The sequence below is a fragment of the Talpa occidentalis genome, unplaced genomic scaffold, assembly GCF_014898055.3.
Source record: "Talpa occidentalis isolate TD23 unplaced genomic scaffold, MPIMG_talOcc4v2.1 talOcc4.2, whole genome shotgun sequence".
NCBI classification, from domain to species: Eukaryota; Metazoa; Chordata; class Mammalia; order Eulipotyphla; family Talpidae; genus Talpa; species Talpa occidentalis.
In genome coordinates this window covers 87,325,417-87,397,505 of record NW_023602073.1, presented here as the reverse complement: position 1 = coordinate 87,397,505, position 72,089 = coordinate 87,325,417, and the positions used below count along the sequence as shown (strand labels likewise).

The 72,089-nt window shown below is 34.8% G+C and overlaps 1 long non-coding RNA gene across 1 annotated transcript; it reads left to right on the top strand.

The window, feature by feature from the left end:
- Nucleotides 1-21,801: 21,801 nt before the first annotated feature.
- LOC129146481 (uncharacterized) lies at nucleotides 21,802-66,920 on the top strand. Its single transcript, XR_008553263.1, has 4 exons — nucleotides 21,802-21,881; nucleotides 63,651-63,855; nucleotides 65,990-66,057; nucleotides 66,699-66,920. It is a non-coding gene; the product is annotated as an uncharacterized LOC129146481 (long non-coding RNA).
- The last annotated feature ends 5,169 nt before the right edge of the window (nucleotides 66,921-72,089 follow it).

Sequence of the window (72,089 nt, the reverse complement as noted above, 5' to 3'; positions counted from 1 at the left end):
TCTCACCAGAAACTGAATTTGCCAGTGTCCTGATACATATTCTTTGGTTCAAGTGACTAATATATAGATATATTTGCAGGTCATCCATTCAGTCTAACATAGATATTCTCCACATGTAAAAACTAAATTCCAGTGAATTGAAAGATGAGACACAGTAATGTCCACAGTATTTGAAGCTGGTTTAAAGTGATGAATAGTGAAAAAACATGGTATAAAATAATAAGTTAAATGCTATGTTTAAATGTAGTTTCCTTTCTTAACCTTAGGGAGTACTTTTAAGAAAAAGCTATACTTAGAAAAAAAAGTTTTTATCTCTTGTCAGTTTAAATTTTTTGTCTGGTAAATGTGCTTTCAATATACTGCATGATTTTTTGGATGCTGAAAAAGTAGTTGTAGCCTTCTAGAGGGACTGTAATAACAGGAAAATCAATGGTGTCAGGAGCTTTTGCCTACATATTTTTCTAAGAGGTTTAAACATTTACGGAACTAGCAATATAAAATGGCCTACATTTTTTTTTCTTTTTATTTCCTGTTGGAAATCTGTTATTTTTCTTGCACATTGTTTTACACTTGGTTCTTGGATAATTTTTGGCTAGAGTCATGCTGACTAAGAGGTCTGTGTTCTTTCTCCAATTTTGTCCTCTTCTGTGAAAATCCCCTCCAAGATATTCCCATATGGAAAATATGCATTATGGACATTTAATATCAGTGATTCTCAATTCAGCACAGTTTATGTGGTTAGTTACACATATAACAATCCAGCAATATCAGATTTTAATTTATTTAAATTTACTCTTAATGACATCTATTATTGTCTTTATTCAGTTCTTTGTCAAATTCAAAATAATGTGTAGTAGCTTTTATGTGCTATGTTTGTATAGTCTGCATAAATATTTGCATAATATTCAAATTTTGCTACAATTCCCACCAAATGGAAAAGTTCTCATAATCATGCTCATAAAGTCACTTTAACACTGGAATTTAACATTGATGTAGACATTATATTACAAAAACTGAATTATGCACTGGACTGCCCAATGCCATTGTTCTTTTCTCATTTATATATAGTATCTGTTCTGCAGCATTGGTAATTTCAGATTTTTTAAATCATATTATAATTCTGAATATTTAATATTATTGTTTAATGTACACTTCACTTTCTTCATGTTACAATACATGAAAAACCTCCACTTTGGGATACATCCTTTTCTACATCTGAAGAATTTGAAATATAGGCAAACTAACTACAGAATCCTTTCTTTGAAATAAAATGAATTAGTCAGATTCTGTCACATTTTAACTATTTGAAATATTCATATAATATTTATTCTCAAAACTTCCTGCTTTTTTGGGAAATTAGTATTTCTTACTTGAGATCCACGATTTTCAATAAGTGAACAATTTAGAACTTAAATTGGAGAGTCATATACTTGGATTTGTACACATTAAATACTTAATAGATTCTTGAAGAACCTTTTGTCTTTTAGCTTTTGGTACCAGTTATGCTTGATATTCCTGAGTATGTTTTACTGATATGAAAATATTTCTCTTTTTCACTGGCACATATGTTATTTTCCCCAAATTTTTATATTATGTAAAAAATTTCTTTTCTAATGTCTTTGTGGGTCTGCTAATCCTAAACCACCTGTTCGGCCACCATTTTTGTTACCTACGGTTCTGCATTCCTATAAAAGGTCAGTACTGCCTAGTTAATCAGTTATATGAGCCCAACCCTGCAAGGTGCATTTCAAATCAATCAAGAGCAGAAAGTTTGATCACTCTGGGAAGGATATGTATCATGAGGTATTACAGGGAACACCCAGGGGCCCATTGACTGATGGATAACAAAGGACCCCAGAAGCTGATCAGTGGAATGCCTTGCTGATAATATTGAAATCATGGCTGAGGATCTAGGGTTTGATTTTAGTTATAAAACTGAGTCATCAAGCAGATGTGAAGTCCCTAGGGGGCAGACTCACGACCCCTGAAACTTTAGATGACAAATTGCATTTTCTGGTTTCACCCTTCCCTTTTCTCTTTATCCTCCTTCCCCTTGCAACTGATGTTGGATAATTCTTCTATCAGTAAAAATGGCAGGCTTTTGCTATTCTAGCAGCATTCTGCATCCTACAGCTTGCTCCACAACTCCTGTTTGTCAATGCAGTGTTGTCAATGCAACATGTCTTTCCATCTTTTATTTTTTATGTTGATTATGACACTTTTATTTATTATTTTCTTTTTGGAATTCTCAAAATCTATAGTACATAAAATAGCATGTAGTGCCATGCCCCTAAATTCTAGCAATAGCAGTATTTTTACTAATAAAGGTATCACAAAATGAAAAGTTGCAATTATATGTGTGGATAAATACATATTGATTACCAAAATATGCCAATGAAATATCTACCTTGTGGACTATTAATGGTAAAATGATATAATCATTATTCTGTATATCATGAGGATCATTCATGTTATCAATAATAAATTGGAAACTGATTTCAAAAATTTTAGTAGTTATTTGGTATTTGATATCTGAAGACATCTATATTAAATATTTTTGCTTTTCAGGGTTTCAATATTTTATAAATCATGTTTTCATATGCTACTTCTGTTTTCATAGTATTCTAGATTTATTAATAATTTAATAATTATTGACTAATATCCAACAAATATTTATAGGCAACATACATATTAAGTGTAGTATTCTAGGTGATACTATAATATATACACAAGGATCACTGATTAGAACATTATATTAAGCTTTGACTTGAGAAGATCGTGAAGAACATCAAAATTAAATCACTTTAATTTCATCACTTTATGCTTATGTATTTCTTAAAGCTTACAAACCCTAAAAAGCAAGAGCATCACCTGTTAAATATTTTACATTCTGTCTGACAAAATGTGAGGTGATAATAGCAAGATGATATGAAGTTTCAAATTTTGGATGATATGTGACCCAATGGTACTAGATATCTGGAGTGCTATGTTGAAAAGTACTCCAAAGGGTCTGTGCTTGGACTCAATGGAAAAAAAAGTTCTTGACCATTTGCAACATCTGTCAGGTCTGAGCTCTGGCAGATGATGCTACTGTAACAGTCTTGGAGGCTTAGTGTAATGGAGGTTTGTTTTTTGCTTGTGTTACATTTTTAGTGTAGCTTTGCTCTTGCTGGGATTCTGCCCAACACATCTTCCTTGTGAGATTTAGGCAGAAAGAAAAACCGCATTCTAAGATATGCTGAGATGTGCAAAGGGAAAGCTAGTGAAAACACACAGTGGCTCTTAAATTTTCCATCTAGAGATTGCACAAAGGAGTGCATGGGCACTCTGATGGGGGCCACTGAAGGTCACGTGTTAGTGAACAAGGATTACAGTACTCTTAGTGATGGGACAAGCAACTAAGGACAGCAGTACCACCGACCACACTACACCTTTGACATACCCAAACTAATAAATTATTTCTTTATCAAATAGCAGTAATTATATTACTATTACTGTTGTTGATATTATTATCAAGACCCTGTGAACAAGATATAATCTGTTGTTTCAAAGTACAGTACCTGACCCTAAACCTCTTGAACATAAAGCCACTGTTGGTCCTTTAAATACTACTTGTTTTACATGTAGCAGGTTGGTGAAGCTGAACCAAAGTACAGAGATAGGCTTATCAGCAAATCCATTGACCAACTGACAATCCCTGTCTCAGGGTCAGGGCAGAACTTGGATGCCTTTTATTATGAGAAAGCACAGAAGGAAGGGGAAGAACATGTGCCCGGGGTGATGGAAACAGGGCCAAGCCCACCACTTTCTAGCATCGTAAACTTACTTAATCACTTTAAGAATCCACATATCCAAAATGTCAGTAAGAACATCTTGTAGGATTTATTGTGAAGATTAAACATTTGTGATGCAAAAAGTAAATGAATAACGTGCAAGATATTGCTATAAAAGTGAAAAATAGACCACTCAGGTTTTGTTACTTTTATTTTGATTACTATTCACATGTTGGGAAGACAATCCTTTCTTAAAGAGACTTCTGGAAGGGATAAAAGCAGATGGCACATGACATCCAACTCTTGACTGACATTCTTTGAAAGTCTGATGAGAATAGTGCAACCTGCAACTCTATCATTTCAAAGCTGTGTGTAATGTTCTGCCTTCCCGCATATCCAGGCACCACTGCGCTCTTGATGTCTTTCATTTCTTTGTTCTGAGAAATCACACACAAAAGTCATTTAATTATGCAAATAAAAAGTGAGGAATATATTCAGATCTGGTGAAGATCAAGAATATGAGGAATCAAAGGAATAAACTGGAGGATGTAATAACATTATTTTTTATAAGTTATCTTTGAAAATTATGCTCCTTTAGAAAAACTTTTCCTTCTAAATATGAATTTAGAGACTCCACTATATCTACAAAATATTGGTAGGCTTTGTAGATCAATAGTTCCCTTTGGGCTGTTTTCACAAGAGGTCAAAGCTGGAGATTAGCTGATGGAAGGAGGCAGAAGGAACCCTAAGTGCCTCACTCTGAAAAATTGACTTGGGAAAGATTAGCCACACCAAACATGTTCAAGAAATGAAGAGTTGAAATTGGTGCTTTCAGATTATACATACACATAAATACAATATAAAATATACCCACTATTCTATTATTTTTGTAAAGATTTATTTCTTTATGCATACCAAAGCTGGGGTATAGGCCAGAGGTGCGGGGGTTGGGGGGCTTGAGAGGATTCACCAGAGATGAGTGGGGAACAGAATAGGTGCATTGATTGAAATACACTGCTGAGGGGAGCAGCGGGTGAGACAGGAGAGGTCTGCTGAGCCATGTGGGTCACCTCCCTGGCCCAGGATCGATCTCATCCTGCAGTGGCTGTGGATTGCTTCATAGTGCTGATGTTTAACCCCTTGTGCCACCCCCCCCCACCACTATTCTATTAATTATATTTCTCTAAAAACCCTAAATAATACTAGACCTTATCTCTTATGTAGGGAACATTATTTCTCCTGAACAGAATAATGGTTCCCATATATATAGACCAACATCAGTATAATATTATAATAGTTATGTATACTAGAATTACGTATAACATTAATTTTAAATACATATATAAAGCTAAACTGAAATATGTTAAGGTATTCGCTCATGTGATTATAGAGGCTAATAATCTGTCTGCAGGATCTGTCTGCAGTTAGAAAACCCAAGAAGTTCAAAGAACTGACAGCCAGCCAGACAGCCAGTGCTATCGGTTTCAGTCTCAGGGTTTGAGAACCAGGCCACATACAGCAAAAGGAGACAGTTGTTTCAACCCCTCAATAAGATGAGAGGGACTAAGGCTCTCTTCAACTTTTTTTTCTATTCAGACCCTCAAAGATTGGATGAAGCTCACTCACATTAGAGAAGACAATGAGATTCATTGAATTTACCAATTTAAATACCAATCTCTTCCAGAAATACCCTCACAGACACATGAATAAAAATAATGTTAATCCAGATACCTGTTCATCCCTTTAACCAGACAAGTTGTCACATACATTGACTATCACAAGGTTCCTGTAAAGGTCATGAAAATTTCTATATTAGATCATCTTTTTTAAAAAAAAGATTTATTTATGCGTACAGGATCTGGAGATCAGGTGTGGGATGTGAGAGGATTCACCAGAGACAGGGTGGGGAACAGAACAAGCAGATTGACTTAAGTACACTGCTGAGGCGAGCAGCGGGAGAGTCAGGAGAGGTCTGCTGTGCCATGTGGATTGCACCCTGGCCAGCGGGGGGATCCAACTCTTGCTGCAGTGGCTGCGGACAACTTCATAGGTTGCACTTTAACCCCTTGCGCCACCAGGGAGGCCCCTCTATAATAGATTATCTTATGATGATTCTCGGCCAGGGTTTTAAAGTTAATCATATATTGCTATCAAGAGTAACTTTTTGTTCTGAGTCTTTAGCCAGAATCAGATATTTGAACATGTCTACTTAAATAAGGAGCAGAAAACTAGTCCATTCAACAAGGAGGTAGACACTTGAATGGTCTCCATTTACCATCCAAATCCAGTTGCTATTTTTTTCCACCCTACTCGTTGCCCCAGGAGGTTAATATTATGAACTGGATCAAAGAACTGTTAGTTGGATTTAGCCAGTAGAAACAGTGGGAAGAGTTTGGAAAGTAGGCAACTGCTTAAACACAGGTAAGTTGTGGGTATATTTAATAGCTTCTAGTGAACATTTATCTCCTAGAGTCATAGGTACAGTTCTGTGGTTCCAGCAAATTCTCTTCCTTTTTACCCTTTAAAACCTAGAGTTAGTTTTACCAGATCTTTATACTGCTAAGCACAAGGCACTTCACAATTCCTTGGTTATTCCTCTCTATGAAACCAGTGGATTTGGATGACATAATTTTTCAAAGAAAAATTCTTTAAATAGGAAAAATAGTCATGATTGCATTAAAGAGAAAACTAAGACTGTCCCCTGGTTATTTAGGCTCTCTCATGGCACTTGAACAACAGTCAGATAAAGGAAAACCAGTGACTAATTGTGATTGCTAAAATTAAATTGGTGTGTTGACTTAACATCAACTGCCTTTTTCTTCCACCCTAAATGAGCAAATTTGTCTATATGGAGATGCATATGTACATATACATATAGATTTTCTTTTACTCTTGTGCTCTTTGTTACCAAGTGACTCTAGAAATTTAAGCACAGCAAGATGAAGATTAATTCCAATTCTGCTTTTTTAAATGATGTTCAGGTCAACAATGGACCACACATATGATAGTGGTCTCAATAGCTTTCCATGTAGCCTACATGTCTAGTAAGCTATACCTATGAGGTTTGTATAATTATACTCTATGATAGTCACATAATTGAGTAATTGTCTAATGATGCCTTTCTCAGCTTATAGCACTGTTATTAAGAGATACATGATATGCAGGTAATAGATGATTCTGTGGAATCATCTCAGAATTTTGAACAACAACCAAAAAAAAAGTGTTCAAGCTCCTGAGGTCAAACAAATTTATCAGTTTCTCAAAAGGGCCTCTCATTAAGCTCATTGAAATAAGCATCCTCAAGAGCAAGGCGATACTTTGAATTCTAAATGAAAGTGGTTTAAAGAGGCTGAAGAGTTTTAGTTATAAAATACAAGTGTTTGATGTATCTACTTTTACAATAATGACTTTAAATGTGATATTGTCTCTCTCCTTCTGACTTACTTCATTTAGCATAATCTCCAGTTCTAGTCATATTTTCAAAAATGGCAAGATATTGTGTTCATCGGCCTTTCTACAGTGCTGGTGTGGAGGGTGCTCTTTAATTTCATTTCCCCAACTTGGAAAATTGTAAGATTATTGAACCACAAGAAATATTTGGTGGGTAGCAGAGAGAGTTCACAGCAAAACTAGATGTATTTTTAATTTATAGTGAATTTCACAACCAATTATATCTATTTCTCTTTATTTCAAACATAATATTTATGACTATACATGAATAATAAAAGTCAATCCTGCACAGATAATAAATATCTCATTTAATTCTCATAATCCCTCAGAGCAGTGTATCATTAACTCTTGCTATTCAAAATTTCACTCCATTTGCTGTATTGTCTTGCAAAAAAAATTACCAGAAATTCTGTATCAAAATCAAATATCCCTAAACAAACTGTATGTGCATCTAAATTGGATGTCCTCCTCCTAGAGAATTTTGATATTATTGCTGTTCCAGCTCTGCTGTTTTCCTGATGGGATTATGATTTTGCATTAAAGTTGTTTAACCTATTATGTATTATTACAATTGTTTTCTCTACACTTAGCAGTTTATGCTGACATGAATTTCTATCTGCCTCTATCAGATGCCTGAGGGCACTTCCAGCAAGCTTCAATTAGCTTGTATCTTTTCTATATTTGACACATTATTTCACTGTTAAGTTGTATTGGAGTACCTGCTCCTTGCAGTATAAAGGAAAACTCAAAGTAAAGTTTAGAGTGCTCAGAAATACACTTAATGTTGTTAAATAATTACTTGTTAAATAATTAAGCATTTGTGTTTTGAAAACCTTTATGTAATTCAGAAATGCAAGTGGATTTTTTAGGTATTTAATAATTTTTTAATGATATTTGGTTAGAATTTTGTGATGGACTTGGAAATCATGATTATCCCATTAAAAATAATGGAATATAGGCTCCTGCTCTCTTTGCAATCAAATACTCTTTGTTGGAATGAAAAGTATTTAACAAATAAGTGCTATTTATACTATCATTATTAAAAAATTACAGGCAAGGAAATAGACTTCCATGTTAGTTGATTGACCAACTATTTGTTGTGTACCTTTGTATGTCAGGCATTGATGATAAAGCAATGACTAAAAAAATTAGGCTGTATGTTAACAAATGAGGAATGCTATGGAGGAACAAAGTTCAAAGAAGGGGAATTAGATGTGAATTGGTAAGACTATAATTAGTTAACAATTTTTAAAAGGTAGGCACAAGAATTGCATTGTTAAATAATTATGAACAAGGTGTGACATCAATATTAGACCATTATTTTCTCATTCTTGCTGGTTCCAGAAATATTCAGTGCCTGGACAAATTGAAAAAAAGTTTACTCCAGGAGGAAGAATAAATAGAAATTTGTTTTTTTCTGAGAAAGTTGGGTAAATTGAACTTATTGATGTGATTTTGAGAGAAAGAATAAAGTTTGACTCAGTATGTTAATGTTAGACACAAATAGAAATTGGAGCAGAATGGCCACAAATGAGCATTATATAAACATTCAGTATAAATATTTAGTAAGTGATATGATCTTAGACATACAAGACTTGAATTACCTCATCTTGGACTGTATATATGCTAAAATAGACCACTCCATTTAGAAGTCATACTGTCACAAGAAGTGATCACCAAAATTAAGAGAACACTGTTGATTTTAACAATTATTATTTCTCTTCGACAGTATTTCTCCTTGTGGCACAGGGCTTCGATAATATTCAAAATGGAAAAACAATGCACAGTTACAAGCAGGTTTCACAAGAGCTTCCTGAAGCAACAGTTTCTCTGGTTCTTTCAATGACAAGCAAAACTCTTTTGTCTTGGTGAACTGGCTTGGTGGTTTTCTCTAACTGATGTTGCCAAGGATTGGATGCTCTGGTCAATAGGCATGGAATGTACCTTGCCCGCTAGGATCAAAGTTGTAGGTAGAGGGTGATTGTGAGGATAACCATTATATGAGAGTTAGATTAAAAATATATTCCCTGTAAGTTATGAATCTTACCCTCCAAATTCGCATTGGCTGTAACACTTCTCATTTTACTAAGAACTAACAGATGAAGCGGACCAGGCTAATCCACTTCTTTCGTTTTTCTTTCATATAATTTTTGCTTTCTTGCAAGTGTGTACATGTTCTATCTTATGAAAACACCAACCCCAATGAGAAATCATGATTATAGATGTGTGTGAATAGAAAACATTAAGAGAAAAGTTCCATAGTTGGAACTTTGCTATTTCAATACCATTTTGCCTTTTCGTCTATGTTGCACACAGTTTCAGAGGTAACAGATGAATTTACCACATCAACCACAAAATGTTAAATGTAGTTAGGATCTATTATAGATAAAGATTAACTTGAGTTTGTGAGTGGAGAATAAGTAACATGCCATTTTGTAGAGGGCAAAGTATGAATTAGTAGACTGGGTGTTAGCCATCGTAAATCCAGACTTTAGCTTTATTACTTTCCAACTGCAAGACAGAGTATAAGTCACTTGAATTTTAGTCTTCCTCTCCAATCAGCACAATGCATAAGCACCCGCTTCCACCAGCTTTGCCTCACTAGGTTATTGTAATGCTTGAATTTAAAACATGCCTACAATGGACTATTATAAAATGCTCTTTCTATAGTTTAAAACATGGCCAAATCTTGGCAGTTTCATGTGGTTAAAACTAATAAACACTCAGTATTTCTCTACATTTTCTACTTCATTGTTCTTTCTTGAAAAATAAAATGACAATAAATGAGTGAAATTCTATAGCTGTAGCGCAATGAACAATATATACAAATATTTTTTAAAAATCTAGATCTGGTCACAGGCAGGAAATGCAGACCTGGGCAAACATCACATCTCTCTGAAGGCAAATATATAATCTTGTCAATAATGTTTAATAAGCCAAAACAAATGAATGATTATAATTGAAATTATAAGTAAAAATATAGCTTTGTGAGTAAATATAATGGTATAGTTCTTGCTTCTGGGCAATATTATCATAACTCATAGATCAGCACTAAATAATACTAATTTATATTAGCTTTTTAAATGGCATTAGTCATGATAAAATTGCAACCTTCTCACAAAAAAAGAAAACGTTCAAGTAAAGTATGTCTTCCACTTCAGATCCTGGGAAGACTCTAAGATATAATTTTGCATGCAGGTGAAATTTATTGGATTGTAAAGTTTATTCTTCCATTGATCTTTAGGTTAAAAACAACACAAATGTTGAGATGAAGGTAATGAAATTTACAGGATGATAACAAATATAATCCTGTAAAAATAAGCAGGGAATGCTATGATTTTTAAAGTGAATTTAAATTTGAACTTGAGAAAATATATTTCTCCTGTTATCTTTGGCTCTGTAACAAATTACTCCAAAAATGAATGGTTCAAAATAACAATTTGTTAAAAAAATAAATAACAATTTGTTGTTATCTCCCAGGATTCTTTAGGTTGACTGTATTAAACTATATGTTATGTTTGATGTATTTCATGTATTTGATGTTGATGTATTTCATGTAGTTTTAGAACCTTAGATTCATGTGTTGGCATCATTACAAATGTCAATGGGATAGTCTTCCAAGATGATTTCTTCGTTCATATCTTGATGCCTCCCTACTCTATGTTCTTTAATCTGAATTTTTTATATGGCAGGACAGAGCTCAAGAAGTAAGAGGCAGAAACTGCTAACTCAGCCTCTTAAAGTTTGGGTCTGTAACTGAAGCTGCATAACTTCTGTTCAACCAACAAAGACATAAATCAGCCATGGTTCTAGGTGTGTTCAAATACTTCTGCCTCTCCATAGGGAAGGAAGTTATTGATAGTAACCACCTATGAAGACAAGTTATCACAAAAATATCTGCAGATAAAAGCTGAGTAGTCTTTGCAGTAAGACATGTCAGAGTCCAGAAAATTAAAATAACCACATTGTGTCATTTGTCTTAACTCTGTCACTTATTACTTGGGAAATAGGAAAATCTTGGGCTACTTAATCTCTCTAGTCTTAGTTTTCTCATCTATAAGATGGAGTTAAAGCATCACAAACCAATAGGCTTGTTAAGTTCAATATGTAATGTCCTTAAGTGATAAATATACTTCCTGGTTCAATAAATATTAGCTGTTACCAAAGTTGTATTTGGATCTAGAGTATATCATATTAAATTATTATGTATTATATATAATCTATAATCTATAATAATATATTGAATTATGTTATATTAAAATATATTAAATATATTATAATTTTTTATGTGTGAAACTCCCTGGGATTCCATTATTACATATTTCTGTTCAGAGAAGCAGAAAAAGTGTTCCCATGAGCAGCTTTTCATTTATTCATTCATTCACTTCAAGATACATATTAAGTTTAGAACACTTTCCAGCACACATGTGGGACACAGATAGCTATGATCCCTTCTCATGTAATGTTCACAGACTAGTGCAAGAGAAAGAACTACTAATTGACTAGTTAGCATAAGGTGTTGCAAATCTGTAATTAAAAGGAGGAAATGGCATATGTTGGGAAGTTAAGGGTAGATTTATAAGAGACCCCATTTGAAAGAACTATTAAAAAAGGAGTAGGAAGATTCTAGGAATTTTACTAGATGAGGCTTCCAGAGTAAAGAAGAGAAACAAAAAGCAGAATTATGCCAATTCAGCAGATAAAATAAGAAATATGCAAAATAGACTAAAAGAAAAACTTTCTGATTATAGCAGTTATCCCCCTTTAATTAGTATTCCCTATGCTTGAATTCCCAGCCAAACCTGCGTCATCGGTGCCCACTCTCCCCACCCTCCCAGAGCCTATTTAAGGGATAAGAATGATTTCTGCATCTTCAGTTCTGTGCATTAGAATTAATTCATCTCATGAGAAACAGATGTCACCCTTAGCAGGAAGGATTAGGAACCACTCTGGGATTTCATTGTTAAGTAGTTTCCTTTTTAAATTTAAGTCAGTTTTGACCTCTTTGTCTTTATGTATCTCTGGTTTCTTTTTTGCTCCTCCTTATCAGCATTATTGAGACTGAAAGATTTGGTTCATTCTATTCTTCCTTATACGTTCAACACATACGTTCAAGTGACAGAGTTAAGACATGTGTACTGCTATGCCTTAGGAAACTTCTTAGTTCCTTTGTCCAGAGAGGCGATGGGAAATAAGACAGGTATTTATAATGACAGGGCATAGATCACAGTTCCTTATATCCAACTTTGCTGTAGTTGGTGACTTTTTATCCGCATCATGGAAACATGAGATTTTTCCATATTTTAATTGGAAACAAAACACCATCTTCAACTCTACATTACCCTTTTGATTATTCTTTCTCTTTACCTATTCTCTGTCAAATTTATTAGAATCCATCTCCATCTTGCCTTCCTCCATTCTACCAGGAATACCAATACTTAAGAGTGAGCAGTAGCAGAGAAGGGAAACCAGATCTGTGCTGTTATCACATTGCCTTGCCTAGAATGTGGTGGATTGTCCTATTTCTACCTTCAAATCCATTTAAAGCATCACAGAGGCAGCATTCAAAAAAAAAAAAAATCATGTTTCCAACTTAAAATACTTCAAATGCTTACTATTGTCTAAGGAAAACTAATTTTCTAGTACAGCAAATAAGACCCTTTTTGGACTATTACCTCTCCTTGTCCATATCCATGCTTCCTTTCTCTTCCCTGATTGCACCCAAGTCTTACAGATGTTCTCTCCTCCTACAGCCTGCCACTGGATGCACTGAGCTCATTGATTCACCACTGAAGAATCAACTTGGGAATCATGCTCCAAAAATACAGTAGACAATGATAGAAACTATCCTCTGTGCCTCCAAGGCATATTGGGCTTTTTAGTTTTTGCACAACTCATTTGCCTCAAAATATAATCATCTTTCTCTTCTATCTCTCAAGACCATAGATTAGTATTCTCAGTGTCTTGCATATTATCTGGCACATACTACTTATGAAATGTCTTTTAACTACAAATATTGCCTACCACCTTTGAGTTTTATTTTAACTATAGTATTAATATTAGTTAATAGAAATGCATGTTGAAGGAAGAATTAGAGCCTAGGCTTGGGAATCACATAGTAGGCTCAAGTTCTGGCTTTGCCATGTTGTATCTGTGTGACTTTGGGCAAGACTCTTATCATCTACAAGCCTCAGTTTGTGTATCTGTTAAATGGAGTAGTAAATCCTTTTTTTTTCCTCTATTGAGGTAAGATTGGCTTACAAAATTGTATGTTATTTAGAGGCATAGGATTCATACATTTTACAGTAAATCCTGTTTATTGTATCTCTCTCTCTTTTAAAGATTTATTTTATATATGCACACAAGAACTGGGGTACAGGCCAGAGGTGCAGGGGTTGAGAGGATTCACCAGAGACAGAGTGGGGAACAGAACAGGCAGAGTGACTGAAATACACTGCTGAGGGAAACAGCGGGCAAGTCAGGAGCGGTCTGCTGTGCCATATGGGTCACCTCCCTGGCAGGGGATGGAACTCGTGTTGCAGTGGCTGTGTATATCTTCGTAGGTTGCTTCTTAACCCCTTGCATCATCAGGGAGGCCCTGTTTATTGTTTTTTTTTTTTTAAGATTTATTTATTTATTTATACAAGCACTGGGTACAGTCAGAAGTGCGGGAGTGTGAGAGAATTCACCAGAGCCAGAGCAGGGAACAGAACAGGCAGACTGACGAAATACGCTGCTGAGGGGAGCAGCGGGCATGTCAGGAGAGATCTGTCATGCCATGTGGGACCCTCGCGGGTGGCTGGGGATCAAACTGGCGCTGCAGAGGCTGCGGGCAGCTTCGCAGCCCAGCGCTCAACCGCTGAGCCACCAGGGGAGGCCCAGGCCCTGTTTATTGTATCTCTTTAAAAAATGTGTATCATTCCATCTTAGCTACAATTTTTCTTCTAATATCTTCCCTTCCATTTCTACTATTATTTTAATCAATTTTATACATCTTTATCTTTCTTTTATTTTATTTATATTGCACATAAAGTGGTTCTAATAAAAGTTTCAAGCCCTTTAATAAAGGTCATGGAGTTCTATAGTCCATTATATTCTTGGATTTTTCATTTAACTTTTACCTCCCATGCATAGAAGGGCACTGAAACTATGTCACCCTAGAGTAGTTTGAACCCTTATGTGTACATCATCTATGCTAATGGCCAACCAATGATAATTACCATAAAAAAAAGGAGCTAATAAATTTAGAAAAACCAGTGATATATCTGGCCTGACAGTCTGTATCTCTCAGTGAGTAATGTTTAAGCTTAAGGGAAGTTACAGAACCTATTATGCTCCTAACTGTGCAAAACTATTCCAAGCAGAAATTAATTTTCTCCTGTTAGCTAATCATCAGCTTGAGGCCAAAACATAAGGACTGTATGAACCCAGTACTTGGGAAATATTCCCAATAGTAAAATTGCAAAACTGTTTTTATGCTTAGGTGTTCTCAGATCCTCATTTTCCAGAAGTAATTTGGTGCCATATCACACCCTGCTGACAATTTTTTTTTTTAAGAATAAATAAGCCTTTTTCTTCTTTCTCTTTAAGTCCTATTTAGTTGAGTTAGTTGAAGGTAATCAATGAGATAAATTGAGGGGAGGGTGAATGCTTTTTATAAGATATACATTTTATTGCCATTATCTTCCCTTATTTTTTCCCTAATATTTTCCCCCTCAGCACACACTTGTTTTGAAGAAAGGGTTCAATTTTGTCAACAGATCCATAATACAGCAAAGCAAAAGTTCCACAAAATTGAAAGTGAATTGTTCCACAAAATTTACCACAGGATTCCAGATATGATATAAACCTTTGATCTTGTTTCATTGTTTATAAATAGAGGGAGTCCTACTAGATTCCCTTTCAAGTCATACAAATTTTACTGTTATTCTTTTTTTAATATTTATTTATTTATTTATATAAGCACTGGGTACAGTCAGAAGCGCTAGAGGGTGAGAGAATTCACCAGAGCCAGAGCGGGGAACAGGACAGGCAGACTGATGAAATACACTGCTGAGGGGAGCAGTGGGCGCAGCAGGAGAGGTCTGTGGTTCCATGTGGGACCCTCGCCGGTGGCGGGGGATCAAACCGGCGCTGCAGAGGCTGCCAGCAGCTTGGCAGTCCCGCGCTCAACCACTGCGCCACCAGGGGAGGCCCTACTCTGTTATTCTTAACATGATCTTTATGTGGGCTCTTCCAAAAATGATGGATGGCAGTAATAGAAGTTCCTAAACATCATCTTTATACAAGATGGTCAGCCTCTTTTTTTGTGTGTGCTATAATCATTTGAGTTCCTTCACTCCTAAATTGTAATAATACCTTACTTGTCTTACAGACAGGCATTAATGCAACCTAATGTCTAAGGTATGTAAATTTTATTTCTTAAATAAAATAAAGCTGGTAGCACACAAACCAGGATGGAATCAATTTCACTTCAAAGCAGTTGACATTAAACAAAATAATCACAACAAACAAACATGAAACAGGTTCCTTAGCATTTGGGGTTGGAGAGTGTTGTATTTTCTAGAAAGTTTTAATAATTGAGAGGTGGTCATTCTTCAAAAAATAGCAATAGTTATTGATATACAATAAGAACTATTCATTTAATCCATACTACAATGCTAATGATAGGTACTATTATCCCCATTGTTATGGCATTTTCCAGTAAACTAAATCTCAGAAAGCTTTCATAATTTAACTAATTCATAATTTGCGAATTTGCTCCAAAACTAGTTCTTTCCTGTTAGTCACAATCACTTCTTACCCAAAGGATTTTTGTTTAGCTCTATTAATGAACACTTAATAGAATTTTTCATGTCCATAATGCAAAGCTTTCAATCGTTCAAAGAATTTTGCTAGGGTAAAAATGCCATCAAAATGTTTCTTGAAATAAAAAATAATTTGGATTGTATTAATAAAAAAAAACTATCATTAAATCAGCATTATTAGGTTCCAGGCAGTATGCTGGTCCCTTATACAGCAAATACAAAATGTAACACATTATCGATCATTCATTCTTTCAACATATGTCAAATGCTTTTTATGTTCTATTTATATTTAAAATGTCAGATGCTTTTTATGTTCTATTTATATTTAAAATATCATGAGATTGTTATTAGTATCCTTGTTTTAAAGATGGAGAAACTGAAGTTTAGAGACTTTAAATATCTTGCTTCTGTTCACACATGATGAATCAGTTTAGAATTGACTTCAGAGCTAGCGCTCCCAGTCACTAAGACTCACAAATCTGTTAAGTATCCAGAGACTATACATAAAACTTACAAAGTTATCGGAATAGAAAATGGAGGATTGTTCCAAACTATTTGATTTCTAAAGGAAAGCTTGGAGGTCTGAACTCTTCTTTCCCAATACACAAAAAATTAAATGATTCTATCATAAAAATTTTGTTTTCTATGAAACACCAGCAATTACTTATTCTTCTATTTAGCTCCTTACCTCTAGATTTGTACATGTCATCTAATTTTTATTCTGTTAATTTCCTGCATAATATATTGTACTTTTGTTTATGAAATCAAATTTGTATAATCCCTTTTTAGAGTTTGTGTTTATTAAGAACCTATTTTTTTAATTGGAAAGATGATTGAATATCCACAAAATCAAAAATTTCACATAAACCATAAACATCAAACAGAACCATTTGCCTACCTCTAGGATTCCTGTGATGCAATCAAATGTGGTGTTTAACACCCACATTTTGACATTTAATGCTATTATCAACTAAAAGGAACCCAAACTCCTTGAAAAATAGCTGAAGTGACTTCCTGTGTCAGGAAAAAAATAGCTGAAGCTGGTATATTTCCCATGAAAGAATGCATACAGTGTACATTGTGTACTACCGCTAATAACAGCAAATGATAAAGAGGACAGCCTAGTGGGCATGCAGGAAAAATCTGAGCAGCCACAGGGGGAAAAACAAAAACCTGGAATATTTTAAGATCATTAAAATAGGCTAGATGATGCTGATAGGAACTGGTAACAAAAATGGTACACAAACATGAGTTTATCACATCTATAAAAGTACTATATATTCAATCACCCAAATTATGTGTTAACACTCAAGATTTTGTCAATGGAAAGATTATAAAATCCAAACATGGATTTGTTTTTACAGGAAGATTGAATTTAGAAAGACATGTAAAAAGTGAGTGTTCACTAAAAATTATCCAACTGAGAAATTTCAAAGTCAAAAATGAGAAAAGAAAAAGTCTTATATTGTATGCAATAGTAGTAACCCATCCACAGAATGACTCTTACTGATTTGAATTTCTTGGGTACCACCAACATGGTTTTCTCTGTTCAGTCTAGTCATGAAAAAACAAATAATGAGCAATAGAGGTGAATGTTCTCCTAATCTGTCAGCATTGCTATATTAAGAGGCGTGTACAAACTTGGTTCTCATTTGCCTCCACTAAAATGTCTCATGATGCTAACTCTTCAGTATATAAAATGTAGACACTGTGGACTGCATTGAGTTGCATATTCTCCCAAAGCCCTGAATTGAGGAAAGAACACATAATTACAATCATATAAAATTTCATATAAGAAAGTATTATTAGATTTTCTTTCTTGCAATAAGTTAATGATAGTGAGTTATTTTTGCACTAAAGTAATTACCAATATTGTCATACTCAAAATATAAGTTTAGTGCTGGCAAATAACAGGCAAATGACAAAGTTGTCAACTTTTATTTTGTTTGTTATATACATATTAAAGAACTGCATTTGGAGTTAAGTCTTCAAATTTCATTTTAGAACCTGCTCTAACACCACATAAATTTTCTGGCTCATTGACTTCACTATAGAATCCACCAAGCCAAAGTTAATAACTGCTTTAAATCTTCCAGATCAGATTTTATCTGCTTTCTATTTTATAGAAATAAAGTCTAACTTTATAACAAAGAGCTATAAATTCTAAGTGAATTACAATTTAACTAAAATTAATGGGATATATTTATGATAATTGCTTATTACATTTAATTCCTAATAACTCCACAATTTACTTTTCAGAGGAAATGTTCTATGCAAAATTTGCAGCGTCACTAAGAATTCAAAACACGCACTCATATATACTGTATTTTTTAATTTTATTATACTTTTCCATTTCTGTTATGCAAGATTTTAAAGAGCTGAGCCCCTGGGTAGCTTTGTTTCTAAAATCCCACACACCTGGAATGCTATATGAGTACAGTCAATTAGCTATAACTACACTTTCAACATTTTTCTATCACAGAATCGATGTTTTTTTTTTTTCCTTTAATAATCTTATAGTGAGAGGCTAGATGTTCTGTATTTCTTACTCATTACACATTTCCCTCTAAAAATTACACTGATTAATTCTAATCCTTGCACAAATAACTGGAAAGTACTGTGAGCCAACTGTGTAAATTTCTGCATGAATATGTATGAGTATGTTTATTAAAGCATATATTTGAAATATGGTCTTTCTGATGTCACCAATTATGAAAACATTTCTAATGACCAATGAGTGGTTATCATCTCTATAACCTCTTAGGTCTTTATTCATGTCATATCCCTTGCTAAAATTAATGAACCATGTGAATTTCAACAAATGGGACAACTGCAACTCCACATGAAACACAGCTCTCCAGACTTCTATCCCTTTCATAGCTCTTTGCTAAACCACACTCGACTTTTTATTCCTGTCTCAATTAGCAAGTATAGGAACTTTAATTTCATATATAATGTGTTGTATTAAATATACAACACCAAAAATATATTATAGTATATCATATACTGGACCCTTATTTAAATTATTTTGGTTATTTAAAATTGAATACTCCTAGATATTTTAAGAAATAACACTATTCTTTTTTTTGCTTTCTTTATTTTTTTATTTTATATATATATTTTTACATCATTTTTCATTTTTGCACAATGTATGCTTTTTCATCTTGGTTACAGTCCCCATACAATTTCCATCCCTCCTTGTTTTGATCCTACTCTCTCCTCCCTCCCCTGTAGTGTATCTCTGGTTTATAGCTGTTTGTTGATTTTGATTTTTTCTTTATTATAGTCTTTTTCCTGGTCCCTTATTTAGGTTTTCTAAATACCTCCTATGAGTGAGACCATCTGGTATTTTTCTTTTTCTTTCTGGCTTATTTCACTGAGCATGATCCCTTCCAGCTCCATCCATGATGCTGCAAATTGCATGTGTTTATCTTTTTTGATTGCTGAGTAATCCATTGTGTATATGTACCACATCTTCTCGATCTAGTCATCTATTTTTGGGCATTTGTGTTGTTTCCATAGCTTACCTATTGTAAATAGTGCTGCTATAAACATAAGGATGTAGGTGCCCTTTTGAATTAATGTTTTGGTGTCCTTTGGGTAAATACCTAGGAGTGGAATTGCTGGATCATATGGAAGCTCCATCTTTAGCAGGTTGAGGAATCTCCACACAGCTCTCCATAGTGGTTGGACCAGTTTGCACTCCCACCACCAGTGCAGGAGAGTTCCTTTTTCTCCACATCCTCGCCAACATTTGTTGTTGCTAGTTTTTTTAATATGTGCCATTCTCACTGTTGTAAGATGGTATCTCATTGTGGTTTTGATTTGCATTTCCCTGATTACAAGTGATGTTGAACATTTTTTCATATGCCTGTTGGCCATTTGCATTTCCTCTTTGGAGAAGTTTCTTTTTAGCTCTTCTGCTCATTTTTTGACTGGATTACTTCTCTTAATACCAAACTTTATCATATTGATGGTATTGGCTAATTAAGCTGTGAGAAAACACGATCAACAATTATTAACTTGATCTATTTTACCTATTGTATACTCATCTATAATCACTCTTAGTAAATACAAATACCAGAATTAGTTCATATGATATTAGTTTTTCTATAAAAATATGAAAGTACTAACAATCATTAATTTTAAAATTTGAATGGGTTTTCTGTACCACCTGTTTAACTTTGAAAAAAATTATAGCTTAGTTAGCTAAGTAGTATTTTAACATACCTCTTTGAAAATATTTATTTTCCTCCTAATTGCCATTGCCTTATGCCTTTTGTTTTTATAGATTCATTTAGCAAGAACATTTCCTGTATCTCTATTTGCCATTATCTCTATACTTGCTTTGAAAGTCTCATTTCTGTAACTTTTAATTAAATCAAATAACTGCCTTATTCTGAATTCTGAAAATTTATTAATCAAAGTTTTCCTTAGTATAGTTATTAAAACTATTTTAGTTTTCAAAAACATATTCACTAATTTAATATTCATGCAAACATAAAAATTGAATATTACAGTGTACTATTATAGTTTACTTTTACAGTTCTTTTTTAATCTTTTTGCCCCCTGCAATTTTACTGCACCTAAAATTTCACTAGCTAGTACTGGGTTCAATCACACAAGTAAATAAATTGACAGCCCTCCACTTTTTACTGTTTCCTGAAGTCCCCAATTTTAAGCCAGCAACTAATAGAATTACACGTAACTTGCACCTTATAAGCTCTCCCTTTCATGTTCATCATTTACTTTGTTTTGTATATATTTCCCCTAGAGTATGACATTTCAATTCTGTCTGACTTCTAAAGGCTTACTTCAACAGATGTTCCATATGGAGCTGGAAGGAGTGGTAGTTAGGTTTCTATAATTTTAATCAAATGTTCAATCATGTGAAGCCAGAGGGAGTTTCTGTTTGAATTACTATAAATTTCATACTGAGATGCTGTGTGGTGCAAAGACTCTAAAATGATATTTTCTAAAAGGTTACAAAATAAGTTGAAATAAGGGCCTCCTGGTGCTGCAGGGGTTAAAGTCTCAGCACTGTCAAGCTGTCACCAGCCACTGCAGCATGAGTTCAATTCCCAGCCAGAGAGCTAACCCACATGGCACAGCAGACCTCTCCTGTCTCATCCGCAGCTCCCCTCAGCAGGGCATTTCACTAGATCTGCCTGTTCTGCTCCCCACTATCTCTGGTTAATCCTGTCACCCCCCACACCTCTGGCCTGGACCCCAGTTTTGTATGCATAAATAAAAAATAAATCTTTAAAAAAAAGAAAAGGACCTCCCCTGGTGGCGCAGCAATTGAGCGCTGGGCTGCGAAACTGCCCGCAGCCTCTGCAGCACTGGTTCAATCCCTGGCCACCGGCAAGGGTCCCACACGGTGCGCAGACTTCTCCTGCTGCGCCCACTGCTCCCCTCAGCAGTGTATTTCGTCAGTCTGCTGTTCTGTTCCCTGCTCTGGCTCTGGTGAATTTTCTTACCCTCCGGTGCTTCTGACTGTACCCAGTGCTTGTATAAATAAATAAATCTTAAAAAAAGAAAAAAGAAAAAAAGAAAAGAAGTTGAAATATAGTTGAATATAAATAAAACGGTTTATGCAAGTTGAAGAGGACTGATACCTCTTTTCTTTGTCTAAACCACAAAGCCAGGCTGCCCTCATCTGTTGGCTGAAAGGGTTCCACCACAATGAATTATTTGTTAGCTGCTAGAAATTTTTGCTCCCAAAAACTCTTCTCTCATCTGTTGTCTATAACTTTTTTCCACAGGATATATATGGGTCTTCTGACCATCATAAACACATTTGAAATACATGTACTCCTAACAAAAGAAAAACTACCAACTTCAATTTGAGGTAAGTTAAAATGACTGGCATCAGACAAAGGAATTGAATATGTGACTCTGTTCACATAACGTATGAAAAGCATGGAGAGAAGGAGGATTGTTGATAAGGAATAGAGTAAAAGGACAAAGAATTTTATCAGAGAAAGGCAAAGCTACACTTTCTCTAATTTAAAGCTTCACTTAAGCCTAGCTCATCATTAAATCTTGGATGGAGAGATTGCAAAAACAAAGGAAAAAATTTGAAATGAAAAAATTAAAATGAAAAGATAAAGAAAAGGGCCTCCCCGGTGGCGAAGCGGTTGAGCACTGGGCTGCGAAGCTGCCTGCAGCCTCTGCAGCACCAGTTCGACCCCCGGCCTCCGGGTGAGGCTCCCACATGGTGCGCAGACCTCTCCTGCCGCCCGCTGCTCCCCTCAGCAGTGTACTTCGTCAGTCTGCCTGCTCTGCTCCCCGCTCTGACTCTGGTGAATTCTCTCACCCTCCCACTCTTCTGACTGTACCCAGTGCTTGTATAAATAAATAAATAAATCTTTAAAAAAAGATGCAATAATTCTAAAAAAAAAAAAAGAAAAGATAAAGAAAAGCATTAAAATGATTAAAATCAAGCTCATTTGCAGTTCTTATAGTTCTTATGCTCACAGCTATGCCTGTATATTGTCCTGCTTTATAACCAGGCTCAAACATCAATTTAAAGAGAAAAACTTAGACCCTTAATATGTTGGCAAACATATTCCAGATTTTTGCAGCTTTTCCCTATGTTTATTTTAGGTAATATGCTATGTAGTTTAGGCCAAAACTATAGTTTTAGGTGAAAAGCTGGAAAAATCAAAGACTATTTTTATATGCCATTACACATTTCTTCTGACACTTGGTATTTTAAATAACTCTAATTACTATTTTCACTGTGTTACAAAAATAAAATTACTATGAAGATATTTGTATCATTTAATTCAATGGACCTTGGAAAACACATGGTGAGGGGCAGAGGAAGGATGGAGTATAAAGTGGGCAGGGGGCCCAGTGAACTAGAAGACTATGGGTGCCTTGGCATAGTAATATATATCTGAAGAGATGTGATCCTGTACCTCTGAATCATTAATGTGTTGTAAACCAACATTACCTCCTTGAAAAATGATAAATGAAAAAGGATATTTTCTATCATTTAATGGCTGTGTACTATATTCAAAATTTAAAAATGGTCATTTAAAAATAACTTCTTTAATTATTCACCAATTTTCACCAGTGAAATTGTCAAATTAAATATAAAATTGTTAAGATTGGGGGTAAAGTCAATCAGGATAGCCCAAGTTATGCTGCAGCAATAACTACAAATTTTCAGAAATCTAATGTTCATGTCCTATTCAGATGGCTCTACCATTTGTATTTATTCAAACATCTAGGTTGACATTGCCTTCATAGTAGCATCACAAGACTATTTGATGATATTTCTGGAATAATTTCTTTCTTTGGATTATCAATTAAAGTGACCCTTGGATTCATCAGTCACTGATGATGAACAGAATTATTTTCTTAATCATTAGGCAATGCATCATCATGGGCTGAGGAATGTAGCATAGCAGCTTCTAAAGCAGGGATCATATCACTATTCTTAGACACTTATCTACATAAAATAATGTGTCACTATTTTCATATAGGTCTGATATAGACATAGTTTGTTTTACCACAGACAAGACGCTATGCTAATCTATTATTGGGGTATTTTGAACAAAAATGAAATGAATAGCAGCAGTTTGTTGTCTTTGAATTTGCTAAAGTCTGCAGCTATAACATTACTGAGAACAGAAGGTTGTTTATTGATGTGGCCCTCATGGCCACAGTATCTCTAAATTTTTCTCATTCTCTTTATTAGTTCAAACAATGCTAAGATTCACAACCATGTCTCTAATAACTTTTGAAATGAGGTGAGTTCAGGACTAATGGGATGTATGGGTAAGGATAGGATGTGGCCTCAAGAATAAATCTCTCCCAGAGCTCCTAGTCATTAGAAAATATAGCTTCAGTTCCCTCCATTTTATCATTGATAAATAACTACAGTCTTGAACTGGACTATGATAAGACTTTTGTATGTTAGCTAAGTTTGGAGGCAACTATGAGTGGCTCTGAACTCTGTGCTGGGGAACCATATTCAGCATGATACTCTGGTGTGGCATTATTATAATTATGAATCTATTCATCCTGTGGCTATCCCACTTAAGTTTCAACAAATTGGTCATTAAAGTCTGAATTAGCTATTATTCTCAGTAAAGTTCACTTTTTTGCATCTCTAATCAAATTTCTTATAAAATGCATGATTACTGATGATACAGTAAAGAGCAAAATGGCAGAATCTAATATAGAACATCACTTTTACTCATAGTAATTTTTAATTTACTGATTTTACTCTCTCTCTAAATTCTCAATAGTTTTCCTGTGAAGTGCAAATTTTGGAGAGTTAAAAAATTGATAGGTATCACAAATATTCTTGGGATTATAGAAAAAAACCTTACCCCTGCTCTAAGTGTAAATTAAGAGAAAACATTTTTGATTCTCAATGCCTAATAAAACTATTTATTTTTATAACTCCTGATAATAAGTAGCTTAGGGGAGTATTATTATAAAATAAATAACTTTGTTCATAAGTATGTAACTAAGTTGAGAGGATAAATAATGTTAATGAAGTCCTAAGCTCAATATTAAAGTAACAGCAGATCCCAAATGAGAAAACTATTTACAAAATTGTGTCTTACCTAAAGCAAGTATAATTTTAAATACTTAATTTTGAATATAAATTGGAATTTGTCATTTCCCAGTAGCATAGTAGAATAGTAATCAGTATGGAATGCTCCTTTATTTCTTTAATAGGAGGGAAAAAGACTATGTTTCTATCAAGATAAAGGAGTATGCAAAAGGACTTTTATCCATTCATGATTGCCTGACTGTCTCTTAGCATTTCAACCCAGTGGTCTACATTGCTGATATCAACAAGGGACTATAAAGCCCATTTTATTGTATTGTTGTAAAGTTTAACTGAGGTCAAATGTAAAGGGGCAAGATTAGTGCCCGTGAAGTAAGAGGCATTCCCAAACAAGTAACAATGATTGTAACACAAGCAATGGCATACAATCAGAAATCTCAAGTGATCCTTTATTTTTTTCCCCTCACTCACATCCTACCTAAATTCAACTAATCATTGAATTCAGCCATTAATTAATTTTTTTGAGTTCTATTTGAGAAGTATTTGAATCTATTCACTTCTCTCCACTGGTACTATAAATAATTTAATCCAAACCTCATTTTTCCCCTAGATTTGCTGACCATAAATATTTATTGAGTGACTACTTGCTGACCATAAATATTTATTGATTGACTACTACTCAATTTCATTTAAATTGTATTATTCTCCTTTCCCCAAATCCACACCAACTCTGTCTTAATCATATTTTGTTTACTTTATTCACATTATTACTTTCTGGAATGGCTTTCTTCCCATTAATCTGATTAAATCCTACCAGTTTATCAAGGCTCTGTTCAGAAAGCCTCCTCTGAAACTCCTTGCTCTTTCAGAACAGAAAGTAATCTGCTCTTGAAGTTAGCTAATGAAGCAAGCTGCCTCCACTTTCTTATGACACTTTTATACAAATTCTCTTCTAATAGGCTAAGATGTGTTAGAACAGTATGTGTGAAATGATTATCATTTTATGTTTCCAAGCATCTCTAGGACTACTCTATAATAATTCTACATCATTGAAGCTCAATACTCATTTGCCATAATATTATTGATACTTAAAATGTTGCAGTATCTCCCAAACTTACAAGTTATTTGAAGAAATTTGTTTAGAATGTAGACTTCTAGATTATTGTCCAGTGTAATAAATCCAACCCCCTAGTGAAATCTTACAGATTTACCTCTTTAGATGATGCTGTATGTAGACTGCATGTGAATAGAAAGCAAAGTACTTGCATATCCTTTTCCTAATGTCAATATTTAACTTTCACTCAGAAAGTTTTTTAAGCTTTCCTCTATTTTACTTAACCACAAAAGTTATACTTTTATAAAAATTTTCTTTATACAATTCCATCTTTGTTAAAATATGAAATCCAATATAGTCTTTGCTTTAATCAATAAAGGCTACAGATTTAAACAATAACCCAAAAAAACCCCACACTATCATTTTCTCTTTAAATTTCCTTTTGCCGTTTTAAATGAACATCATATCTTACAATTTGTCCATTTAATATTCATTGACCATTTTCACTATTTTATCTTCTTTTACAGCTTCTTTATTTTCATCCTTGTTCATAAACATCATGGATATTTACACAATTCATTATTATCACTGGGTTGTATAAGGTCCATATTCAGTTAAAAACATTTTTATGTAATTTGTCAATATTATAAATTACTTTCTAACACTTGATAATCATATTTTTTACACTTCATAGTTTATTTCTCAGCCAAATGATTCATTCTCAATCCTCCAAAATGGTGGCATTATTTCTATCACAAATAAAGAAGCACATAAAATCCTTATTCTATTTTTAGACTTGAAAAGATGTATAAAAATTGCTTGGTAAGCAAATATCTACAGTTTTCCTTCTTTCCGCTTTTCAAAAGCCCCTTCTGACTTATTTCACTAAGCATACTCTCCTGACACAATTAGCACACCACTGACACAATTCGATTCAAAACACTCCACCAAAAAACATAATCAATAATGAATGTAATATTAGATCAGAACAAATTCTTATCAAAATTCATCAGAAAAGCAACAGAAAGAAAAGAATGTATTGATCTATTATGATAAAACACAAGTGCAGTAAACCTACAGTAAATAAATGTAAAAGCTTTATTTAAAAAAATTCTATAATACTCTATAATAATTAACATTGGTTCAAATCAGACATATTAGATTATTTATGTCTTTAGACTCCATGAATTTTGCACAGTAATATTATATGTGGAAAAATTACGTTATTTAACACTCCAAACCTGAACTCAATTTAGCATATAAGCTCTGGTTATTACTTAAGGGTGGCAAACAGTATGCCTATAAATTAATAGAAATTATTTTAAAAATGAAAGAGTATCCTCAGTGCAATTCTAAGCAGAAGAGATTTTTTAAATCATTTTATGTGGCCTTTACATGGGTTTAATTATTAAAAAAACAGTGAAATGAATTCTATTGCAGAAAAAAGTTTAACTTCAGAATTTCACTTAATTTTTTAAGTTTATTTTTAGATGAAGTACTTTTCGTTTTACATCCTTGTTAATTTTGGACTGTACTTGATTTCCCCACTCAGGTGTATTCCCATAGTTCTCTCACCACTACAGAGCTCATGATCCATCACCATAGTCCCTTGTGCTTTCCCCTCCCTGTTTTGACCACTTCCTCTACCCTCTACCCTCCTGGATGCCTTAGTCTATGGTCAGTTTAAGAGTTGTGTCGTCTTTTACTGACCCTTTGTTTGGTTTTTCTATAGTCCACATGTAAAGGAAACCATCTGATATTTAACTTTTCCCTTCTGACTTATTTCACTAAGCATACTCTCCTCCAGTTTCATCCATCTTACTGCAAATAATCACTAAATAGTTTTCCATTGTGTACATATATCACATCTTGATTTAGTCATCTGTTTTGGGCCATTTAGGTTTTTTCCATATCTTGGCTCTTATATATAGTGTTGCAATAAACATAGGGGTGCAGGCTTCCTTTCTAATTAATGTTTTTCTGTTCTTTAGGCAGAATTTCTTTTAATTTTTTTAAAAGAAAAATAAATAATAGCTTTGAGCTAGCAAATTGATTCAGAGTAGTAGTTGTCAACATTTTAGAGGTTATTTTAGAAACTACAAATAACAAGGAGTTTCTCCTTTGAAAACTACATAACTGCACATACGTAATTTTACATATAATTTCAGAGATGGAGAGATTTCGGGACTCCTAAAATTCAGCCTATGGTTCCAACTTTAAAAGACCTGATCAAGAAAATTAGGTAAGACTTCTTATTGTGATCAAACAAAGGGATTTACATTAACTTATCCCACCCAATAATAAATATCGCTGTGTGCAGACTAAAATAATTATAACAGAAGTGACAGGGCTAATGTCAATATTCTATAGTATTTCTCACACAGAGGGAATACATAAATTTAGGCAAGGAAAGGAACTGATGTATCAGTGTAGTGTTTTCTGCAGGAATATAAGTGAAAAGCTTCTCTTAAGAAGGTACACGATGTATTGGAAAATATAAAAATAATACTATCTAATATAAAAACGAATAGAAAAAGGGAAAAATTTCAAGTCATTATAAGCCATTACTGGGAACTTTCAAAGTTCAAATTACATAAACATAAGAGGGAAAATGAAAACACATTCAAAAATAGTAATTTAAGTAATTGCAAGTCCATTATCTAAATGTTTATGTTTTGCCATCTGATGGAAACTAGGAGAGTAGCCAGAATATTTGGGGGATGATAGAAAAGCATTACAGGTGACTTACCTTCAGTTCAAGAGAATTATAGAGGTTTTCACTGAAGTAGGAAATCAAAGATTAAGATAGAGTGAATATTAATGTTAGAAAGCAAATTGAATCTGAATACGAATTGTATCGTCAACACCACTGACAAATGACCATTGTACCTCTATTTGAACATTTCTTTGGGTTTGAAAATTCAATATGGCAGCTTATTCTGTTTTCCAGGAAGTTCTTATAGTTAAAAGGTTACTTTTACATTGAGCCAAAAGCTATGTCCACAAAGCTTCTATCCATTGGTCCTGCTTCTTCCTCTGAACCCACAAATAAATCCATTTTATCTCCAATGCATTTTAGAACTATTTATTTCTCCAAAGTCGTCTTCTTCCCAAGGCAACATTTCTCAGATTTTTCATAAACTAGTTGTCAGTGTTTTCCCCACATATAAACTCTAATTTGACTACCCACTTTAGAGTACATACTTGGACCTGAATGAAATATATCAGGGATACGCTAACCATAAAATAAAAAGAAAAACTAAGCTAAAAGTAAATCCCTGAAAGGGGAAAAAATAAGCACATACAAGGTGCTTAACAAATACTTTTAAATAAAGCAAAGTCCGATTCATATTTACTTTTAAACAATGTTTTCCCATATGAAATATTGTCCTTATCTTATCCTCCATAGCTACAATGGAGTTTTTAAAAAGTTATAATTCAGTAAACTTTAATAAACTTCACTCTATTCCAAATAAATTCCACCTTGCTAGATACAGAAAGAAATTTGCAGCATATAGAGATCATTTTAGATTCTGATTCTGTCACAATATATTTGTTATACTCTCAGCTTCATGCTGTCTGAAAATTTAGCAAAAATTACTTCTATGTCAAAGCAGTGATAACAATATTAAATTCAACAACACACTGAGATGTCACAAGAGACCTATTTCCTGCAAGATAACGATATAATCAGTAGGAACCTTCAGGTATAGCTGTTCCACTGATTAAGAATTCACATAATTTATTATCAAATGCCACACATGTATTTTCCACAGGATATAATAAAAAAATTGTCAAAGTATTACTCACATCAAAATTTGCTATTTTACTTTTTCTACCACTTTAGTCATTAGAACATAAAAGAAATGCATTCTATCAAAGAGTAACTTGTTGGTAAACTAAGCCCAACCCTAGAGAGTTATTTCCTCTCCAAATATATATATATATATATATATATATATATATAATATACATATATAATAGATATATTGCTTTTACAAAACAATATATATAGACATATTGTTTTTTACAAAAGATGTACTTAGCTGGTTAGATAAAATCCACCAGGTATATTATTCATATTAAATAACACTTGGAAAAGATTCACTAACTGGAGTCCTTAAAGATAGGAAATGAGTTGTTAGGGATGACTTATTCTGCCATCTATAGTAAGTAAATTTTATTTATCAAGCTTATATACAATAAATAAGGCAGGGATTTTTTTTTTTTAAGATTTATTTATTTTTTTATAGAAGCACTGGGGTATAGGCCAGAGGCGTGGAAGGGTGAGAGAATCCACCAAAGACAGAGTAGGGAGCAGAACAGGCAGAAAGCTCGAAATATACTGCTGAAGGGAGCAGTGGCTGAGATAGGCAAGGTCTGCTGCTCCATGTGGGAATCTCCCTGGCTGGCCAGGACTCACATAGGCTACACAGAGGCTGTGGACAGCCTCACTGCCCTGCGCTCAACCCACTGTGCCACCAGGGAGGCCCAAATAATACCAAGTTTCAGCAACACTCCATGATGGTATTACTGATAGCCTTTAGCAATTTAACAATACAAAAACTTGTTCCACTCTAAATTCTCAAATTCCAAAGATTTCTGTCCCAGGACTATCTGGGCATTGATACATTACTTTTTCATTAAGTCTTTTATTATTAGTTTCTGTTTGTACTCATGAAGTGCATTCCTCAAGAGGAATCAATTCATTCATCATTGCATATTTGTCAAACATCTACTCTTGCTGGGCACTGTACTAGACTCTAACTTCAGTGTCAAAAGAATAGTCACATTTGCCATGCTAAGATCTAAGTGCAATGTTTACCTTTTGTGCTAATCACAGAAAATGGTAAGTCCCATAAAGAAATATGAGTAAAGGATGAACATTAAGAGTGAGAATTGAGTTTCTTTGTCTAGGCTGGAAGACCACTCTACAGAGTGGCATCTGAGTTAACAATTGAATGAAGAAGCGGAGCTAACTTGGGGGGGGGGAGAAATTTCTAAACAAAAGAAAATGCAAGTAAAAAAGTTTGGAGGTTTAGTATATCTGAAAGGAAGTAAGAAAGATGATTCATCTGGATCATACTGGACATGAAAGTGAATGATAGAAAGTATTCAAATCAGGCAAAGACCTAAAGACCATAATAAGCGTGTTACTTTATTCTAATCATACTATATAACAGGTGTTAAGAACAAAACTGGTGTGACCTGGTCAGTGACATGATATGACTTCATGATATGGTTATTAAAAAAACATTATGAAGGTTCAATGAAGAATTCTCACAAGAAAAATGCAAAAGAAGAAGACAATGTATATAAAGAAATACAGATAATGGGTCAGATTTAGGATATTCCTGGATATGGCACTGGTGTAATGACAAATAGGATACTGGATATGAGGAAAACATAGGATTTAATAATGCCTCCTAAGTTTTTGGCTAAGCACCTTTATTATGGTAAATGTTGCCATTATTGAGGTAGTGGAGACTGAGCATTGGAGGTATGGGTGAGAAACGAAAAGCCTGTGTGTGTGTGATTAATATCTTCATTTATACCTGGTAGATTATATATCTTAATTATATATCTGGTAAATACTCCAAATAGAATTTGAATTCAAAAGAGGGTATTTAGCTTAACCATATTTGAGAAATGCCAGCACACAAATGATACTTTCACCCACAGGATTCCATGAAAACAGGTAGAAAGAGTATTTAGAGGAGAGGAATTAGGAAACCCAAAACTTAAAGGACAGAGGAGAAGGAACTAGTGAAGAAGATCAAGAAGATGAGTGTCAGTGGGGTAGACAGAAACCCACAGAGTTGGGATCTCTAAGGACTGGAGATGACAAAGCTTTAAGAATGGCCGAGTCAAGTGATAAAGCTACTGAGCATGGATAATTGAGCAGTGGGTAACCTAAATGTCAGAGGTGATCTCAATATGGGCTGTCTCATTGAATTGAGGAAACTAGAATCAGAAAGGATTTGTTTAAGAAGAGTATAGTCTGGTGAGGAGCAGAGGCAGCGAGTGCTGCCTTATCTAATATGCTCCACAAAATACTGTCAGTGTGGGACCTTTTAGGATTTTGTTTGCGATTTCAGGGCTCTGTGCTTATTATTCACCCAGATGATGAAAGAAGAGGAATTTTAAGGCATGATTATATAATAAGAGTCAATTGCTCAGATTCTGAAATGAAAATTAATGTAGGTTGCCGAGAAATATATTTGTTTTTCATAATTATTTGTTTGTTTTATTTGAAATGAAACCAAATATTCTCTAGATTTTACTACGTATATTTCAACCAAGGTAGGCATTGCACAAACCAGAATTCTTAATACGAGCTCAGTTCATAAGCCACAAGTTATTTTATTAAGAAGAATATTGAATATTATGTGTCATGCTACCACCTCTAACCAAATTTATGCATATTACTTTTATATAACAAAATGTTTTTTTGCCTAAAATAAGACTATGATGTAATTCCAAGTCTCAGTCTGCCACAACACTTTATTAATTATGAAATCTCATATTCATATAGGAAAGTTACAGAACATAATCATCTACTAAGGAAGTTATCTGGAATCTAAGTCCATCAAAATGCATTCTCTCTTTAAGCAACTCCTAATAGTTACTAGAAAATATACACTTTGTTACAAAATAACTTGGTAAAGAACAGAGTACTACAAAAACAGTTATGAATATTTGCTAATAATGGCTAACATTAGTACTTATTATGTAATAGTCCTTATTCATAAATATACTACCACATTTAATCCTCACAACAACTGTATAGAGTATTATTACCTCTATTTTAAGGATGAAGAAACTTCAGCCCATGGAGTTTAAGTAACTTGCCTAAAGTCACAAATTCAGTTATTGTGGCCACAGAGTCTGAGGTCTTAAATCATCTAGTGATAGTGTTTAAGAGTGTTTTCCTGGGCCTCCCCAGTGGCACAGCAGTTCGATTCCCTGCCAGCCAGGGAGAACCCCACATGGTGCAGCAGATCTCTCCTGCCTCGCCCACTGCTCCCCTCAGCAGTGTCTTTGCTCTGTCTGCCTGTTCTGCTCCCCGCTCTGGCTCTGGTGAATTCTCTCACCCTCCCGCACTTCTGACCTGTGCCCCAGTTCTTGTATAAAATAAATGAATAAAATCTTTAAAAAATTTTAAAAAGAGTGCTTTCCTAAGAGGAAAGGTAGGAGAGAATCATTAGCAGGATGGCAGAGACGGAAGCCCTGGGCCCTCCTTCCCCACATGAACACCTGAATGCAGAAGCCTTCATAGTGCAATGAGAGTTATTCTCTGGATCTGGCTAGGCAACAGAAAGAGAGCGGGTTAGTTAGCAAACTAAAAACACAGGGATCCAGGCCTCCCTGGTGGCGCAAAGGGTTAAGCAACGCACTATGAAGCAATCCACAGCCTCTGCAGCACATGTTCGATCCCCAGCAGGCCAGGAAGCAACCCACATGGCGCAGCAGACCTCACCTGCCATGCCCGCTGCTCCCCTTAGCAGTGTATTTCAGTCAGTCTGCCTGTTCTGTTCCCTACTCTGTCTCTGGTGAATCCTCTCACCCCCTGCATCTCTGGCCTGTACCCCAGCTCTTGTATATATAAATAAATAAATCTTAAAAAAAAAAAAAACACAGGGATTCATTGAAAGTCCTATGAAAAATGAAATGTCTGATCCTTCACTTTTTCCCTCCCAGTTACAAAATGTCAACACCAAATTTACACTGTGTTCACTTTTCCATCTATACTAGGACTCTACCTCAGGCAGCCGATTAGCACATTCTTTTCTAGAAAAATCAAACTATTCAGAGAAAGTGACATCCAGGGCTGCCTGACAGAAAATTGGAATCCGTCACCAAAAACAAGTCATGCCCTGTGGTACTCATCACTCATCAGCTAAATTACCATTAGTGGCTAAGATTTAGCAGACATTTGGGAAAAGCTCTAATGAGTAAATCAAGCAGGAAGGTATGAAGGGAGAGGGGAGACATTCACACACACACAAACACACACACACACAAAATAGAATAGAGAAAAATGAAAGAAAATACAGTGGAACCCAATAGAAATATAGATTGTTATTAAAAAGAAATGGACTATGGTGCAGGATTATTTGTGCTTTGGTAATGGGTGTGGTGTGGTGATACATATCTAAAGAGATTTGAACCTGTACCCCTAAATCATATACAGGTCGTAAACCAATACTAGCTCAATAAAAGATAATACAATTTGAAAAATAAAAGAATCATTCAGAGAAAGTAAATTATTAAAAGCTATTGCTATAACTAAAAATGATGATGAAATTCAATAGAGTGAAATACATAATAAAGAAAATCATACCATGGCAGGGAGGAGATTGATATGAAAATAGAAAAAAAAAGAGAACACTGATCTAGAATAAAATATAAGGTATTAAAACAATAAGAATTTCAGGAACAGAAATAGAAAAAGAAGTGCACAGAGTGAACAGTAATAGTTTCCAAAACCAAAACCCTCTAAGCCCTGAGAAAAGGCCTATTTAAATGCCAAAAAAAGTAAAAATTTTAACTAAGAACAAAATCCTATATTTATTTTTTTAAGGTTTCTAAAAAAAATTTTTAAACAATATTTTCTACCCCCCACCTCCTCAGGTTGAATCTCCATAGAATTTCCTTCCCCAAGGCACCCATGCACCATCACCATAGTCTCCTGTTCTCTTCCCTCACTCCAAACACCCTCCATCCTCCTCCCCTGCAGTATGTCTCTGATTTATAATTGTCTGTTTTTGCTTTGTTGTGTTTTGTACTGTTATTATTTTTTTTTAACACTGAAGTCTTATTTGGTTCCCCTATATTCCTGCTATAAGTGAAACCATCCGATATTTTTCTTTTTCCTTCTGGCTTATTTCACTGAGCATAATTCCTTCTAGCTCCGTCATGTTGCTGCAAATGACGTAAGTTTATATTTTTTGATTGCTGAATAATATTCCATTGTGTATCTATACCACATCTTCTTCATCCAGTCATCTATTTTTGGGCATTTGGTTTGTTTCCAGGTTTTACCTGTTGTAAATAGTGCTGCAATAAACTTAGGGGTTCAGCTGTCTTTTGAATCAATGTTTTTGTGTCCTTTGGGTAGATCCCTAGTAGTGGAATTGCCGGGTCATATAGTAGCTCCATTTTTAGGACTGAGAAACCTCCAGACAGCTTTCCATAGTGGTTGGGCCAGTTTGCACTCCCACCAGCAATGTAGGAGAGTTCCTTTTTCACCACATCCTCCTTTGTTTGTTTGTTGGTTGATTGTTTTTTGATATGTGCCATTCTTATTGGTGTAAGGTGGTATCTCAGTGTGGTTTTGGTTTTCATTTCCCTGATTATAATGTTGAACATTTTTTCATATGCCTGTTGGCTATTTGCATTTCCTCTTTGGAGAAATGTCTTTTAAGGTCTTCCACCCATTTCTTGTCTGGATAGTTTATTTTGTTTTTGTTGAGCCCTGTGAGTTCTTTGTATATCTTTGTGATCAGTCCCTTATCCCTTGAATGGAGTGCAAAGATTTTTTTCCCAATCAGTGGGGTGTCTCTCTGTTTTGGTTAATGTCTCTTTGGCTGTACAGAAGCTTTTCAGTTTGATGTAATCCTGGGTGTTTATCTTTGCCTTCACTATCACTGCTTTGGGTGATGAGTCTTTAAAGATGTTATTGTGATGTATGTCTTGTAGTATTTTCCCTATATTTTCTTCTATATATGTAATGGTTTCAGGTCTTATGTCCAGTTGTTTTATTCATTTTGAGTTGATTTTTGTGCATGGTGAGAGGTAGTGGTCTAGTTTCATTTTCTTGCATGTGGAGGTCCAGTTTTCCCAGCACCATTTATTGAACAAACTGTCCGTGTTCCATTGCATATTCTTTGCTCCTTTGTCAAAGAGCAGTTGTCCATATAAGTGTGGCTTTATTTCTGGGCTCTCTATTTGGTTCCATTGATTTGTGTGTCTGTGTTTGTTCCAATACCAAACTGTTTTAATTATTATGGCTTTGTAGTATAGCTTGATATTTGGAAGTGTGATGTCTCCTTTCTCCTTTGTTTTCATCAGTAGGGCTTTGGCTTTTCATGGTTTTTTGTGGTTCCATAAAAATCCTATATTTAGACATTACCATAAAAAATCAAAATAAAATATAGAAAATACCAAGAGAAAAGCAAGGCTATAATAGAAAAATTAAAAGATGCCAATTTTCAGACTTTTCTGAGTAGATCTACAAGCCAAGATAATGAAGCCATGCATTCAAAATTCTGAGGGAAAATGAGATCCAATGTACATCCCTTCTCTTATTTAAACTACCAGTAAATTGAGTAGAACAAATAAAGACATTTTTCAGTACACAGATCTGTATACATTTACCTCCTATGGGTTTATTCTCAGGAAACTATTTAAAAATATATATCACCAAGAAAAGAATAAACGAAGAATGAGAAACACAAAAGCAAAAAGGCAGGGATTCCCAAGACAAATGTTTTGCAATTGTCAAAAAAAGGAACTCCTTCAGGCTGAAAGAAGAGGTCAGAGTGTTCCAGGAAGATCTCTTCAGAAAAAAAAAAAAAAATTGAGATCATAAATTATTTAACTTGTCCAAATGGAAGACTGTACTAGAAATTGTTTTACAGAGAAGATATAAAAATAATCATTGTCATAAAACAAATAATAAAGCAACTTTTAATAAAATCATTTAAGAAAGAAAATAAATCACAGACAAAAATTTAGAACTGCACTGAAAGATATTTAAATTATGTTAGTGAAGACACTAAATATAATTTTGTGTGTAATTATGCTGGTATGATACGGTTAGGTGAAGAGGAGCCAAAAGACTCATAAACATAAAACAAAAATAAATAAGTTGCAGAAGTGATAAATCAATTGGGAAAAATCAAAAATGAGATAGTCTATAGGAATATCATTTATAGGTGTAATGGCAAATGCCACGGAAAGATCTAAATTGATAAATTTTCAATCTGGAAAGAGGTGGGGAGGAGTAATACTGTGTAGTGACTAGGACCATTATTTTTGAAATCACTTCAGTGATTATTGAAAATTTTAAATGCAAAGTTTTGATAAAAAATTGAAAATAATTTTTGTATTTTAAGTGAGGGTGTGAAAAATAATCTTGTGGAATCAAAGATAATAATGAAAATAATATGCAAAAACTACAAGTGCCCATGGATTTGTCAACATAAAGGAAGCACATTTGTTGACCTTGACAGGAAGGCACAGTTTCAGTGGACACAAAAAGCCAAGTTATAGTAACTAAGTTTTATTCAAGAGAATGCAAAAGGGGAAATGTAGCAGTAAGCTCATTCATGCACTTATTGAAGGATGAAAAAGAGAACTTCCCTATTCTAAGAATTCTAAAGTTTTTATGATAATTTCTCTTATTTTACTTTCAAAAATCACTCTGGGATAGGACAGAAAGAATAAATCCCACATGCCATCATTATCAGCCCATAGCTTCTCTATACTTGCATGTTTTCCACTCCACACAAATCTCAGCTTTATTATACATTTTCATCGCTGTTTCATGGTTCATCTTTTCATCTGATTGGGGTTTTTTGGTTGATTTTTTTTTCAAAGATTGATTTACTTATGCACACAAGAGCTGGGATACAAGCCAGAGGTGCAGTGGGTGAGAGGACTCACCAGAGACAGAGTGGGGTTCAGAACAGGCAGACTGACTGAAGCACACTGCTGAGGGGAGCAATGGGCGAGACAGGAGAGGTCTGTTTCGCCATATGGGTTGCTCCCTGGCTGGCTAGGGATCCAACTCGTGCTGCAGAGGCTTCATTATGCTGTGCTTAACCCCTTTGCCACCAGGGAGGCCCCAATTTTTTTTTTGGCTTGTTTTTGTTTGTTTGTTAATTGAGGCAACTTTGGTTTACAATGCTATATATGATTTAGTTGTAGGATCACACCTTTCAGGTATATGTTACCACACCACACCCAGAACCAAAGCACCCATAGTCCTCAACACAGTACACTGTGCCCCCTCGCTCTCTGCTGTTCCTGAACCTTCCCCCTATCCCTTTGGTAGCCTCAATCCTGCAGTCCAATTTCTAAGGTTTGTTATTTGTTTGGTTTTATCTGATCTTTTGTTTTGGTTCTTTATATTCCACATAAAAGTGACACCATCTAATATTTGTATTTCTCCTTTAAACTTATTTAGCTTAGTACAATCCCTTCCATTTCCATCCATGTTGTTGCAAAAGTCGAGTTGTTTTTTTTTAAAGATTTATTTATTTATGCATACAAGAGCTAGGGTATAGGCCAGAGATGTGGAGGGTGAGAGGATTCACCAGAGACAGAGTGGGGAACAGAACAGGCAGATCGACTGAAGTACACTGTTGAGGGGAGCAGCGGGAGAGCAGAGAGGAGAGGTCTGCTGCACCATGTGGGTTTCTCTCTGGCCGGCCGGGGATCGAACTTGTGCTGCAGAGGCTGTGGATTGCTTCATAGTGCGGTGCTTAACCCCTTGCACCACCAGAAAGCCCAAGAGTTTATCTATTTTTAATAGCTGAGTAGTATTCCATTGTGTATGTATCATATTTTCCTAATTGACTCATTTTTCTTTGAAAACTTAGGTCATTTCCATAATTTGGCTATTGTAAATAGTGCTTCAATGAGCCTAGGGATGCAGACATCTGTTTAAGTTAGTGTTTTTGCACCCTTCAGGTAGATACCTAGGAATAGAATACACAGATGTATTTTTATATTTTGAGAAACATCCATATTGTTTTCATAGGGGCTGGACAAGTGTACATTGCCACGGACAGTGTACAAGGATTCCTGTTTCTCCACATCTAGATTAAAGAGTTAATATTATCCATTATAGGTATTGAAATATTAGACTCTTTTGTCAAGTTTTATATTTACTAAGTTTGAACACAAAAACTGTTATCTCAACAAATTAGTTCAGAAAATACTGAAAAGTCGGCATCTGTTTATATATTGAACTGAATCAAATTTAATCATACCTAAGCATAACTTCTCTAAACATGGACTCTAGCTAATTTATTTTCTAATTTTTTTAAATAGTTTAGTAATTAGTAATTTAGCTCCACATTGTGGAACTGCTATGGAACTCACTCCTAACCATTCTTCCACCCCACTAGATACAAAGGGGTTTTTTGTCAGACAACAAAAGTTAGAGAGTCTTTATAGAGTCCAACAAACAAGTGACCTTATATATAATTAAGTTACCTAGAACAATGAAATCATATTGCAACTTTCTTTTAATTAAAAAAATCTAATTATTTTCTATTCAAACATATAAAAAATATAAAATACCTTGGTAGTATTTTTAGCTAGAAGTTACCTTATTAGGGTACTGAAAATCAGGACAAAAACAAACAATAAAAGAATATACTATAGAATTATCACAACAGATAAACATAAAAAATTGAGTCTTTTGGTTAAATATAAACCAATGATCACCAGTACAACTGTGTTCAACTTCTCTTTGACAAAGAATCAAACATTCATCAATGAGAATTTTGAGAAAGTTCTCTGAGTTCTCTAGTGATCTCTAGAAATTTCCTTCTTTCTCTTTTGGCCTTTTAAATTTCTTTTTCATCTCTTTTCTCATCTCATCTCTTTCTCATCTTTAAGATATTGAACTGAAAGAATTAACAGGAACAACAGCTATGTCACACACACCACCCTTCTAAAAGCTTCCTCTAGGTCTCTGGTATACCCCAAGCTTACTTAAGGTAAAAAGTGATGTTTATTTGATCTGTCCTGTTCTGAGCTCCAAGAACAGGATGGCAATTTTGTGTCTTTTCATTTGGACAAATGTCCCTAAAGCAATTGGTGTTTTTTGTATTTTTTTTTCCAGCTTTTATAAAGAAAAGATGGTACAGGAGTATGTTTCTGTGGACAACACAGAACCTAACCTAGGAAAGGAAAAAATATATTCTGCTAAGAATTTCATCTTTCTTAGCTAGAAAAAGCTATAACTCAATCACTATCTAAGTACTATTTTATATGGTTTATAGTTGGCTATGTACTTAAACTAACTCGAAAATAAATTCTCTATGTTCTTATTTGCAGAGTGGGTTTAGTTCTCAATTTGCCCTTCAGTGACCATACAGTCCATCTATGTGTTATGAAACTAAGCTGTAGTAGCAGTTAATCATTTAGAAAACCCTGATCTCCTTTATCTGATGCATATTCTCGCCTTCCTAATTCTAAAATTCCTGGTTTCTTTCCCCTTACTGTGTTCCTCTGGAACTAATGACCTTGACTCTTTTGCAAGAGATGAAATTTGAATTTTTAACCTCATTATTTCTCCAGTATGGAAAGGATTTCATTTTTAGAGGATGACCCAGCATCTTCTCCTCTTCCTAATAGCATTTCTATTCCCCTCAGTGGAAATTACCTATCCTTTATTCTCTAGGATCCTTTCAAGGTATTTTGCACTCCTCAGTTAAAACCCAGGTGAGGTCAATGGGATATCTTTCATGGGGCTTTGAATCTTAAACAGAGAATTTAAAATATTTGAAAATGGCTGGCATGTACTTAGTCCAGCTTCTTCTCACAGGAAACAATTGAGTTTGTACTTTCTTAGCATAGTTCATAAGAGCAGCCCTGATTCTGATCTTGGAGACTGTACAGCACTGGCAATGTAACTTTGAGCAATTTACTTAGTTCTTTGTGCTGCTACTTCTTTAATTGGGGTGGGGGTGGGGGGGGAACAATAATAACATATCTCATGGGTAATGGAAACAATCCATGTAAAATGTGGAGAATAGTTCTTGGTATCTATTAATGTTATCCATAAAATCTCTCTTCTCCCTCCAGTCTTACAATAAATATTCTTTTAGGTAAATTTAGCCTGACTTGGTTTGTTTCTTGGAATTAATGAGCCATGTGTGACATCCATCATTTTTCCATGGCCTCTAACCCATCAGGACATCTCCTGGAGAGAAAAATCAACTATCCAAGACAAGGAATAAATGAAGACAGTCACTAACTGCCCTTTAAGGGTAACTTTTATACCATGTGTGTAATAAACTTCATTTTCATTAATTCATTTTATCTCAATAAACCCTGTCTTAAAGTAGAAAACTGCTGAATTTCCATTGCAGTATCAGAAAGAACATTTGCTTAGAGGATTAAAATTCAGGCTTTTTTTTTTTTCTTGCTTTAAGGCAGCCCCTGTTCAATCTATAGCTCATAAGGATGAAATTACATCAAAGGTCTTGTAAAGTCAGCTGGAACACTCAAAAGAGCAAATCATTCAATGCCTATCACACGACTACTCCTGTGATCCACGCTCGTGGTCAATCCTCACAGCAATGTCATCCTTACTTACATAATTACCATGTGTAAATGAAGAAGAATCTCTAAGAGCTTAACTACATTGACATAAGAAATTATTGACACTTAGTCATTTAAAATCTTATATAAAATATTAGAATTAAAATAGAAATTGTCCCTTCTCATTAGATGTACTTTCAATTTACGTGTTTATTTTGTTCTATGACCTTTGAGTAACATAAAAAAATGTTTATACTTTCTACCCAATTACAAATTTAAAGAAAGACCATGTTTTTCATAATTTAAACAAGATTAACATAGCACTTTGCATGTCATATATACAAAACAGAGACTGTAAATTAATGGCTGTAAATAGTAACCCTAATATCTATCTTTGTAGTATGGTAAGAGAACAGAATTTCAGAATATTCTGATTCTATTTTAGATAATAAAGAATTGAAGCTTGGAATAAGTTTAGAAATAATTTAGTAATTTAATGTCTTATGCAACTAAGTGGATAAAAAAATTAATTGGTTTTTAAGGAAAATTATTCATTCAATTTTGCTTCATTTGGCAACAATGTTTGAAATGATAACCAAAATACAGAATATGTGAGTTTGGCAGAGAAATTTACTTAGTTGAATATATTCATTTAGAGTGAGGTACTAACAGTGACAGGTTTTTCAGTTAGCCCAATTTTTCCCCCATGTAATCCATGAGAGAACATTTTAGTGCTGCTAAAAGACAAATTCTAATAGCTGTGGTTCAACCACCAGCAAAATGAAAAGCTTCCCTCTCCCTTTCTGACTCACTCACAGCAATAGCCTATGGTGAATGAAACTGATTGAGTCAATAATGACCAAATTGCAGACAATTGAAATGTCTTTTGATATAGAATATATTTCAGCTTAACCATTTGCTGTTTTTAAGGATTTGTATCAAGATGAGGAAAAAATGTATTGTGCTTTACGTATTTCACTGATCTAGCTAAAAGTTAAGCAAAATTCTCTTCCCCAGTTTTTCCTAAGTCTAATTGCTATTTGGTCCCCAAAGTCATATATAAAGGCAAGCATTATTTCCAGCAATGGTATCCTTTATAATTTAGATTGCAGGGCCTCCCCGGTGGCATAGTGGTTGAGCGCTGGGTTGCGAAGCTGCCTGCGGCCTCTGCGGCGCCGGTTCGATCCCAGGCTGCTCCCCGGCCACCAGAGGAGGGTCCCACATGGCGCGCAGACCTCTCCTGCCGCCCGCTGCTCCCCTCAGCAGTGTACTTCGGTCCTTCTGCCTGCTCTGCTCCCCGCTCTGGCTCTGGTGAATTCTCTCACCCTCCCGCGCTTCTGACTGTACCCAGTGCATGTATAAACAAACAAACAAACAAACAAAATAAATAAATAAATAAATAAATAAATAAATAGATAAATAAATAAATAAATAAATAGATAGATAGATAGATAAATAAATAAATAAAAACATACCTCTATTAAAAAAAATTTAGAAAGAAAAAAAATAATTTAGATTACAGAAAAGTAGTTGCGTTTTTCCTCTTCTCTATTTCTTCAAGGAAATGTTGAATTGCTATTTTACATAAAAAATAACACCAGTAGCTTTCCTTCTATCAACAATTCATGTTAAAATTTATTTTTTATTAATTCTGAATTCTTGTGTCAATACATTTGCTTGACTTCTAATATACAAAATTGGATTATCAATAATAAATACTTAAGGACAATTAAATATAAATATGAATCAGATGACAGCTTTGGATTAGCGTTATAATGCCTACCTTCCTGAGCTAAATAATAATAAATAAGTAGGGTTAACAGTGCATTCATACCTTCATTTTTTTGTACCTATAATCAATCTTTACCTGATAGAAGTTGAGAATGGTATTCTGGGAAATAATGCAGAAAATATAGCTTGCGTGTGTTTCATAACCAACTTGAATGATTCTAATCACTCATTGTGTACAAGGAAATTCTACAGATAATAACATTTGCTTTTGCAAAGTTACAACTTCTTTAGCTATGGCAGAGAAAAATTAAAAATTATCATCTTATTATTCATTACTGTAGTATTTTCTAAGAACAATTTTAAAATTGCAGTAATGCCTTTAAAAATTGTTATTCACAAGAAATTTTAAAATAATACATCTTTTAAAATAATATTAATACAGTATCAAATTTATCAGTACCCAGTACACCCTTTGTATCCAAATTTATTAACCTACAAAATTGCACATCGATTAAAAGCTAGAAAATAGTGTGTAGCTAGAATAGCATCAATTCGAGACCATAAACCTGTATTCCAAATAGTAACTAAGTTTATGTACTTTTGTAAATTAGCTTGTATTTATGTTTTCAATAAGATCTACTATTTTTATCAACACTGGAGAAATAGTACAAATAAAAATCTAAATAAATTTCTTATCAAATTTTAAAACAAACTTTTGAAAAAACTTAGGCTTTTATTTCCGCTATTTCCAGGTATTTTTTTCCCCATATTTTAATTGGATTGTTTTTTTTGAACTTTTTTTTTATTTTATACATTTTTACATCATTTTTCATTTTTGCACAATGTATGCATTTTCATCTTGGTTATAGCCCCCATACAATGCCCACGCCCCCTTGTTTTGATCCTACTCCCTTCTCCCTCCCTGCCTCCCACCCCGTAGTGTGTCTCTGGTTTATAGGTATTTAAAAATCTTCTGAAAAAATTTTTGATTTTAAGATATTTGATGCATCTCATCATTGTCTCCATAATTTTTTAAAAGATTTATTTATTTATCCATACAAGAACTGGGGTACAGTCTGGAGGTGTGGGGTGTGAGAGGATTCACCAGAGACAGAGTAGGGAACAGAATAGGCAGAAGGACCGAAGTACACTGCTGAGGGGAGCAGCGGGCAAGTCAGGAGAGGTCTGCTACGCCATGTGGGTAGCTCCCTGGCCGGCCGGGGCTCAAACTCTTGCTGCAGTGGCTGCGGATAGCTTCATAAGTTGCATCTTAACCTCTTGCGCCACCAGGGAGGCCCTGTATCCATAATTTTATCTCAATGATCTCCATCTTCTATACATTTGTGTGGTAGATGACAACAGTAACCATACCATTTATAACTTTCTGTATATATCCTTTGAATTCTTTAAATCTCTACCCTTTAAATCTGAGCTAACTTTGTGGCTTACTTTGACTAATAAAATGAAGCAAAGATAAAAATGTGGCAGTTTCAAGACTAGACCTCCAGAGGTGGTGCATTCTTTTCTATTATGTCTCATTGGTGCATGTATTTGCCTTTATACTAGTACCACATTTTGTTACAATAGCTGTATGATATATTTGAAATCAAGAGTGTGATGCTTCTGGCTTTGTTCTTTTTGTTCAACATTTCTTTGTCTAAACATGCAAATTCTATAGATGCCCAAAAACAGATGAGAGGATTGGAAGATGTAGTATGTAAACACAATGCAATACTGCTCAACTGCTAAAAAAAGATGAACTCTTGGGCCTCCCTGGTGGCACAGGTGGTTGAGCGCAGCGCTGCAAAGCTGTCCACAGCCTCTGCAGTGTGGGTTCGATCCCTGTCGGCCGGTGAGAATCCCACATGCCGAAGCAAACCTCTCCTGTCTTGCCCGCTGCTCCCCTCAGCAGTGTATTTCGTCAGTCTGCCTGTTCTGTTTCCCACTCTGTCTCCGGTGAATCCTCTCACCCTCCCACATATCTGGCCTGTACCCCAGTTCTTGTATAAAAATAAATAAATCTTAAAAAAAAAAAGGATGAACTCTTGCCATTTGCAACAACATGGATGGAGTTTGGAGGGGATTGTGTTTATATGTCTATAGAGAAACAAAACAAAGGGTCAGATAAAGCTAAACTAATAACAAATCTGAGAGATTGACTGTAGAACTGAGGCTATAAGAGGAGGGGGATGCTCAGAACCAGTGGGGAGGGAGCACAGTGGTCTAGATGGAAATGGTGCACTATGACCGGTTGGTTGGTGGGTGTGGTATAGTAACAACACCTAGGGGAAGATTCTCTACCTCTAAAACACAATGTTGCAAAACTGTTATTTCAATTAAAAAACTGAGACGCCATCTGATGAATAAGTAAAGCATTTGCTTTGTTATCTATTTCTCTTTTGATTGCAGGAATCAAAGGAAAGGAAAAAATCCTCAGGGAAAGACATAACTGACAATTTGGTTTAATTAACTTACAGACAAGCTTATGTTTGGTGCTTCCAGTAAATATACAAATGACACTGGCTAGAAAGAGAATCTTTATCTGTGGGATACTTTTAGTGGGATATCCCTGTCTGTGCTTTAGAATTGGTTATGGTACATGGTTTATGATTTCACAAGTCATGGCTTCCTGCAAAGAACACTTAAGCCTTAGTTCTATATGGTGTGGGAAAAGGAGACATTACAAACCCTACATACATCCTGCTGTGTTAAATAACCTGACAGCCTCATTGGAAACATCATCTGTTGCCCTAGGCCAGAGAGAGTATGCGTCATGATAGAAGGAATGATCCTAGGAGCCACACAGGATCTAGCAGGCCCCTCCTACTTTACCGGTGCCTTTTGATTGCTTGCAACCTTGAAATTATTAGTAAAGCATGTTACTCACATAGATTTGAAAATCTGTTGTGAAGTTCATATTCATGGAATCTTGAAATTTCATTTAATGACCATGGGAGATAGTGCTATACATTGGTCACTAATTCAGAGATTATAAGCAGCTCACAGATCTATATAAACAAATCTGTTTTCTGAGTGGAATGCTATTTATAGTACTTTCTAAATGAAACAGATTAAATTTGTAATATATTAAACCAGAACATAGTATATTTTGGATAAACTACTAAAACTTAACCCTTATCCTACTTCCCTTGAAATTAATGTAAAAAATAAAGGAGAAGCACAATCTATCTTCTGGTCAGGGAGAATAGCTGACAGCAAATGCTATGCCTAGGAGTTTACTATTCAAATTCTCTGGAATTAGTTTATACCAAGCTTGTCTAAAATTGAAGGCCCTGAGATTATTGAGGTAAAACCAAGTAGCACATATATAGATTTTGATAAATGGTCACCTGTCATCCATCGATTATTTCCATGAGCAATACACAAGTTAGGTCAAGGGTGTTTTGATGTGTCCAAATATCCCTTAGGGTAAAATCTGCTTTTTATTAATGAATGGATAGCTCACTAGAGTCATGAATAAATTGACTTATTTGGCAATTGCATCACAGCATACGAACATGAAGAACAATAGTTTCCTCTGACGCATTGATTTAAATAAATAATTATAAACAGATTGACACTGAAAAATACTCACCAAAAATGTTTTTATTAATATATTTGGTTAACTAGGTGTATATATCAACACTAACCTCTGTTTATATCAACAATAACTTTTACCTGCAATACACATCTGACTCAGAAAGCTAGGAGAAAATTGAACTACAGAAAGTGGTGTACGAGGGCTCATCTTGAGAGAGAGCTTTGTCAAGTTGAAATCAATGTTTTTTGTAGAGTTTGAATGATTAGCCATCTGTGTCCTAATATTCATGGCTTCATGTGGGAAAACAAATCAAAAATATTTATATTTTGTCTGATTCCATTGTCAGATCCATGGCTAGGAAGTACAATTCCCTATAATATAAAGAAGAAAATATCCAATGGACTTGAGTCTGTTTTAGTCAAAAATTAGGACAAGAAGCAGATCCTAGTGTTTTAAATCAGGAAGAGATTTAGTCAGAGAATCTGCTGCTTAAACACTGTCCAACGGGCCTAAAAGAGCAGATTCTATGCTCTGTCTCTCGACTGACTCTCAAAACAACACAGAACCAACACCCCAAAGCCCCCACTACACAGGAATGAAAATCAAGAGCCCAGATCATCAGACATAAACATCATACCCAGAAGAAAAAATGAAAGTTGAAACCAGGTTCCAGAGTTTAGGAAGTTAGGAGTAAGAACCTCACTACTGCCACAACTTCCTCTTGATACCCTAAAAGCTGTGTTGTTTTGCTAGCAGCTCACATATTCCCTGGAACTCCTAGGCAGCAGTAGAGCAAAGGATATCAGGAATGTGGCCTCCACCTCACATCCGCCTGCAAAATGCCACATGAATGCATACAAATAGTGTAAACTGGTATACAAAAAAACCAATTAGCAAAATAATTTTAGAAAGGTAGTTTTCAACTCTCCAATTTTTCCATATAAATTGAACATAGAATGGGGGATTGGTGGACATTGAAAGTGGCCAAAAAATGTCCTAAAATATTAGGCATAAGTGAAAGAAAAGTAAACATTTCTTGTTATCTAAAGAGCAAAATAATAGCCTTATCATACATCTGATAGCCCAAGTTATAGGTTCACAAGAGAATAAATTACACAGTGGCCTCAATAATCAGATAAATCAAAAATAGGGGATGATAGTGGAGAAAAAGAAAATATAGATGCATGATAGATAGATAATAAAAAATGCTGATTGTCAAAAATCAAACTATTTGCTGTAGAAGATGCAGCTGAAATATAAGGGCAGGAAAAGCCAGGCAGAGCATGAAGGGATTAAAGAAAATCGTATATCATCTATACATTAATTTAAGAATGCTCTTGTAATCATATCAATACTTTACAAAATAGATTTTAAGGCAGAAACCACAAAATCAGAAGATATAGAAAAAAATTAAATAATTAGAAATCATAACAAAAATAGTCTCATAAATATAAATCTTTAAATATTTTAAAGACACGCATCAAATAATCATGGGTCAAATTAAATTTAAAAAGGAAGTCTGAAAATTTTTAATATTGAAAAATAATGAAAATCTTCTTATCAAGAGATATGTAAAGGGACAACTTAAAGAATTAAAACATTAATAATAATATTGTTTCACTTTGCTGTTAGGAAGAATTAATACTGAAAACAGAGGCAAAGAAATTAGGTTAAGAACTTAGGAAAGGAAGAATAGAATGAACTCAAGGGAAAAATAAAACAAGAAGGATCTTTTGCATGCAAAAAACAAAAGAATGAGTATGGGGAAAAAGTACCCTAGGAAGGTTAACAAGCCAAAGCTAATTTTTTTTTCCAAAAGATTTATTTTTATTTATTTATAAGTACCCTAGGAAGGTTAACAAGCCAAAGCTAATTTTTTTTTAAAGATTTATTTTTATTTATTTATACAAGCACTGGTACAGTCAGAAGCATGGGAGAGTGAGAGAATTCACCAGAGCCAGAGCAGGGAGCAGAGCAGGCAGAAGGACCGAAGTACACTGCTGAGGGGAGCAGCGGGCGGCAGGAGAGGTCTGCGCGCCATGTGGGACCCTCCTCTGTGGCCGGGCAGCAGACAGGGAGCAGCCGGGGATCGAACCGGCGTCGCAGAGGCGCGGGCAGCTTCGCAACCCAGCGCTCAACCGCTGCGCCAACGGGGAGTCCCGCCAAAGCTAATTCTTTTTAAAATCTAATAAAATACTTTTCGGTTAGACTGGTCAATAAAACAAAAAACAAGGGTAAAGGAGACAGTATTACTAATACTTTATTCCATTTTCATTAGTAATTGTCCAAAATATTTTTGCAGACATATTTAATTCTGACTAAATGCCAATAATAATCAGTATTTTTGCCATGTTCTTAAAAAATATATAAACAGTTTAGAATGTTTTACTGAGTATCAACTTACATGCTGTTTTCTAGGATTTCAATTCTACCTTAATCTTAACAACACAAATTAGCTGTGGTATTATTTTTGCAGAGGTAATACTTGTTGACATTTCTTCTTTGGATCCCAGACTTGTTTTCTGTGGCCACTTTTCTTTTCCTGCAAATTTATCCTGTAAGATGTAAAAGTGTTACCCCACACCCCTTAACGTGATGGTCCATTTTTGCGTGGTGAAAAAAAGGCAAAAATTCAGAAACCACTTTCATTTTACACACCAAGAATTGTATTGCCTGAAAGGCAATGAAGACAGAAGTACTCACATTGAAAAGCAACTTTTCCCTGAATGTTGGCAAAGGGGTTATTTTTATTTGGGGAGAATGGTGTGTCACGAATTTAGGGCAGTCTGAGGGGTCACGCGCAATAGTTTCCTTTTGCACCTGGTAGTTTTTCACTGGTCCCTTTTTGTGCAGGGCGCTCAGTCTTCAGTGAAAGGTAGTATTTCTGAATTTGCATTTATGACTAATTCCTTTGTCTTGGTACATGAAATATATTATTACCATTGTCTTTGACTTTCCATAGTTGTTGAGACATTACAGTTGACTTACAGGTAAGTCTTTTTTCTCTAGCCAGTTTAATACCTTCCCTTTGTCTCTAAGATTCTTCAGTTTTACTCATTTGTCTAGGAGTGTTTTTTTATCCATTGTCATACTTGAGATATGTAGGCCTTTCGAATCTAAGGACTTAATGTCTTTAGAATTCAGCCATTGTCTCACATAATACCAGCTCTCTACTTATTATCTCCTGGAACATTTCTAGCCTGGACTTTGTCTAATGTTTACGTGACCTTATGTCACTCTCAATTTTTTCCTTTCTTTGTCTTCTATGGCATTTTTATGAACAATTTCTTCTGCTCAATTTTTCATTTAATTAATTACATCTGTTGTTCTGTAATGACTTCCTTTTGCTTTTGTTTCCATTACTATACCTCTTTGACTTCTAAAAATACCATTAGAGTATTTATTAAAAAAATCTACCTTTGAATTTTGACAGGCTGCCATTTCCTAATCATAATTTCAATTTTGTGTATTATTCTTTCAACAAAGTGCTCTTATTATATTCTTTAGCTCATATTCCAATACCTGTAATCTCTCTAGCGGTCTGATTCTGCCACTTATTCTTTCTGTTGAATCTTTTTCATGATGGATGTTTCATACGAAAAATGTACCACATTCCTTCAATTCCTTCTTCTTTGTGTATCCTTAGGCAAATGTGCTAATCTTTTTTACAGATACCCATAAATGAGAGCACTGGTCGCAGATTATACATTTTAAGTTTACAGTCATTAAAATAGCTTTATTCATTTCATCCTCACTTTTAGTGTGTGAGAACAGTTCCTTTCCATAAAACCCAATCAATACCTGATTTGTCAAAATTTTACTTTTTACCAACCCATGAGCTATAAAATATCTACATTGCCATTTTTAATTTTGTGTTACTTTAATCACATAGTATTACACATTTTTTCCTAAAGTTTATAGCCATAAGACATTTTGTTATAGCTTTTATTCATTCTCTAATAAACAAGTCATGCTTGTTATTAGTGGAATAGCATATTGCTTTGTACTGAAGTGTCTAGTGAAAATTCATATTTGGCATTGTTGACTGGAATGAGATCTATATGCCTTATGTTCCAGACATGGAGCTATGTTACAATGTGTTTTTGTTGTGCACAAGCAATATTAAGAATTTGCTTGCAAAGAAACACCATTCACATCTATCCCCCTCCCAAAATCTCTACTCTTCATAACCAACCCTTTTCTGAAGTAGCAACTGGGAATAACATCACAATAGGTGGCAGGAAAAATAATTTGCACACATATGCTTCTTGAGTGCTGTGTAAAAAACAAAACTCTATATATAATGAATAATATTTCGCTTTTTAAAATTAAAAATGCTGAATAAAAAGCAAGAAATGTTATACGAGTTTATTTTTTTACCTATTTTCTCTTTTTGGATACTAAAATTAATATCCTGAATCTTAGGCAACAAGGAGTACACAAGCAATGAGACATTCAAATGCTATAAGACATTAAAGTACAAATGCTAAAGTTCAAGGTATCATTGTCTCCAGTATTACATCAAGTTCTTCAAATGGTTATTATGATTACTCAAAAATTTTGGAAAAGAATATGAAACAATCCCAAAGCAACAATCTGCTAGCCCTGCATCAATTAACACAGCTACAGATTAACCAACTGGAAAGTGAACTGTCAGGACTATTTTCAGGCTGATTTCTGAGAGATAGCTGATTACTCTAAATGCCTGCATACTTTCAGTGATTTACATAGTCACTGAGATAGAATGAGCTTAAATTGAGCCGAAGGACTGTGAGTATTGAAAACTCCTAGGATATTATGTAAGGTATCACTTTGCTTAAGAAATTGAAATTATATGTGAGCAGGACTATTCATATTTAGTAAAAGTAAAGGCTTGTGTTAGGCTAAAAACCGGCTTGAACAAATAAGCATCAACAAATTTATTAACCAAGGGCCAGTTTATAGACCTATTGCAAAAGGTAATTATTTGCTAGCGTAAGTAAAATTTTGTGCTTTGAGTACTACTATTATTACATCAATATACATAGTAGGATAGATATCTGCCAGACATATACAAAACATACAATTTTGTAGATGCTGATAAAATTCAAGAACTTTGACTCTTTGTTAAAAAGTAATATTTTTAATAAAAAAGTGACATCTGCTCAAAAAAATAAATTGCTGTGCTTCACAAATAAGTAAATCAGATTTCTAACAAATTTTTTTTTAAGTATTTCACCCATGTGTGTCCCTCAGTCATGGTCATCAAATTCTCGTTCATGTGATTAACTGTGGAAATTCCACAGATGTGCCTGGTGAATATGAATAACCCACTGAACTGTGACATGTGGCGCATACCTGTGTTCAGAAACTATATTGCTAAAAAGAGCATTCTGGAAACACTGTTGCTAAGTAACAGACTGCCCTGGTAACTGCAGCCAGCTATTTTGAAAGAGTCAATGTGAGATTATGAAAAATATGTAAAAAATATAACCAATATTTAATCATTCGACAAAGATGAAACCATAACTTGGTAAGCAGCTGAATAAAGAAGATAGACTACATTTGCAGATTAATTTTGAGTCTAAGAATTCCAAATATTACACATTTTCCAACTTTGCCATATTTTTCACATTCCTCCTTGGTTTCAACTTCTGTCTCTTCTACCTTTCCTGCATCAATCATGCTTCTTAGTAGGACCACTTTAGTAGAACACTTAAGTATTTCAGTTAATGAATCTGAATGCAGTTTACTTGGATGCATCTAAAAACCCTGTTCTTGAGGGAAACCCAGCTTTTTCCATATAGTTTTCTTTAATAAATCATAATATAATTTCATGTTGAGAGATTATTTAATAAGCCCAAGAGATCATAGAGCCATCATTTATTAGATATCAGACATTGCACTAAGGAGTTCACATGTACATCATTCCAGTTAAATTTAAAACCATCTCTATGCCAGTTACTATTATTTGTCCCATTTAATATGCTAATAAATGATAAATAAATACTCCAAGTTCACATTGTGAGTAAATAGAAGAGTCAGAACTTAAATTCATTCTGACTCCTGAATCAGTGCTTTCAGTCTCCATGAATCATTCTTCCTGTGGCGCATTTAGGAAGATTATACAGTGAAAGGGATAGTTATAAGCATTTCTATAATCCTTGTCAAGCTATATTATAATAATATTTTCTATAGAAGGTATTATCTTTCCCAAAATATCACTGGCATTACAAGTTATGTAATTAGATAAATGAATAAATTCAGTACCTATTTATTTGGCAAAAAATGTATTCCCCCTGCCACAGGACTCCGTTTCATTCTCACAATTTTGTATTTTTCATAACAGTGCCCCCAACTACAACAAGTTTAAACACACTGCAGGAAACTGCCTAAAAAAGATGAAGAAATCCATTCAATATAGATTTAATTATAAAAGCACTTAACTGCACTGGTAGCAATCATTACATGGTAGTTCACACAACATTAAATGGAAAGCCTGTTAGGAAAGATAGATTACCACAGGACTTAAAGCCACTTACATGTTACTAAATTGTTAGTCAACTTATATGTCTCTATGATTTTTTTCTTAAAATTCGAAGACCAGGGCCTCCCCTGGTGGCGCAGCGGTTGAGCGCTGGGCTGCGAAGCTGCCCGCAGCCTCTGCAGCACCAGTTCAATCCCCAGCCACCCGGTGAGGGTCTTACATGGTGGGCAGACCTCTCCTGCCACTGTCGCTGCTCCCCTCAGCAGTGTACTTCGTCAGTCTGCCTGTTCTGTTCTCTGCTCTGGCTCTGGTGAATCCTCACACCCTCCTGCGCTTCTGACTGTACCTAGTGCTTGTATAAACAAATAAATAAATCTTTAAAAAAAAAAAGTCAAAGACCAAGCCTGTTCAAACTCCTTAGCCTAACCTCAAATTCTCTTTGTAAACAGCATTAGGTCATACACTCTCAAATTAAATACTTTTCTTGTACCAAGTTAAATATGTGCTAATAGAGTATAATATTCAATATAGAAAACACATTACTGAAAATGTCTACTTGGTCTTATAATAGATGGTTTTATATTCTGCAGCATTCACTAATTTAATTGAGAAAAGTACTTCAATTTAAGTTACATAATTATTTTAAAAGAAATGCCATGTAAACTTCACAATATATTTTCCACATGACATCGTTTTAATCACATCAGCAGTAGGATACAAGTCTTCAGGGGCATACTTATGGAAGAAATAAAACAATCCAACCAATATATCAAAAGTTTTGGCATTGAAAATGACTTTTTGTACCTGTAAAGATGTTTTAGAAAGGTGGTCGCATGGATTTAAGGCAATCCAATTTCTTAAGAGAGAACCAAGTGTTAAACCCTAGTGACCAAATACCAATATAAAGATCAGAAATTAAGGGAAAAGGAGATAAACTAAAATCAAGATAATCATGAAAAATTAAATGGAGAAAAACTGAGAAATATAGGGCACTTGTCAGTCACCTGTGTTGGTCAATAAACTCAAGGTAAACATGTGCTGAGAGAGTATAATATTCAATCTAGAACTAATACGCTGTGAGAAGATTTTGAAAGCTATGTCACTTGAACAAAGAAATTATTTTGGAAGTGTCTGTCATGTGCTGTATAAGTATTTTTAAAATAATGTTGCCTTGGATTCTTCATACTAAGGGGTGTGTGTGGGTGTGTGTGTGTGTGTGTGCACGCACACGCATTTTACTTGTTTACAATAATTTTTCCTTTTTATATTTAATGTTTTTATATATCTTACTCTAGTAATACCACATATATATCTGGTATCATGATGTGATGAAATCTTCAAATACATTAGTTTTTCAAAGGAGACAGTTACCACTTCAGTTACAAATATGTATAATAACTTTCATATATTCTTCCCATTTAAACAGCTGATACTGTGAATAATTTAACCTTTTCTCAATGATTTATGCTCACCGTTAGCAACATCAATAAATGCAAGATTTCAAGTCTCAGGAGCATGCCCTCTGAGTTCTCAAGTTGGATATGACCGATGTTTTTTTTTTATATTGAACCACCACAGAAAAACTTTTAAGTTATTTTGCCTTAATTTTATGGGGAAATTTTTCTGTTCTCTCCTTCATTATCAGACTGCTAAATATTCCAACATTGGATTTGTCTTTGTCTACACCTGTCCGCCTATAAAGAGAATGCAAAAACATAGTTTTCTCAAAGTTTCTCAGGTTGTTTTTTGTTGTGACCTTCCAGCACAGGCAGCTTAGTAGATAAAAGGTAGCCTTGAAATGTAGTTTGCATGCAGAAAGCAGTAAATAATATGTAATCTTGATGCATATTTCGAATCTGCGAAAAATACTGTGTAAACAAGGCTTAAACTTGGCCCTGCACTAGTTTTGTCAAGAAATCTTATAGAAGTTGATACAGTTAGGGGTGGGGGGCGCACACACTTATGGGCTAGGGGCCATTGCTGAGCCAGAGGCCAGCGAGGCTGCCACTGCAAAATCCTGCCACTGTGGCTACTGCTTCTGCTATTGCCACCACTGCTGCCTTTGCTGCCACTGCTGCTAGGGACAAAGGACCCAGAGGAGTCCAGAGGACTAATATATTTGCCTAAAGTTTTGATCAGAGTTGAATTATATAATTAACAAGTTTGCATATGTGATATCCTTAATTAACTACTCTCAGTATACCATATGGTATTTTAGTTAAAACTCAATTTAACTACTATAAAACTCAGTGAAAGTTCCGCTCAAGAATATTTTCAACTCTAAATTTTGTTTTAAAAGGTGTAACCATTGCAGATCAAGAATTTTTATAGTCTTCCTCCATTCAAAATACCTCTTCATTATAATTAGTCTTTTTCCTGGTCCCTTATTTAGATTTTCTAAATTCCTGCTATGAGTGAGACCATCCGGTATTTTTCTTTTTATTTCTGGCTTATTTTGCTGAGCATAATCCCTTCCAGTTCCATCCATATTGCTGCAAATTGCATCAACAAGCAACTATAAACCAGAGACACAATACTGGGGTAGGAGGAGGGAGTAGGATGAAAACAGGGGGATGGGAATTGTATAGGGACTATAACCTGCACATACATTGTGCAAAAATGAAAAATGTAAAAAAAATACCTCTTCAGTAAGTATTTTTGTCATACAAAACTTGCTAACAAGATATTTCTATTGATGGTTCTTTTTAAAGTACCACAAAATTTAAATGATGCAAAGCTGTAAACTTTCTTGATTTCATTTCAATAAGGCATATAATCTCCTTTTTTTTCTAGTTAAAATAGATGATCCACTAAGTCTTCCCACAATCAGGGTTTCAAAGTACAATTTTAGAATTTCAAAAGGGAACTTTTATAATCTGTTTTGCCATTGTTTGTTGAGCTCAGCCCTTGAAGGTATGAGATTTCAGTGCCTCCCTATGTGTAAATGTAGAGTTCAATATTCACAATTTACTAAAAAATATTCAAAAGTTAAAATTTTTAATACCCTTGTTATTAAAGATTTCCAACTGATTTTGAGCAAAATGCAATAAGTAATTGATTCATTTTTATAAAAATGATTAATACTGTTGCCAGGCATCTGATTAAGAAAATGTTTTGTAAAGTTACAAATATTTAAAAAAATCTCATATTACATTGATAGTAAAGACAGAAAGCAGGTTGTAAGCTGCTGTCTGTTTTAGGGTTGAATTACTCTGTTTAACTTAATTTTTAAGTTTTGTCAATTACAGATGCTAATTAGGCAACTTGTTTGGATGTAATTATGGATTATGTATTCAGAAAAACTAATTCCAAGTTTATTTTTGGTCAGTCACTGGATTTTGTAATTTAGGAAGGACATTACTTTTACCATTATTCTTTAGCCCACCAAAATTTGCATTCCGGTTACCAACAACAAAAACAAATAAATTGTCTTTATTTAATTTTAAAATTTTTCACCAATTTCACTATAGCATGACAATATTGTCAAATGCGTTTGTCATGCAGTGAGCTTGCAGTTATATTTGACTCCATGTCTTAAAGGAAAAATTCCAATCATTTATGGAATTATCTGTTGTTCTATTTAATTTCTATTTCCATCTCTACTGACATCTATTTTAATGAAATTAATGTAAAACCAGCATCTTTTACACATTTGTGAAGCTCTTCATCTGGGGATAAAACCAAACACAATAACATGTATATACTTTTACGCATGGAATAAAAAAAAATCAAAATACAACAACTGTCATTCACCATAAATGAAAATTTCAACAGAAGTTGCAAAATAAAATCCTTCTAGCTATGCTGTAAGGAAAGTCAGAGAAAAAAGGAAAAAAAATGAAAGAATATGAAACAAGACTAGAAAATGGAATTAAAATGATTAAGATGAGACATATAAAAGAAAAAAGTGACAATTAGTGTTTATCCATTAATAGCTTGTTCATAGAACCAAAATAAATACAAAATTCCCCTCGTTTTTCAAAACTTTTATCAAAAAGTAGCTATATGAATGAGATAACACCAGTTATGATGGATGACTTTAATTCTTTTCAAAAAGTAATTGTTTTCTCAGGGTTCAGGCAATTGTTGCAAAAATAGCAAGAGATGTAAACAGTGATAGCTGGACATAAACTGAGCCCCCCAAACAAAGGAAATTGGATAAAATATTTTCTATGTTATCAGTATAAAATGTATCTACTTCTCAGTACAACAAAAGCTTATCTTTGATGTTTTGACTAGTATTTAACTAGTATTTGACCTTTAATTGGTCCTATGCTGCAAAGCTATGTTCATAAAGTGTGCAACTAAGGAAATGTTAACTGCATACCCAATTTGGAACATCTCCCTGGGAAAAGGAATACAAAATATTTCAATAAAATTTTTAAAATGAGGCATTTGTGGGTTTATTATTACTCATTCAGAAATATCCCTTTAATAACTAATAGGAGTGAGGAAAGTTTGTGGATGCCTTTAGAAATTATATTTGCTCTAATGACTCCTGAAATGCTATATTTCTACAAAATAGATTAAACATAAATATAAAGTCTATAAAGATACGAAACTTTTTTGTACACCAAAGTATGCATACACTGAAAACTCAGATCATGTAGAGAACATTTCCTAAGTTTGTCTGGAAATGACAGTGGAAAAGACAACTATAAATTCAAACAAAAATACTTTTTTTAAACATGCATTGTGATCCCTTATGAATGAGTGAAGAAAATTGAAGATAATTTTTCTTTTTAAAAAAGGCCTTTATTTTGCAGGCTTTGTTGTTGGTAAACTGTTTGAAAACATCTCCACCCAACTTTAATTTTAAAAGTATCTATGTTGTGCTTCTCTTAAAGTTCCATTCTCTGAGAAACAACTGATATTTATAATAGAAATGTTTTATTGTGATGTATTACATTCTGTATCAGAATAATTAAATTATCAGATTTCATTGCAAAAGAATTGAAAGAAACCTTTTATTTCAAGAACAGTTATTGAAGAACTTACACTTGAATATTTTCTCAGAGGTTTATTTTCAAATAAATGTGAATGACAGAAGAGTCAGCATTCATTATGATCCTTACTGCTCAGTTAGGAGCAGTGGCTTGGATCAATAAAGTCACAATGCACAACTGTCTTCATCCAATGCCAGATTATTTAATGATAAGAAAAGATTGGGACAGGCAACATGGCAATGAAATCTGTGCCATGGCAAATGCCCCTCGGCTATACTGCAATCATGGTGGTCAGCATCTCAGGCGTCATCAGTAGTGATGCCCTCTGCATTTATGCCCACCTAGTAACATTGTCTCCCCAAGACTCTCTTTCTCTCGTAGAGCTACTCATCAGTTGCAGTGGCTTGGCTATCACTATCACTAGAATGAGGTGTTCATGTGCCTGTCCTCATACTCTGTAGGTGAGTTCCATTTGTTGTGGATCTGGTATGCTTCTATCATTCCTAGAGTTTTGAGTCTCGGGAGGATTCTCCAGCATCAAATTCCCAGGAGTTTCAGAGGTTTGCGGAAATATCAGAAGGATATCTTTTTTAACAACCATTTCTTTCTGTTAAGCATTAAGCATTTATTTCTATACATAAAGACATAAGCAATCTAAGCATCTAGGACCCTGAAGTATATAGTCATCTACTTCTGACTTTTTTCCACTTGCTCCTTTCTTCAGGCAAGTATCCATACGCCCCACTTATTTAAAGTGACTCAAACAGGGGCAGTTAAGCGCAGTGCTGTGAAGCTGTCCGCTGCCACTGCAGTGTGGGTTCCCAGCCGGCCAGGGAGATACCCATATGGTGAAGCAGACCTATCCTGTCGCACCCGCTGCTCCCCTCAGCAGTGTATTTCGTCAGTCTGTCTGTTCTGTTCCTAGTTTTGTCTCTGGTGAATCCTCTCACCCTCCCGCGCATCTGGCCTGTACCTGGGTGCTTATATAAATAAATAAATAAATCTTTAAATAAAATAAAATGACTCAAAGAAGAATCTCTTGAATTACAAGGCCTGATTGAAAAGAAGGTTTTCCAATGAAAGCATATCAATAATACCAAACACTGCCTCTCTTTCAAAATTCCAATTGTTTATGTACTTTTCAAAATCTCGTAAAAAAGCCAGATTCATCCCTTTGGCAAGTTTTAAATCTGTTACATTTTATTTTCTCTATTTTTTAAACATTTATTTATTTATGCATACAAAAACTGGGGTATAGACCAGAGATGTTGGGGGGGGGGTGTGAGAGGATTCAGAGACAGCGTGGGGAGCAGAACATGCAGAGCTACTGAAATACACTGCTGAGGGGAGCAGTGGGCGAGACAAGGAGAGGCCTGCTGCCCCATGTGGATCAGCTACCTGGCCAGGGATTGAAATTGTGACACAGTGGCTGGCAGTACTCTGATAGTGCTGTGTCTTTAACCCCTGCACCACCAGGAAGGCCCCTGTTATCTTTTATTTTTAATAGAAATTGCCTTTTTTAATTATAAAATGATTAAAATTTAATTGTAACAACTTCGGTATAAAAAGGTCATGGAAATAAAAGTAAAAGATTAGATAGAATCCCACACGCCAGAGAGAGCTGCTACAGCATTTTCAGTTATGGATATAGTGGTATGTTAGAAAGAAGCATCTTTGAAATTATACTCGTGGAGAGAAGACAAAAATGATGCAATCAGTTGGACATTAAGTGTTATTGCTGGCCCTGCTCTTGCCCTTACAAAGGGAATCCTTCCCAGTTTCATTCTCTAGAGTTTGAATTTTCATGTTCCTTCCCAAGCAGGTACCTTTCCTAGGGCAGACATCCCACGGTGTGTTGGCAATTCAGAGCAATGGAGAATTGGAGTGTTGAGAATGAGATAGAAAGTAAAAAGATGCCACAAAACTGATGAAAGCTGAGGATAGCCCAAAACATGCACAAGTTGCACTGATGAGAGCAGAAAAAGGCAACTGAGACTAGGACAACTGCTTCCAATTCCAATGCAAGTCCTTCTGCAGCTATATAGCAGCCGCTCTTCCCTTGACTTACCAAGAGGGAGTTATTTTCATTGCTATCAAATAGGACTTAAAATGTTTTAGAAGTAAAACATGTAATATATGCAAAATAAAGCACAAAAAAAGAAATGTGCAGGTCAAGTAGTTCAACAAAGTGAAAAATCCCTATATAATTCCCCAAATCAAAATATGAGCTATAATCATCACCTTCAAAGACTCCTTCCTGCCACTCCCAGTCATTATACCTCCCAAAGCTACCTCCTATTCTGATATCTACAGTGCAGGCTCTTATGCCTGTCATTCTCTCAGTATGTTTCATCCAGATTCTTTCAGACTTTGAATGCAGAACCTTGTTCTTTCTCCTTACTGTGTAGTATTCTATAGCCTGAATGCACCAGGTTTGCACATTGTCACCTAATTTATTAACTATATGTGGGCCTCTTCAGAAGGTCTAAGCCTGAACTACTAACCGTTGCTTAGCAGTTCAGCAGACTACCCTAGAGAGCTACATCCCTATCCCAGATGCCCTTACTGCCATGGGTCTGTAGCTGCTAAAAAGGTCAGCCCCTGCTTCCACCACAACACAGACCTCACCCCTCTAAAGGGCAGAGTCCCCCCTCTTTATTGGAACCCACCCGGAGAACATTCAAGAATACAGATCCATGTAAATTCAGAAAAGAAGGCTGCAGACTATCTCTTCCCTGTCCTCCTCTAGAGCTAAGCTGCAGTGAAAGATACTTGGGAAGGGCTATTTTATGTCTCATATATGTTGCCATTGTCAAACTCTTATTCTTCCAAATGAGTTATCTAAAATTTCTTTCAGAGTTTTGCATGGTGTTACTCAGCTCTCCCAAGAAAGGGAACTGTATGACAAGGCTTATTGTCCACATCACTTTTCTTTCATCTATACTATATAGTGGGGGTGGGAAGAGGTGGGGCAGGATGCCTCAAACTTATAGGAGAGAGTTGATACCTTCCTTACTTTTAGAGCTGATGAAGCTCTTATCCCTGTATTTTATTATTTTGGTCAAAATAGTAAAATAATCATAATCCTAGTAGAGGATTAGAAGCTTGTTCTCTTATTTTTATTTTTCCTGGAAGCTTGAATTCATTTATGAGTAAAATATGCAAAGCACTATTACAATGGAGGTGGAAAATAAACAGCAATAATAATCAAGTAATTAATAATCATCATAATTCTCCAAGAAAAAAGTACAGCAGCCCTTCTGAGGAGAAGACAATTAAACCGCCTCTTATTTTTTATATTCACAAGTAAAGAACAAATAAACAGACTCCTTCACCTTTGCTCACTTAACCTCGAATCCCTGCACGCCCCACTCCATTTCTCCATTAGAAATCAATTTGAAAATTCACATATTATTATACACTGAAGACAAAACAAACTTTCATAATTACTCATTATGTTTCCTCACTAATTCATTACTAAAGCCGAGGTATTGATAAATCAAGTGTTTTGATTTGGGGAGTAAAGTTGATGGAAGAGAGGAAAGAAAGGATTTGCACAGGACGCAGGGAAATGGAGACCTCTAGCACCATTGTTTGTAAAACTGGAGTAGGGGGTCAAAATGAAAACTGAAGCAAATTTTTTTCTCCTGAAACTGTTGTTTCTTAAAAGCAAGAGTTGCACAATGTGGCCTCCCTGTCTTTCCTAATCTCAATAAAAATCAAGGTAAAACCTGACCTAGATTTTCAAAATGCAGGATTGCTTTTGATCACATTGAAAGAAATGTTACATTTCCTCCCCCAAAAGAACCTAAGTTTAAAAACCTTCAAGTAATACTGCAGATAAAAATCTCATATATATATATATATATATATATATATATATATATATATATATATATATGAAAGGCTCCATGAAGGTGGCAGATATTTATTTCATACATAGAATTTATTTGTTAATATAGTTAATGGACTGCATTAACTTCTCTTTCACACTTTGCCTCTTTAGGAGTAAACATTAATCTAATTTGCCCAACTAAAATGCATTTAGACCATATACCTGTCTTTATAATAATATAAAACTTTAACATTGTTGCTTTTTTTCCTCCAACTCAAAATCTTATGGAAAGCTAAAAATACTCATGGTATTCGCATTTTACTGCATTCTGTACACTCTAGAAGTTTTCATTATGTAACTAAAATACTGCAAAGTGTATTTATCTGGGGAGCTAGAGATAATTATACATTTTGAATACAATATATGTGAACATAATGATAATTATAGGCCTGCACTAGTTTTCCAATGAGCAATCTACAGTGATGGTAAGAATATTCAATAATGGTATCTTGCAGTTTTTATTTGTTAATGCAAACTGCGCATAACCTGGGAGTGGGGGGGTGTTGTTATTTTGCAGCCGTACCATTTAAACTTGAACTACTTAATGACTTTGCAGGACCTTTACACCGCACTACATGTTAAGAGTTTCAGGATATACACCACAGTGAGATTTTCAATAGCACCACCTTATTCTAGAATTTGAGCTGCAAAGGAAAGTTTATTGCTTCCTCCTCTAATTATGTAATTAGTGAGAATCCCTGACTCTTATTGTGGGGAGATTTTACCTGTAGTTAATGTTGGTGCTGCTGAATACATCTCTTTTCTCTAACCTACGTACATTTTAATATAGATATGCATAGGAAAATCATTGGAAAACAATTTTTAAACATTTTTTAATATTACAGCTGGGTTTGTTGTAAATATCATTTTTTGTTTGTTATATATATATGTTGATTTTCAGTTATGCACACCTGAAACATATGTTTTAATGCAATATTACCTCATTAAAAATTAACATAAAAATAATTACTGTGATCTGTTCATAAAATACATTTGGAACACCTGTTACTTCTTTCACTTATTGAGCTAAATTATTCGCTGATCTGTAACTATACACACCTAATTCAAACCATGAATCTTTTCTGAGGAATGTGGGAAAGATGTGTTACAACCTTTTATTTTGAAATTATATGTCATTTCAATGCATCTGCAATACCACATTTAAATCTGAGTGTTTTGACCTGATGTGATTTTTTTTTAAAGATTTATTTATTTATGCATACAAGAACTGGGATACAGTTCAGGCCAGAGGTGGGGAGGATTCACCAGAGACAGTGGTGAATATAACAGACAGATCTACTGAAACACACTGCTGAGGGGAGCAGGAGTCAAGACAGGAGAGATCTGCTCTGCCTTGTGGGTTAACTCCCTGGCCGGGAATTGAACTTATGTTGCAGTGGCTGTGGGTCCCTTCATAGGTAGCGTCTTAACCCCTTGTGCCACCAGGGATGCTCCTGACATGCGATTTAAAAGCCATTTTACCTCCTGCTTTTGGGATCTCTTTGTGTGATTAAATGGATGTCCTAAACAAAGGGAAAGCAGTCTTTAGGATGAATAAATCCCTGAAGCTTTGTTTCATTTTTTTATTAAACGTGTACTCTGCCAAAATAATGCTTATTTTCCACCACAGTGGTTTTTGTAGGATGAATTAAAAGTAAGCCACAAACAAGTTGAGCAGTAAGGACCAAAGACCCAGCTCACCTGGGTCTTTAATTTTCATTTTTCCTTTCCACTCTGCTTTTCAGGAAGCAAAATGGAGTCTACTCAGTGCGCATTGATCTGAAAGGTTGAATGTAACTTGCACATAAAAGAGCATGAATTTGAGTTTAAAGGTAACTATGTTTCATGTGTTCATGAGATGTGAAATATAAAGGTGACAAAACTTGAAAAGTTAGAACTGATTATTGCTTTAATTCTCTTTATGTGGATGTTTGTAGGATAGAACCACAAAATCAATACAAGCAAGCAGGCTACAGAGAAAATGTATATTTTATAGTTGACATTTTGCCTATAGAATTCATTTGTATACAAGAAATCAGGACATTACAAACAGGAAAGAGTTCAAATGTAACAACTATTAATGTGTGTTTGTTTTTTTCTCAATCACAGAAGCAGAGAAGCAGTGAGAATAGCAATCTGTTATAAAACTTTACTTTTACTTTCCAGACTTTTTCCTGAAGCCAGAAGGGATGGCAGTGTTTTAAAATGGGAAGAGGCAATTTTTGAAAATCCCAGAAACAGAATTCCTCTACTTTACCGAAACTGTTTCCTGGATGGAGTCAGGCTAGAGGCGGCCTGCCAGGGAGATAGAGTCCTTCCCACACCAAGAATATTATCCTGAGTGAAGAAACCTGACAAGAGCAGGTCTGAGGTAAGTAAGATCAGTGTGCAGTTACTCCAGCTCATTTTATCTCACTTGGCAAAGTTCGCAGGAAAGAGAACGTCTTTCTCTGCTACAGAAACTATAAATCCCACAGGAAATTTTTAGTTAGCCAATTGGGTCATGTGAATCACATTCAATCAGGTTCTCCAATGCCCTGTTCACACTCTCTTTCCCAGATCCCATGAAGCAGGAAAAGAGCATTTCCCAAAGGAGAGAGGGCTATTGTCACCAAAGATGGGGAAGGGCTGCAGGCTAAACAGTGTTCTCCACAAGAAAAATGAGAGCACCGCTGGAAGGAAGTAAAAATAACATCTACTTAGTTTTTCTATGCATATTTCATATACTATTAAATTATAGAGATAAACAGAATATGGTGCACATTTTGCCTACTTGAGTAATTTTTCAGGGAAAAAAAAAAAGATGTCTTTCAGGATGCTCTTCAAGACAAAGCACCTGATCTTTCTCAGCACAGGTGGAAGGAAGTTTCAGAATTACTCACTGGGCAATTACCACAGAGGGTGAGCAGTGGTTCCAGTGTGAAATGTCCTTGAAGACTCTTGATTCTGGTGATCTATAGTTTAATAACTAAAGCATTGATCAGTGCAGCAGTCTCAGGAATGGATAGGCTACTCAGACCATTTAAGAGGAACCCAGAACCGAAAGGAAATTCTCCCCGGAGGCATCTTTGCACAGCATTTATTCTCGAAGTCTTACCCCTATTCCTCGCGAGCTATTTTCAAAATATTTGGCAGAAACACACTCCATTTTTTCAAGTGAAATTTTACTCAAAAGCTCAATATATATTAATACAAGTGAAGCTATTTGGGTTGAGTATGATAGGTAGAGCTCCCCACCTTCCCTGCCCTATTCCTTTTAAAGCAAAGTCATATTATCCAATGAAACAGTCATCTGATCCATTGATAATGCTGTGAGAGAATCAAGGAATCCATGACAAAGGACTTAGATGCTTCTGTTCTTTCATTTAACTAACAGGGATGCTGGCATGTTCCTAGACATTAGAGAGGCGCAGTGACTAAGATACAATCCCCATGAAGTCTATGGGCAAAACAGATAAAGATATAATACATGTATCTTAGAAGCAGTTACATTTGGAAACATGAGATTGGCTTTTAATGACTCCAGGAGGAAATATTCAGGGACAGGTTACCATCTCCACGGAGACCTGACATACCAGTTTGCCAGGTGAGAGGGCAATTGAAAGATGTTCCACTGAGAGGGACTAAATGTACAAAACCCTAAAGACAAATAAGGCAGCGGCACATTAGATACCAGGCATAGTTCCATGTGACTGGGATTTGGGAGAAGTCTTATGATGCGAGGTTAGCGAGATAAGCAGAATCTAAATAATGAACGGTTTTAGATACCACATTGGGTATTATCATATGAGCAATGAAAAAGCAATGGATTTTGAAGTAGAAATGTATTTAATCAAATCTAAGTACAAGAAGTATTTCTCTGAGTGGAATAGAAAGTTACTTGAAGATGAGTAAGACTGGAAGTAAGGACAGCTCTTGAGGGCTGTTGTAGGAATTACTCAGTGAGAGGATTCAGAACTCAGTTCAGCTCAAACCAAGATAGCAAGCAGTCTTGAGGACAGAGAAAACTGTTTTAATCCAATTGCTCTTCATGAGTCACAGCAGATAAGACTTCACAACACACAGGATATGATGATTAAGAGGACAGAACTGGGATGCTGCCTGGTTTTTTGACCTTGGAATTGGGTGACCTTAGCTGGGAACATAGAAGGACCTAGGCTGATTAAAGATGATGAATTCAGATTATAATATATTGATCTTTTAGGGTATCTGTGATTCATAAAACAGAGTATTTTTCTTTTACATTTTTATCTTCTCTTGCTGAATGCAACCATACCGCATGAAATGGGGCAGGGGAAAGAGGAGATTATATAATGATGGTAAATAGTGATGCAATAAGAAGGCAATTGGAAAGCAAAACACTGAACCAGAAATGAAAACGAGACCCTTCTCAGTGAAATATAACTACATAGTCATATTAATATAAGTATTGTTAGTTTTCTAAATTTACAAGCTTAAAAAAATAAGCAGCATTTGAATTGAGTACTTACAAATCTTCATTGCAGGCATGAAGACATGTACATAGATGGAGTCTCTAAGGGCCTTTGGGAAATGATTGAGAATTAAAATAAAGGTACAGTATCATTTAATCGTACAAATATATAAGAATTCAGAAGCAAAATAATGATTTTACAAGGAAGGAAGGAGAGGAGAGGAGAGGAGAGGGGAAGGGAGGGGAGGGGAGGGGAGGGAGGGGGAAGGGAGGGGAGGGGAGAGAAGACAGCTTGGAAGGGAAGAAGATTGGCCCTCACAGTTTCAATAAGAAGTTAATGGAAAATATCAAAACACCATCAAATTATTCCACTACAAAATGCAAATCAAAACCACAGTAAGATATCACCGCATACCTATAAGAATTGTCAGAAATGAGTGTTTGGCAAGGAAATGATGAAAAAAAAATAAATATCTTCACACATTGCTGATAGGAATATGACCCAGGACCTATGGAAAATAGTATGGAGATTTCTCAAGATACTAAAAATAGAGGTAAGTCCACTCCACTGGTAGGTAACTACCCAAAGAATGCAAACATGCTAATCTGAAGGAGTATAGGCATTCCTATGTTCAATGCAGCACTATTTACAATGGACAAGTAATGGAATAACCTAAGTGCCCAAGGACAGATGAGTGGATAAAGATGTTGTATAGATACACAATGCAACACTACTCTGTTATATTTAAAAGAGACAAAAATCTTGCCATTTGTAACAACAGGGATGGAACTGGAGGAGATTGTGCTGAGAAAAATAAATCAGGAGGACAAAAAATGGGTGATTTAATCATAATTGGAATATAAAGAAACAAAACAAAGGAACAGACAAGTTACAGTAAGAAGACAATTGTCTATCAGGAAGTATGTCTTCACTGGACTCTGGATCTGCCAATACCATGATGTTAGATTGTTCAATCTTCAGAACTGTGAGAAATAAATGTTGTTTATAAGTCACTCAATTTATGGTATTCTACTATAGCACCTTGAAGCAAATAAGACATACTCCATTCTCATTCCATGTTCACAAAGCAATCCTTTATTTATAGTCAGCCTTGTCACTCAACTTAGTTTATAGGAAGAGAAACTTTGTCACACTAATGTAAGTTTTTTTCTAGTTTGTGTATAGTTTTAGTTTACTATAAATTAATAACTTGGCATTCAAAATTATGTTTCAGCCCCTGGAGAATCTAAGTCCTTGGAAGTTCCTTACAATGTATTCTTATTATCACTGATTTTTCTAAAATTTTCAAGAGAGATACCAAATAGGTTAGACAGTTGTCTCTTGCCACTCTGACTTCCTCTCCATCACAAACCTCCTAGCACTGGGTAGCCATGTAATGGCCATGGGCATTTTAGACCTAAGAGAAAGGTAAGTTGGGGGTATATTTCCTGGGATCTAATATATTTATGTTACACAGCTTTTCCCATGCAGAGTTAAGGTGTTGACTCACCAGCCATCATTAAAATGAATGTGTCTATTCAGAGATCACAATGTGATGTGAACATGCCTTTGTGGTTCCCAGTACAGGAATGTGCAATTACTAGAGGAAAAACTAAGATTTGAAATGGAGCATGAAACTAGTATGTGGAAAAATCCTCTACTTATCAGGCATGCAAAACTGTCGGCAGAGAATTTAATCCTCATTCACACCAATCAAAATGGAAGTTCTGTTCCTTTAGGTATAATATCAATAATGCAGCATTTGTATTTACCAATACAACATAACATTTAGCAGAAATCTCTCAGAATAGAATATGTTAGAATTTCTGTGTTTGTAGTACACAAGAATACTACTACAAATATTAAGTGTAATTTGATGTAAAATTACATATATGTAATCCTATTAATAAAAAAATTTAATCAGCCATAGCATATAAGATCTAAATTATCTTTTTCTTGTGTCTATAAAAAAGTTACAAAATTATTTGTCATATAATGAGATAATCAAAGACCATTGAATTAAATATACAGGGAACAATACTATAGAATTTTGTAAAGCAGTTAATATATAATCAGTTATTTTCTGGACTATTAAATATTTGAAGCATAGGTAATAGTAAATTAATAAATTTTGGGGGTCTTATTCTATATATGCATCAAACCTTGTATTTTAAATTCTATATTTCTTCTATTAAAGTTCCCCAACAATTGTATAATTTTCAGGCATAACAGAACTGGGATCTTAACCTACATGTCCTATAAAACTTAAAGTAGTCTTAAAAAGCACAAAATAAATCACAGAGGATACTCTGTGTACACTGATATTATCAGTCTTATATATATATATATATATATATATATATATATATATATATATATATATATATGTAATGCTACTGTGCAGAGACATGTAGAGAAGAATCTTTAGTTCCTAGGAATAGAAAATCTAAATATATTCAGTTTAAATGTATTGACAAATTATACCAACACAAAGTTAAGTTACCAAATATTCCCTAACTTCCTCTTCCAGGTAAAGTTTGTCCAAAGGAGTTCATTTATTAAAAGAAAAATTAAAAACAAAGTATGTAGATGTTCCCTAGAAATCCAGTCACTTTTGCAAGGTAAAAAGTACACCAAGGCATACTATTCATTTGAAGGTTATACCGAGTGGTATAACATAAATAAAATCCCATTTGGGGACAAATGAGGTAGCTGTCCTAAGTGATTTCAAAAATCATAAAAAATGAATGGATCCATCAAAGTAGAAATGAATAATTAAAATTATACTCCAATTCTGTAACTATGAAGTTCAAGAAAATACAAACTGAGAGTGGTTAATGTTTTTTTTCTCTAGGTAAAAGCTGAAATTGTAAAATTAAATTTAACAGTAAATATAACAAAACTATAATATTATGGTATAGAAATTTTGGTATGTGTCAGTGAAGGAGAGAAAGAAATCATAAATTTTAGGTATTCTACACCCAACTATATTATTTAATTTAGTATCAGGAAAAGACAAAGATACTGGATAAAGAATAAGACATACTATCTATGGATTTTAATGTATTGAAGATTTACAGCTATGTTGGAGAGTTTATGGGTAAATTGCAAATAGGTAGATTAAATTTACATTTTTAAATAATGCAAAAATTTACTAGATAACTGTATGAGAAAGTAAAAGAAATTTAAGGGTACTATATAAGCAGCCAAATAATACTTATATAGCCATAATAATATTAGCACTGCATATTTAACCCCAAATTTAGATAGAACTATATAGCAAGAGAGTAGGGGAAAGAAGTATGTGTGAGAGGAAGTTTATACAAAAATTGAGTGATACATAATTTTAAATAGCAGTAGAGGCATGTTATTCCAAATCTGAAGGTAAATAGTTAAAGAAATTTTTGCCTCTTGGAAATAGGACTCTTAGAACAAAAGGGAGTGGGAAAGTAGATGACTATTTCTACTATAAAATAAAACTTCTGGTTCTTTTTGACTTCTTAAAATATATACAAGGTTTACCTTGATGAAAATTAAAAAGCTAAAAAATCCGAGCCTCCCTGGTGGTGCAGGGGTTAAAGTCTCAGCCATATCAAGCTATCTACAGCCACTGCAGCATGAGTTCAATCCCCAGCCAGGGAGCTACCCACATGGTGCAGCAGACCTCTCCTATCTTGCCTACTGCTCCCCTCAGTAGTTTATTTCAGTAGATCTGCCTGTTGTGCTCCCCACTCTGTCTCTGATGAATCCTCTCACCCCCTACACCTCTGCCTATACCCCATTTATTGTATGCATAAATGAAAAAATTTAAAAAGCTAAAAAAATTTAAGTGTACATGGAAATAAGACTATTCCATAGTGGAACCAGTACCATTGTTCTTCATCCTGTTTTAACTAAAATGCAGTCTACCTCCAAGGACCTCATTTTTTCCTGGAAGAAAGGCCCCTTGAAAGAGAAGGCTATCTCTTTCTTGTCTAATCTCCCATAAGCGTGAATGCCTGGAAGTGGCTTAGTTATTCCCCCTGCTTCTAAATCACTTCTCCACTCTTCTCATTCAAAACTTCAGCTCCTTTAATATTAATATCTTCTAGCAATCTTTTAGCCACCAACTCCTTCTCTGCTATTTTAATCTATGCAGTTCCTTGTCACCTTCTTGATTATTGAAGATTTTTGCTCCCATCTGACTCCTTCTCTCATAAAATATGTGCATTTTATTGTATGTAAATTATGCCTCAGTATAATTAAAAAATAAAAATTAGAGAAAAGTTTTTGTCACAGGCTTCCAGGGCCTATTAAATCATTGATCAAGGTGACAATAAATAATAACTAAGAGCAACAACAGACAGCAGTTTAGTATGAGTTCAGTTCAATGTGAAGAACAGCAGTAAGATAAAAGCAAAGAGAAATACCCAGATTCAATTCAGAAATACCCAGATTTCAATGAATTGGCTAACAAATCACCAACTTATTCATATGTACACACACACATACACACACACACACATACACACACACACACACACACACGGGAAAAGGGAAAAGGATATGGGCTTCCAGGACACAGAAAATAGCAGATTTGGTAAGAGGATGCTTGAGATAATAAATTCTAAGTTAAAGCTTTGGATTGTATCAGTTCAGTCACTACATTTGTTTTCTATTATTCTCTCTCTCTCTCTCTCTCTCTGTGTGTGTGTGTGTGTGTGTGTGTGTGTGTATGATCCACTTAAACATGAATAATATTCAAAAATCAACCAAGAGAAATCTGGGACAGCAGGGAAAAGAAGGATATAAAGAAACTAAATCACCACAAAATTTCTACATGTGTTTTCTCAGACTAGACTAAAGTAAAACAAATTGATACTTCCATAAAAAGACAAATCAGGGCCTCCCCTGGTGGCACAGGCAGTTGAGCACTGCGCTGTGAAGCTGTCCACAGCCTCTGCAGCGCTGGTTTGATCCCGGCCGGCGAGCATCCCGCATGGCGCGGCAGACCTCTCCTGCCTCGCCCACTGCTCCCCTCAGCAGTGTATTTCATCAGTCTGTCTGTTCTGTTCCCTGCTCTGTCTCTGGTGAATCTTCTCACCCTCCTGAGAATCTGGCCTGTACCCTGTAGAGAGAAATAAATGAAACAGACACACAGAGATGGGAAATCAACTTAGTTACAACTAAGAGAGTGGCTATTTAAATTTATAGTTTATTTTTTCCTTCCTAATACAATTCCTTTCTTAGACTTCTGTGACATATTAGTATACACTTACTAGTTGCATTGAATGCAGCCAAATTAAAAGCAACAGAAATTAGTATGAGAAATGAAGATATAATTAACAAACCCACATTAAAAAAAGTGTGAAACTGGATAAATTTAAGTGGAATATGCATGGAGGAGCAATAATGATGATTTTTCTAGCAAGGAACAGAAGACCAGCAGTTTCTGTCTAAATATAACAAATAGTTAGCTATTACCTGTTATCCCTGACAATTCAGACTATATTTCCACAAAATGTAAGGCTTTAAAGGATGTCAGAGGCAATATAAAGAGTCAAACAGTATGCAGATTACAATTTGCATAATTTACAGCAACCAAAACAGAATTGAGACCAAAATGGACCAGCACCTTAAGATAGCTGTGTTCCAGATCAAGAAACTATGTGCCTTGCCAAAAAGGCGAATCCAAATTTACTGAATGATCATAAAACTGGAACCTATGCTGATGTCCCAAAAAAAGCAGTATCTAAATAATTAGAATGATAACATGTACAATCAACTGGAGGATTAGAGGGAATCTTTTGCCACCATGTGCCTACTCTAGCTCCAGCCAAACAAATAAGCAAATACTTGCAGAGCTAACTGAGTTCTCACAACATGGGGGGGGGGGGGAAACGCACACAAGAGTAGATTAAAGAAATGCATGCTGTCGGCCATTATTTTTCTTTTAGGCCTGAAGACTAAGGTCATTATGCAGATAAAGATGGAGTCCCAGAATTCCAGGAAAGAGGTTGATTAGAATGATAAGCCACCCTCTGACAGGTCAGAAAATACCAAGCCACAAGTTCTGTGGCTTGACTTACTACTAACAGAGCTCCTCCAAACCAAACAATATCAATAAAGACTTAACCTAAGCCCACAAGAGTGTTAACTCCAGAAAATAAAAGGGCAAAAAACAAACTTGATC